Source organism: Setaria italica, chromosome V (assembly GCF_000263155.2).
Source record: "Setaria italica strain Yugu1 chromosome V, Setaria_italica_v2.0, whole genome shotgun sequence".
NCBI lineage: Eukaryota > Viridiplantae > Streptophyta > Magnoliopsida > Poales > Poaceae > Setaria > Setaria italica.
In genome coordinates, this window is record NC_028454.1 from 35410360 (window position 1) to 35477422 (window position 67063).

The 67063-nt window shown below is 45.6% G+C and overlaps 10 protein-coding genes and 1 long non-coding RNA gene across 16 annotated transcripts; 7 read left to right on the plus strand and 4 right to left on the minus strand.

Annotated features, from left to right (window-relative positions):
- Positions 1-4897: 4897 nt before the first annotated feature.
- LOC101768967 lies at positions 4898-5745 on the minus strand. Its single transcript, XR_215274.2, has 2 exons — positions 5413-5745; positions 4898-5201 (listed from the first exon to the last, which is right to left on the minus strand). It is a non-coding gene; the product is annotated as an uncharacterized LOC101768967 (long non-coding RNA).
- A 3082-nt stretch (positions 5746-8827) lies between these two features.
- LOC101769234 lies at positions 8828-14494 on the plus strand. 2 transcript variants are annotated; one of them, XM_022826488.1, is made up of 9 exons: positions 8828-9534; positions 9951-10253; positions 10347-11281; positions 11835-11952; positions 12433-12537; positions 13060-13220; positions 13307-13495; positions 13937-14006; positions 14092-14494. In XM_022826488.1, the coding sequence occupies exons 1-6, from the start codon at positions 8987-8989 to the stop codon at positions 13124-13126; spliced, it is 2076 nt and encodes a 691-aa protein (XP_022682223.1). In that variant the 5' UTR covers positions 8828-8986; the 3' UTR covers positions 13127-13220; positions 13307-13495; positions 13937-14006; positions 14092-14494. The 2 variants fall into 2 exon arrangements, with proteins under 2 accessions (XP_022682223.1, XP_022682224.1); XM_022826489.1 differs by having other exon boundaries at positions 8829-9534; positions 13185-13220.
- Positions 14495-17368: 2874 nt separating this feature from the next.
- Positions 17369-19912, plus strand: LOC101769907 (protein SODIUM POTASSIUM ROOT DEFECTIVE 2). Its single transcript, XM_004969717.3, has 3 exons — positions 17369-17842; positions 17997-18072; positions 19469-19912. Exons 1-3 carry the CDS (start codon positions 17621-17623, stop codon positions 19624-19626), a joined length of 456 nt encoding a protein of 151 aa, XP_004969774.1. The 5' UTR covers positions 17369-17620; the 3' UTR covers positions 19627-19912.
- Positions 19913-21071: 1159 nt separating this feature from the next.
- On the plus strand, positions 21072-25159 carry LOC101770978 (fe-S cluster assembly factor HCF101, chloroplastic). 2 transcript variants are annotated; one of them, XM_012846426.3, is made up of 15 exons: positions 21072-21307; positions 21406-21531; positions 21815-21957; positions 22055-22105; positions 22386-22541; positions 22613-22756; positions 22836-22978; positions 23148-23217; positions 23313-23408; positions 23497-23586; positions 23673-23726; positions 23800-23923; positions 24108-24232; positions 24740-24862; positions 24979-25159. In XM_012846426.3, the coding sequence occupies exons 1-15, from the start codon at positions 21223-21225 to the stop codon at positions 25057-25059; spliced, it is 1611 nt and encodes a 536-aa protein (XP_012701880.1). In that variant the 5' UTR covers positions 21072-21222; the 3' UTR covers positions 25060-25159. The 2 variants fall into 2 exon arrangements, with proteins under 2 accessions (XP_012701880.1, XP_004969777.1); XM_004969720.3 differs by having other exon boundaries at positions 21073-21307; positions 21409-21531.
- Positions 25160-25415: 256 nt separating this feature from the next.
- On the plus strand, positions 25416-29218 carry LOC101770315 (GDSL esterase/lipase At4g10955). Of its 3 annotated transcripts, none has more exons than XM_012846427.2 (3): positions 25416-27044; positions 27646-27730; positions 27913-29218. In XM_012846427.2, exons 1-3 carry the CDS (start codon positions 27023-27025, stop codon positions 28910-28912), a joined length of 1107 nt encoding a protein of 368 aa, XP_012701881.1. In that variant the 5' UTR covers positions 25416-27022; the 3' UTR covers positions 28913-29218. The 3 variants fall into 3 exon arrangements, with proteins under 3 accessions (XP_012701881.1, XP_004969776.1, XP_004969775.1); XM_004969719.2 differs by lacking the exon at positions 25416-27044 and adding an exon at positions 27432-27564; XM_004969718.3 differs by lacking the exon at positions 25416-27044 and having other exon boundaries at positions 27513-27730.
- Positions 29219-30556: 1338 nt separating this feature from the next.
- Positions 30557-38309, plus strand: LOC101771646 (uncharacterized protein At4g10930). 2 transcript variants are annotated; one of them, XM_004969722.3, is made up of 14 exons: positions 30557-31022; positions 31786-31871; positions 32504-32594; positions 32752-32801; positions 33307-33379; positions 33480-33589; positions 33683-33748; positions 33873-34492; positions 34811-34859; positions 34943-36143; positions 36224-36298; positions 36630-37107; positions 37196-37815; positions 37904-38309. In XM_004969722.3, exons 1-14 carry the CDS (start codon positions 30957-30959, stop codon positions 38114-38116), a joined length of 3798 nt encoding a protein of 1265 aa, XP_004969779.1. In that variant the 5' UTR covers positions 30557-30956; the 3' UTR covers positions 38117-38309. The 2 variants fall into 2 exon arrangements, with proteins under 2 accessions (XP_004969779.1, XP_012701893.1); XM_012846439.2 differs by lacking the exons at positions 30557-31022; positions 31786-31871 and having other exon boundaries at positions 32564-32594; positions 33307-33321.
- Positions 38310-39901: 1592 nt separating this feature from the next.
- On the minus strand, positions 39902-41292 carry LOC101753146 (aspartyl protease family protein 2). Its single transcript, XM_004972088.1, has 2 exons — positions 40600-41292; positions 39902-40567 (listed from the first exon to the last, which is right to left on the minus strand). Exons 1-2 carry the CDS (start codon positions 41290-41292, stop codon positions 39902-39904), a joined length of 1359 nt encoding a protein of 452 aa, XP_004972145.1.
- Positions 41293-41948: 656 nt separating this feature from the next.
- LOC101773127 lies at positions 41949-45702 on the minus strand. The gene is made up of 3 exons (XM_004969726.2): positions 45507-45702; positions 45181-45376; positions 41949-42322 (listed from the first exon to the last, which is right to left on the minus strand). The coding sequence occupies exons 1-3, from the start codon at positions 45685-45687 to the stop codon at positions 42136-42138; spliced, it is 564 nt and encodes a 187-aa protein (XP_004969783.1). The 5' UTR covers positions 45688-45702; the 3' UTR covers positions 41949-42135.
- A 4123-nt stretch (positions 45703-49825) lies between these two features.
- LOC101772309 (inorganic pyrophosphatase 1) lies at positions 49826-50975 on the minus strand. The gene has a single exon (XM_004969724.3). The coding sequence runs from the start codon at positions 50881-50883 to the stop codon at positions 50056-50058; it is 828 nt and encodes a 275-aa protein (XP_004969781.1). The 5' UTR covers positions 50884-50975; the 3' UTR covers positions 49826-50055.
- A 6941-nt stretch (positions 50976-57916) lies between these two features.
- On the plus strand, positions 57917-59126 carry LOC105914473. Its single transcript, XM_022826720.1, has 4 exons — positions 57917-58024; positions 58118-58225; positions 58329-58700; positions 59103-59126. Exons 1-4 carry the CDS (start codon positions 57917-57919, stop codon positions 59124-59126), a joined length of 612 nt encoding a protein of 203 aa, XP_022682455.1.
- A 2363-nt stretch (positions 59127-61489) lies between these two features.
- On the plus strand, positions 61490-63009 carry LOC101773537 (binding partner of ACD11 1). Its single transcript, XM_022826721.1, has 4 exons — positions 61490-61596; positions 61669-61744; positions 62166-62225; positions 62331-63009. The coding sequence occupies exons 1-4, from the start codon at positions 61490-61492 to the stop codon at positions 62991-62993; spliced, it is 906 nt and encodes a 301-aa protein (XP_022682456.1). The 3' UTR covers positions 62994-63009.
- The last annotated feature ends 4054 nt before the right edge of the window (positions 63010-67063 follow it).

Sequence of the window (67063 nt, forward strand, 5' to 3'; positions counted from 1 at the left end):
TTCTATGTGACATGGCTCTTGTATATAGCTAGAAGCAGGCTACATTATTAGCCATGCTCTAATAGAAATGCATGCAACATTCAGAATTATTTGGTTGGTTTTTTCTCTCCGGATTAGATGATATAGTGAGATTTTTTTTTCAAATTTCTTGATGTTGCAAACTATGTTTTGACATGTTGTTGAAGATTTTTTGTGATGTTACATATGATATTCTAGACGCTGAAATGAATTTTAGCATCTAATTAAAAACTATTAAATATTGCTTGCAACATGACAAATATGTTGCGGTGGGAGTTATAAGGGTGGAACCACTATCCGATGCTAGGTCCGGGCGTCGAACGAATGCGGGCTAGCAAGTCCAAAAAAATTACTAGGTGCTATAGGATATTCTAGCACTCTAATTTTATCGCACCATCTTTTCTAATAAAATAACACCAAAAAAAAGTAAATTTCACCTCGAGAGTTTTAGAAAACTATAACTCATTAGTTTGTGTCAAGATTTGTGCTTTAGATTGGAGGACTCAAATACATAGCATATTCTGCTTGACCTGACACAGTACGTTATTCATCATCAATCGCAGTTGTTATCTAGGGGTAACTTAGCTAGCTGCCTAGTTGCCTAGTCATCGTCATCGTCGTCATCGTCGGCGCCACCGCCGCTGCGGTGGTCATCACTAATCTCGTCGTCGTCGTCGTCGTCATCATCATCAATAAAATGGTCTGTGGCGTAGCCGTCCACGACGCCGAGCATTTTCTCGACCATGGCTTTGGCGAGGTTGGCCCGACTGGCGACCTCGTTGACCTCCTTCCACACAGCCTTCTTCGTCTCGTAATCGTGGGAGATGTGGGCCCAGCAGCCACTCGCCGCGTTCATTAGCCTGTTCGCGCACTCCAAGTAGTTGTAGGGGATCATATTACCGTCGCCGTCGTGCCCCTGGACGCCCGGGTTGTACTCCTGGACCATCTCCCGGCACACCGCGACGGTGTGCGCCACGGCCTCGTAGTCCAGCCGGCAGTACCGGAGGTTGAGCTTCGTGTCCTTGCTCAGCTTCGCGGCGTCGCCGGAGCTGAGCGCGCCGGCGACCTTGGCGCCCGCGACCGCGGCGCCTTCCTGGACGAGGGCCATGGCGACGAGCGCCAGGTCGCGTGGGTGCTTTGCCGACGCGCTGCGCTTGTCCGACCAGAGCGCTATCTCGCAGGAATCCCTGGTGAGCCCAGGCCCGCGGTACTGGTGGTAGCGGTTCGTCACGTTGGCGCACGCGTCGGCCACGACGTCGGCGGCGGAGGCCTTGGCGGCGCCGCCGGTGGCGAGGAAAGCCGCCGCGCAGAGGAGTACCGCGGCGGAGATCGCCGTGGCTGTTGGTGCCGCCATCATGCCGATGCACGTACGTAGCTAGCGTTCTGCAGAGGTATCGATGGACCGATGGGGGTGGCGCAGTGCGTGCAGGTCTATTTATAGTGTCTTTGAGAGAGAGCTCGGCTACGGATTAATGTGAAGCACAAGCAGGGTCACGGCAGGATCGCGATATCCAAATGAAGGATTCACAGGCATTTAGTCTTATACCCGGCCGGCGCAGGCGTATGTACGTGTGCATTAACGGAAGGGACGATGCAAGGGAGGATAGCCGTGGATGCCACGCTTAACATACAGATGGTGATATCCGAAGTCCAAACCGAGGATTCAGGCTTGGGTGCATTAGTGTTACAGAATCTGTCCGGATATGTCACTGAACACCCTGCGGATATAGATCCTCATATATTAGTATAAGAGAGCACGGCTTGTGTGCATGCATGCACGGAGGAGAGATAAGGAGGATGGCCCTCGAGACATATCTTGTCATAGTTGATAGGGTATCCAACTATACATCTTATCCTTTAAAAAAAACAATACACATTAATGCTCAATTGGAGATTCCTTTCGCATTAATTCTTACAAGATGCATTAGGAAAAAAATCCTAGACATTCGGCCATAATTTTGATAGATCTAAAAAAATACCTACCTATGATATTATAAAAATAGTCTAAAGCAACCCATTGTATCTAAATTATCTAGTATTCCATTATAAAATATGCCTATAGTAACCACAAAGCATGTCCCGATATACCACTGAAGATCCCATGGATATTCCCATATTAGTGAGAGAGACGGCTTGGAAGGTCTACATGTGTCCATGCGTGTGCGCGCATGCACGGAGAGAGACAAGGAGTATGGCCCTCGAGATATATTAATTGATGGGGTATCCAACTATACATATTATAAAAAAATATACATCAATTCTCACTATTAATAATTTGAAGTTTTATTTGCAAGAATTCTCACGAGATGGATTAGAAAAAAATCCTAGACATCCGGCCATAATTTTGATAGATCTAATCATTATAGCTATTAAATTTATTGTGTTTTTTTAAAAAATATCCTCGCATGATATTATAAAATAGTTTAAAATAATTCAAGAAATGTGCATTTAAATTACCCATATCTTCCATTATGAAAATAACCTATAGTATGATTTCCTAATCTTCATCTCATTTACTCACTTGTGCCATTATAAAAAATTTAAAATAATCCTCTAAATTTGTATGTAAATATTCAGATACCTTATTATTAAAAATGACCTAAAGAAACTTCTAAATATGAATCTAAATTACTATATGTGTCACTATAAAAAATTCCAAAGTACAACAATATAACTATATAATTCTAAATTACCTATTTCTGTCCTTGTTATAAAAAAATTACCAACTTAAGGTATACTCCATCTATCCCAAATTATAAGAGGTAGCAATAAGGTACTTTTAAACACAAATTCAATTTATATTATTTTTGTAAAAAGGTTATCATTATGCAAGAGGACAAAAGTAATATGTCACCGTTGGCCACTTCACAATGACCCTCGGCAATAACTTTAACTCTGGTACTCACTATGCGACATCATAAATCTCCCTTGTAGCTTTGAATGACTACATGTTGACAAATGAAGCTCTCATCATAGTAACACCTCATCAATCTTTTTCGATAGATGACACAAATTGGTAGTTGGTGTTTTTATTTATCTACATGTAATAAAAACAGCTAAAAGATCGAAAGATCGGTTCATCTAGTTGTGTCATCAACAACTTCAAATCCCTACCGCAGAAAGACTACAATCGGCAGGTTGCCAATGGTAGTATCTCACTTCTTGATTCTTGTAGTCGTGATAACTCTGTCAATGAAATGGCGGCGGACAAGTTGCCCAATTATTGCAAAGATTTTGCGGTGCCTGTTCAAGTCAGAGTATGTTCAAGTCAGAGTAGCAAATGGTTCTATTCTCACTTATTCATGAGCTAGATTGTAAAGTTTGGATCAATTGGCATTTTTTTCACTATATCACTCATGATTTTTACCGCTCGAGTGTTATGACATGATAGCAGGTATGGATTTTTTTTTTTTGATAAAGGGCACAGTAGGTATGGATTGACTTGGGCTTCATACATAGCCCTATGAGAGTACATTGGAAAAAAGTATACGTGGCTGCAGTTTTCGTGGAATGAATCCTTTGGACTTATGCAGGGGCGGATCCAAAGTAGAGCGAGTGAAGGCATAGGCCGCCCCTCAAATTCTAGATTTGCACTGTATTTGAGCACTAGTAGCAAGCATTGTAGGCTGCCACTCAACTTTTGTGCTAGGTCCATCCCTGACCCATGGATGAATACACGTAGGAGATCAGCACATCAGCTTCCACTAATAGTGAAGACAAGCAATTAAACCAAGTACATTACAGGAAATGTTTTGTTCCTGTGCGGGAGCCCAAAAGACAATAGAACTTGCCGTCCATGGCTGACTTTTGCAGTTTGCTTGATACACTTGCCTCTGCCCTGTCGAGTTCTTGTTCCGGAAAGAAGTCGTCTTTACTGGTGAGACCGACGACTTAGACATGGGACACCAATGAAAAACTCTGTCTGATAGAATTTCTATGTTCTTCCTAGTAATCACTACTAAAATATTAGGCAACAGTATGTATTATCTGGAATGAGCAAAGATAAGACGAAACCTATTACGGTATTACCTACATTGATTACTTTTAGCTTGTGAGTTGTGACAGTCTATCACGTCGACCAAACCAACAAAGGCAGGCAAAAGAAATGCCCCACACATGATTAATCAAATATTCTAGGAGAGATGACATGCATGCTTTGTAAATCCATCAAATCAAACATTCTAGAACAACTGAGAAAAACTAGAAAAAAACGTTCCACTAAATTCAAGACATACTGCATCATTAACCTACAGTAGTATAGAGACTTAATTTCAACTCCCGGTTAATCATGCCATGTGCGCTTGCTTTAGTTTGAGGCCATACTGAAATACATACAGATTTAATTTGCTTGTATCAAATCGCACAGAACGGGGAAGAATATATACATACGGTAGATTTGAATTAGCAAAATAATGAATTCAGAGAAGGCTTGTCGATTGAAAACCTTATCCCTCTAGAAATGATGGAAACTGTGTGCATGGGACTTTGTTACAGCATCGATGTCCTTACAAACAACGTAGTTACACAGGTAAGAGAACTAGCATAGTAGCATGAAAGGAATGGCAAGCAGAAGCCAAACACATCTGAATCTGTTGGACTGGGTTTTATTTTTCTGGAAGAAACTCTTGCCACCAGTACCGAGCTCACATTGCACTATTTTGGTGATCTAATTCTGCTCGTAGCTTATGTTCTAGCGGTTCAATTGACACAAGGGTTGCAGAATATTTGGGGAGAGATTGACCAATCCTAGTCACTCGTGGTCGGCAGTAAAGCACTAGTACTAGCAAGCAAAGTTACACTTGCATAGGACACTCCAAGCCTTCGCTCTTAAACATTAATCGTCAAGCATCTATAATAAAAAGACAGGGACACACAAATGTAAGTGATCAAGTCTATATATAATCGTCACAAGTCACAACCATCACACACCTTCCAGAATGGAGAACAGATCTCATCACAAGCATGCATTGTTCTCAGCCTTTACGTCTCCACCAGATTATGTCCGTCCTCCTCAGCCTCCATTCTCCATGCAGACTCCTCCAGATCTCAAGGAGTAACTCCCTCTCCAGTGCCGTTCACCATGCCCAGATTGCCACCGCCGGCAGCGACGACGGCTCCTCCAGCTCCAGTGCCATTCACCATGCCCAGACTGCCTCCGCCGGAAGCGATGGCCACACCCACGTCTGAAAGAATTCAGCAATGAAACACAGGAAACAAGGCAAGTCAGGCAAACAATCACCGCAGAGAAGAAAACACATGGACTACTGGACTAGGTAGGCGTATGCATACAAGGAGAATTGAACATGGCAGATCAGGCTAATGACCTTTGCAAGAAACACACGAACCAGCAGGCGTTATAGATGATGAGATAGAAAGAGGAGGAGGACAACTCACCGTCACCGTCACCATTGGAGGAGTGCCGCCCGCAGTGACCGGGGTTCTTGCAGCTGAACCTGCAACTGGGTTTGTTGAAGCATTCCCAGTGGCAGGCTACCTTGTCCTTGGGACGGCTAGGGTCGTTCTTGCAGGCGTTGTAGCAGTCAGCAGAAGCAGCACACGAAGTCGCCGGCCACTCCCTGGATGAGGAGGAAGGAGACCAGCGTCACCACCACCAGGGCCCTCAGCGCCGTCGCGTTGCCGGCCGCCATCGTGCGCAGCGCAGGCTCACCGATCGAGTGGTTGTTTTGCTCGGATGGGTGGGTGATCGAGAGGGGTTTGGCACTTTGGCTGGCCGCTTGGGTGTGTGCAGCTGCTCTGGGTGCGCGTCCCAATTTATAGGCCGGCGAGGCTCGCCCTGTTCTTCTCAACTATGCATCGGTGCTCGTCCGATCTCCGATCAACGGCACATAGGTGAGATGCTTCGAGACGAAGCACTACGATTTCCATCAGCTGGGGTCACGAAAGCTGCGTGTAACTGAAAAACATATCAGGAACACTAGCACCTGCAATTTTAGTAGCCCGGGTTGGTGTTATCATGTCAGGTCAGAAACTAGCGCCTGGTATTATCAAACCAGAGTAGTAGTGGCATTGCACTGTGCCAAGTCAGAAGTCAGAACTCATCGCAAAATAGGATAAATTTCTGATTGATTTTTGTACCTCTTTTCACTCAGGTTTTGGTAGCGGTCTCTTGTTGATGTGTCAAAGCCTCATCGGTTAAACAAAAAGTGGTTGGAAACGACTTAGAAAAATAATCTGTTGCTAACTAGTTACTCTTAATAGAAGAGAAAAGGGGAAAGAAAAAGAGAGAAGGTAAGGATTGTGCAGAGAAAAAATACAGGCTGGCAAGGCTGACACAATTAATTTGAATTAGGGATTACTGGTGTGCACGAATAATCGATAAATGGCTCATGTGACAAGTTGAGATGAAGTAATACGATTTCAACTGGCCATAACTCATAACTTGCAAGTAATCAACTCACATGAAAAGGGCGTGTAACTGAAGAAAAAGATCAAGAGCACTCGCTTTTAGCAGTTTTAGTAGCCGTCAGGTTGGTGTATCCTTGGCTGTAGTTTCGGTGGATTGAGTGCCTTTGGACACATGGATGAGTACATAGGAGATAAGCACATCAGCTTCCACTAGTAGTGTAAGACTAGCAATTAAACCGAGTACATTAAATGAAATATTTTGTTCCTGTGCAGCCCAAAAGACAATAGAACAATAGAACTTACTGTCCATGGCTAACTTCTGCTGTTTGCTTGCCCCTGCCTTGTTGAGTTCTTGTTCAGGAAAGGGGCTTTATTTTGGTGAGACAATGGAAGACCAATGAAAAACTTTGTCTGGCAAATAATGCATGTAGTAACTAGTAATCTGCAATGAGCATACATAAGATGTAATCTACTTCCTCCGTATCAAATTACAATTCGTTTTGACTTTTCTAGATATATCACTTTTGCTATGCACCTAAATATAGGTATATGTTATGTAGAAAAGCCAAAACGAATTGTAATTTGGAACAGAGGGAGTATTATGGAATTACCTATATTAATTTTCACCACCGAAAACTACATACTGACCAGTTGATTACTGCTAGCTAGTGCAAGTCTATTACATCGATCAGACCAATAGATTTGCCCCTATCAGAGTTTGCAGAAGGGGGTAGAAAATATATTAAATTCAGAGAAGGCTTTTTGAATAAAAACTTCATCCCTCTTGAAATTATGGAAACTATGTAGATGAGACTTTGTTACATCATCGATGTCCCTACAAACAACATATGCAAGGACATGTACTACTGCACTAGCATGAAAGAATGGCAGGCAGAAGCCAAGAACACATCTGAATCTGTCGGACCGGGTCTTCTTTACTGGAGGAGACTCTGCCACCAGTACCGAGCTCATGTTGCCCCGATACTTTTTTGTAGTCTAGTTATGCTGCTAGTTTGTGTTGTAGCAGTTGGATTGACATATGGATTGCGGAGTATATGCGTGCTGATTGACGGGTTCTAGTCACCCATGATCAGCAGTAAAACACTACCAACAAGCAAAGTTGAAAATGCAGAGGACACTCCGGGCCTTTTCTCTAAAACTATAGTCAAGCATGACACACAAATTTAAGTCATCAAGTTCATATATAAGGGAAGCATGGCATACATATTGATCAAATATCATATTGCAAGGAATGGATCCATAACTTGTAACGATGAATTGTATTATCTTCCAGAGTAGGAACGATCTTTGTCGCAACAACCAATTTTGTTTGTCCTGTTGATCCTAGAGCAAAATGCAGAACGAAGGGGACACTAGATTAGTCAAAGTTTTGTGTATTTCTAGTAATGTTTGTTTCTTCAGGGTTGATGGGCGGTTGATGGCTTTCTAGTTATCTAGTTCCAGCTCTTCCCTTAGCACTTTATCTTTTTTTTTTTCCTATTGTGATACGCTTTCGATTTGTACTCAAAGCTAAAAACTTAACTTTTCTCCGTTTGATCGGCAACTCATGCCAACCTATTAGAAAGAAAAGAAAACCAGATCAATTCAACTCAATTATATATCATCCCATAACATCAAACAACCAAAAACTTTTTTCTGCAAAATATAGTACAGGAGCATACAAGGTAATAGCATAGTCGTTAGTTTTTGACAACAGATACGGTGATAACGCGCCGACCATCTTCCCAGCAAAACAAAAGTAGGACTCTATTTTGACTTTTCTAGATACTCCTTCTGTCCTAAATTACTATTTATTTTGGCTTATCTATTTGCTATGCACCTAGATATATATTATGTCTAGACGTAGCAAAAGCTATGTACCTCGAAAAGTCAAAACGAACGGTAATTTGGGGTAGATGGAGTACATAACTTTTGCTATGTACCTAGACATAGTATATATTTATGTGTGTATCAAAAGATATATATTTAGAAAAGCTAAAACGAACACTAATTTGGAACTAATTTGGAACGGAAGGAGTATGAACTAATAATGAGTAGCACACGCTCAGCTAAAAAAAATATGGGCAATGATAAGTTCAACTCCCAGTCGCCTAGTCGGCTAGTCCTAGCCATCGCACAATCAGGACAGGTGCTGATTATCTGTAGAGCCGCATAGGGACGCATTGCCATCGAGCGACAATCCAACGCACGACAGCCCTCACCTGAAAACGATCGGACGGCCCAGATAGGAGCCCGCTGCTTAGGAGTGAAGAACCGCTTACCTTGGTGGAACCGCTGCCCGGTGTCATCGCCCGGGCCCACCTATCAGCGTCACATTACTCCGGCGTTTGAACACCCCACCTCGACAAAGCAAGCCGATCGACGAGCACTTCCTGCCACTCTCACCGTACAGGCCAAAAAGGTGATCAAGCGAATTCGCGGCGGCAAATCAGCACGGAGTATTTCTCGGCGGAGGCGGCCACTCTCACCGTACAGTCGGGAGCTCGGGAACCCTCGGACCTTCTAGATTCCCTCAAACCCTAGCCTAAACCCTAGCATTTCTCGCCCAATTGGCTAAACCCCACCCATCCCATTCCCACCCATGGCGGAGGCGGAGAAGGCGGGCGGGGAGGCGGAAGCGGAGTACGAGAGCGACCTCGATGACGCGCCCCTCCCCGCGGCGAGGCGTCGCGCGGCGGCGAGCGACGATGAGGAGGAGGACGAGGACGAGGGCGGCGGCGGGAGCGGTTCGCCGCCGCCGCCGTCAACGGTGTTCGACTCCGAGTCCGACCCCGACAGGCAGGGCGCGGCGGAGTTGTACGACGACGGCGACGAGGGGATTTACGGCACCGAGGAGGAGGAATGCGGGGACGTGTTCGAGGAGCGCGAGGCGGGAGGTGTTGGCGGCGGAGGCGGAGGAGAGGTCGAATTGGTGGCCGGTGAGGTGGATGTGGCGCCGGAGGACGAAGGAAAGTACGAGGAGGAGGGATTGGCGGTGGAAGGAGAGGAGGAGGAATCGGCGGTGGAAGGAGAAGAGGAGGAAATGAAGGAGGAGGAGGATGCAGCCTACGCCGTGCCGACGGCAGGCGCCTTCTACCAGCACGACACTCGCTTCCGGGGCCAGGAAGACGGCATCCGCGGGCACCAAAGGTTCTAAATTTCGCGTCCTTGGCTCGTCGCTTCTTCTTCTTCCCTTGTTTATCTGAGCAGTAGACCGAATGTTAGTCGGAATTTTTAAGAGGTTTTGATGCTGCTGCTATTTTCAAATTGAACCTGTCGTGTGTAAAATTGCGATGGTATATTACTGGAAGCACTGCATGCTCTATAGTGCGAATTATTCACTCATGGGGAGGAGACTGTCGAATAAGTTGGCGCTGTTAGAAAAAATATATTCTCTAGCATGTATAGCTGGAAAAGGCAGATTGCAAAGATCGCTTCGCTGGTTGCACAAGAGTTTTCAACAGAAAAATTGGCATTTAGTTGCATTAGTTATTCATCGTTGCCAATGCTCAGAAACTACAGACCATATCTTGTAGCTTCCTAATATATCCATGTCACTGATTCAGGCAAATTTTTGGTGGCCAAAAGATATGGAATCCTAAAGAGGAGGCGGCATGGGTGCATGATCGGTTTAATGAGATAAATCTCCATGATAATACCAAGAGTGAGTATCTTGACAGTGTGGGTATCATGCAGAGTGTTGACAATGGTTATTTTGAAGGAACCAGATCCTACAGTGATACCAAGAGCTTTGACAATGTTCAGACACAACCTCATTCATATTGTGGCAATGTTAAAGGCTACAGTGAAAAGCAAAACGTGTACAGAGAAAAAGGATCCAGAACCTACCAATCTCATCAGACGACTAGGTAAGTGGAGTTCCATTTCTCCTCTCCTTTTGTGCTCTGTGAAAGATAATGCTAGCTTGATTAGCACTAACAGTGTTGCTGCCTATGTTTCAGCAAATCATATTCCAGATCAGAGAATGCAGAGGTTTCATCAAATGCAGATATGAGACAGCACTCCTCTCAGACTCTAAGTTTGCAGCATGAAAAAACCCTTCCTTGTAATCAAACCTTTAGATCAAACACAAGTTCAGCTCCACCACCCTTCTACTCTTCTAGATCATCCCATCAAGAATTCCCTTTTTTTCAAAGAGAGAAAGCACGGCGCATAACATTCAATAAACTCTTCTCATCAGCTGTCCATAAAGCAAGTTTGCAGCATGAACAAACCCTTCCTTGCAATCAATCCTTTATTCAAAGAGAGAAAGCACGACGTGTAACATTCAATAAATTGTTCTCGTCAGCTGTGCATAAGGCACATAATTCTCTGACACCACAGTCCCATCCCGTTTTCAGAAGGAAGGCCTTTGTTCCATCTGCATCTCCTGAGCATGGAACCGCTGTTGATTCTCACCGCATAGTTCCTATCGACACCATGCCATGCTCTGCTTTGCATCCTATATCAACATCACATAAATATAGCAAAAATTCAGAATTCTGGGATCAAGTTAGAGATGTAAACGTTGCTGAGACTACCAGACCTTGTACTGAACCCCAGATTGCAGTTTGTCAGCAAAGGTCAGTTCAACCACCAATTGTACCCACACCAAGGGCATCTGCTCAGATATTTGTTCAGAAAGATACCAGTACCAGCAAAATTCAATCTCATCCACAAACAACACTGATAAGTTCATCTGATGATGGCGAGGCCACCGCACCCCCTGAAACAAGCAGTTCTGTAGTGCTATCGGAAGTAACAGTGCAAGATGATATGAAGGGAGCAGAGAGGACCTGTTTTTTCGATGGTGGCAGCCTTTTTGTTGGTGATATGGAAGCAAGAAGCTCTACCCAATATGAACCAGGTTCCACTAGCACTCCAACAAAATTGCCAGGTTTGTGTACCATTTTGCTATACATAAGGATCTATGCATGTCATAAGAGAAAACTGTCAAGTAATCAAACCATTTGAAAGACCTTTATTCTTGCATGGTGTGGAATGGATACTTTCACTCAATTGAGTCAAAGTGGAAATGATATTTGGTTTGTTTTTCCTCTTTGTTACTCCAGTGCATATCAACCGAGTAACTGATTTTAACCATTTCAGGATGAGTTTGATAGGTTATTCATTTTTTAAAAAAAATCGCCAAGTTTATACCCCTACCTTAGCTGTTGGAAAAACTTTATTATTGCTCATTGATGGTAATTCTGAAATAAGGATTGGGCCTAGCTATCATGTGATTCATACTTGTGCTCTTACTTAAAGCTCTAGGTTTGTATTATGTTTACCATATGGGGGATTGTCTCATTTTCTTCACATTCCTTTGCCATGCAGTTTTGTTTTATTTTACCCCTACCATCCTTTTTTTCCAATTGCACTTGTGCATTTCAAGCTGTAGTCCTGCTGCGAACACCATAGGCTAACATTTTACTGCATTTACACTGTAGTTATGCTGTTCAGTGGCTTGCATCCTATGGGGCCTGGTTTCCCCTCTGTTTCTATGATTCTGCCGGGATTTGTGGGTCAACAACGTGATGGCGATTCGGAAATGGGACCAATGACCTGGTATGCAGTAGTTAAATTTCCCTAAATCTTATGAAAGAACTATGCCTTAACTCTTCTGATTGATAATTTTAATCTGTATGCCTCCTTTTGAAATTTGCCACTTTTTTCCTTAACAGCTTGAGTTTAGTGGTGCACTTAACCTTAATTCTTCTGATTTATAGTTTTAATCTGTGTACTTCCTTTTGAAATTTTATTATTTTTTTTCTTAACAGCTTGAATTATTGATCAATTCTTGTTGGTATTTTGTTTAGTGGTGCAATCAACTGGAAGAAAACTTGATAACTGTCTGTTTGATGGCCAAATTAACTCCAAGCTGCAGTGTATTTCAATCTGGCTTGTTTTGATTCTGACACTTCACAGATAACCAGCACTACTACTTAGATGTGGCATTGATTAAAACTGGATTGTGCTCTCCTATTTCGTATATGTTCATAAACTTACATCTGATCCCTATTTTTGGTTTATTTTTAATGAAAGTAGGTTGCCAATATTGACTGGTGCTACTGGGGTTCAGGAAGGAACAAGCTGTCCACCTAATTTTGGCAGTAATTGTCTCAAACTTGCATCTTCATTAGCATCGCCAAGGTAAATCAAACTCATCGATATCATGCCTTGTATTACAGATTTAGATACCATACTCTCATTTCTTGGTACATATTCAAAGCGAGTATTTATGACCAGATGTATTATGTGATATTTTAACCACAGTTCCAATGGCAGCTAGAGTTTATCCTCTGAAATCTGAACATAATACTGCTAAGGATCCAGGTTCCTTCATTAGGTTGATGTTAAATGTATAATTTTTTTAGAACTATCAGCATACAGATTGTTCAATCACCTTAGTCTCAGAGCTCAGATTTTCTAATTTGGCTATTTTGTTCAATAGTTGCTGGTAATAACACTGAAGATTCTGTTTCTCTAGCTGTGTGTTCCCAATCTTTATCCTGCCAGTCTGTTTTGGTCATGTTTCTCCATCTATGCACTGCCTGCCAATTACATTACAACATGCTTGCTAAAATGCACTGTACCTTTTCTGTTCTGAATGATATGAGTCAGCAAAACAAGAACGAATGCCTATTAACTGAAGTTCATTTCTTTTCCATTCAGAGACCATGGTGCAACTAATGATCCTATTTCATTGACTTCCCAAGAAATACCATATCCAACCAACTAATGTGTTTTTTTCTGTTTTCTTTTCTTTTGTGTTCAACTGGCTATTCTTCTGATATTAGTCATGAACCTGTTCATCATCGTAACAGAAGTCGCAGGCAAGTTCAAAAACTTTGAAATTTATTAGGTCTATGACCCATGTGCTAACACCAAGTGCAAAGACTGACATGACTTACAATTTCAGATACTCGGAGATGAGCTTTGCCTTGTGAAAAGTTGACAGTTGAAGTGGATTCACTAAACCAGCTTTGAGTCTGTAGAATTTGCATGATCTATTGCCATTTTGCTGGACAGCTCAGATCTTTCTCAAGACCAACTCCCCGGATTCTTATAGAACTACAGATTTTTCTCTTTTGTTTTCTTCACCTAGCAGGTAACGCACACGTGTTTTCTGCTCGTGAGTTGCATCCCATATTGTTCTTTGCATTTCCGTTAAAATGCTTACAAGTGAAGTGTCGATAGCTGTGCCTGTTCCCTACTTCGGAGGCTCTGGAATTGACAATAAGCTAAAGTTAGTAGTTATCAACAGTGAAATATTGCTATTTAGAATTTTCCTTTTCATAAGTTGAGAATGTGATTTAATCTAGGAATTTTAGCAGGTCTATGTGAACAGTCTCAGAATATGGTTTTTATTTTATTTTATTTTATTTGGGAAAAAATAGGAAGCTTTATTTCTTGGTTGTGTAGGCCATCACATAGTTCCCAAACTTGCTTCGGTTAAATTTTCGCTAGAAAAGCAAACTACCGTTGATACATTCCGAAAATATACGCATTGGGATCCTCCCAGTCATAGAGAACGTTGCATCTTTTGCAGGTTTGACTAACTGCTGTGGTCATCTGCATGAATTGGACCATTCTATGGGGTTGCAGTATCCCACTCTTAGGTGAGAACTCGTGATATCCAATACGCCATCCGTTTCTACCGTTGCTCACAAGCATAATACTGGTTATTACTTCATTTCCCTGCAGGTCTCTCATCATGAGAAGAACCTGAGGTGGCGGTTACTGACGCTAACTCTTGTTCAGCTCTGCCTCTGATTTCGTCTTCTGCAGTAGCTTCCTGCTGGGTTGCTCGCCTTTTGAAGAAAATGTGCTATGCACGCATTTCACTAAGAACTTGGTTTCATGCTTCTGGTAGCTAGAAACTCGCAGTAGCCAGTCAGGCACGCAGGATAGACTGCTATTCAGTATGGTTCTCTGTTCAGTTACGGCTTGCGAACTGCTGGAACAGCAGGGAAGTTGCTCAGGTGAGCCTGGTGTCAAATTCATGCGACTTGCTGCCCCTGCAAAGAGGGGAGACCTATTGTACTGCTCGGTTTACTTATATGTATGCTTGACATGAATGAAGAAACCACTATTCGAGTCCCGTGAATCTGGCTGGAAATGCATGGGTATTCCTGAGAAATGGGCGAAACCGGGAGTGGGAGCAGGAAGTGCTGGGCGCGCCCACGGCACACTCCAGGCCCCCTTGCTCCAGCATCCATTCGTTTGCCGCCCCACCGGCGAAACATCCTCACGTTGCCGGTTGCCCCCTCTGGCTGGTGGCTAGTATATGGCAAAAGAGCCCACTCGGCCACTCCGACCTGTGAGCTGTCAGCAAGCCGCATCCCATCACCATCAGCATCAGCTACAAGCCATATTCTCCAAACCCCAGGACTGATAGCCAACAACACTAAAGGGGTGTTTGGATAGCAGGTGTTAAATTTTAGCACCTGTCACATCGGATGTTTGGACACTAATTAGGAGTATTAAACATAGTCTAATTACAAAACTAATTGCACAACCCCTAGGCTAAATCGCGAGACAAATCTATTAAGCCTAATTAATCCATCATTAGCGAATGGTTACTGTAGCACCACATGTCATCATGGACTAATTAGGCTTAATAGATTCGTCTCGCGATTTAGCCTAGGGGTTGTGCAATTAGTTTTGTAATTAGGCTATGTTTAATACTCCTAATTAGTGTCCAAACATCCGATGTGACATGTGCTAAAATTTAGCACATGCCTTCCAAACACCCCCTAAGAAATCAGAAATCCATAATCACTCGCATATGCAACAGCTTGGTTCTTGTCCCGAAGGGCCTTGACGTACAGTGACTTTTCCCCAAGCAAATGATGGGCATTCTTAGCAAGAAAGTGCCCACTCTAGCTCACCTCTACCTTCTCATGGTCTCTCTCTTCCTCTAGCAGGCATAAAAGCATAAACGGCACGGGCCTTGGGCTCCCTTGATCTATCAATTGGCACATGACTAGTCACACGTCACCTCTCATTTTGAAGAACTGTACAAACACTACGGCTTTTACCGTTCTTCCCATGAAATGTCTTTGCTCCATCTCTGAAGATGCAAAAGGCATTGCAGGCCAGCCGTCTCATGCATGTTTCCTTGCTACGGGGGTACGGGGTGTTTGGTTCCCTTTGCTTATTTTTAGCAAGTTGCACATCAAATGTTTAGATACTAATTAGAAGTATTAAACGTAGGCTATTTACAAAACCCATTACATAAGTGGAGGCTAAACGACGAGACGAACCTATTAAGCCTAATTAATCCATCAGTAGCAAATGTTTACTGTAGCAACACATTGTCAAATCATGGACTAATTAGGCTTAATAGATTCGTCTCGCCGTGGATTTTGTAAATAGTCTACATTTAATATTCCTAATTAGTATCTAAACATTCGATGTGACGGGTGCTTAACCGAACCAAACCAGGCCGAAGTATCAGCATTGCAATTTGCAGAGGGGCAGGCAGGTCACAAGTGACACGGGGACAGCCAATCCATGCTGGACAAGTGTATGGCATCATGGCCGCTGCCCCCACTGATCCAATAATTCCGTGCCGGGCCCACCGGCCATGTCTGCTCCCCCTTGGCTACCTACCCATGAACCTTTCAGATAGATGGATAGATGGGCGCCCCGTCCTCGAGCATAGAGCAGACAGTTTTCAATCGCGAGAGGCCCCACCACCATATTCCCCTCCGCCACTGTTCACCAAAGGCTGGGAGTGGGAGCGATGGAGATGTCGCGCGTAACTACAAACATTAGGTGTTTGATTACTCATGCCGCTCCTCCTAATTGAGAAATTGGCCCTGAATTCTCAAGCCTTTCAAGATTTGACACCGTGATCCACATATCAATAACTCAGAGTGACCCCATATGTTATTGTGATATGAGTGTCAAATCTTGAAAGGTTTATAAATTGGATATCAAATATCAAAATGTCTCCTAATTGGACAGACATATCCTCTCACATGAAGCTGGTGCGCGTCGCGCTTTCGGCAAGTAAAGGATAAAAAATTGCATGCCTTGTTATAAAGAAGGAAGGGTTTATGATTAAATTGCATCGAAGAAGAACATTAACTACTACTATTGATTAGTCGTGACACTCATCCTAATTGGGGATGGGGTCGCATTCATATCCTGTCATACGAAGTCGAAGCGCACTGCAGTGCACTTTGGGCAATCAAAAGGTGACAGCATTGCACCAAAGATGGTGCGCTTGTGATTATTATTTTAAAGAATGCGTGAAAGAGTTGCGTATGCACTAAGAAGGGAGTGTCTTGCTAGCAAATTGGCAAAAAAAAAATTAGTTGAAGGCGTTACATTCTTGTTGATATTGCCAAAAGCCCAAAAGGTTAAAAGGTCGTCGATCGGTTGCCAAGTCGTGGCCTACCGAGGAGGGCTCCAACCGCTGCTGTGGCATACGTCTCTGAAGGCGACCTACGGGCATTTCATATTCCCCGGCCAAATTTAAGCCTTGTCCTCTCGCCGGCGCGAGCGCAAGCGGATATGGTTTTATATGGTAAATTGTGCCGTCTTACTTGTACGCCTTCTCTCGCTGCTCTGCTAGCGTTGACACGTATTCCCTACCTAATGAGCTAGTGTAGTACTATAGCACACAGGCCATACATGCAAATACTGATCTACATGTCTGTTGATGTGCACCAGTGAAAGGCACGTATGTGGCAACTTGTGACCGCTGACGTCTAACCAGCTGCAGGTTTTTATTTTATCTGTTGCAACTTACTTGAATAATGGCGAAAGGCCAGGCGTTCATTGTTGCATGATTGGGCCTATTATATTGCTAATAACCTTTTCGTTCATCAAGGCATTTTTCTATTAGTATTTGCTGCATCATATATTTTTTTTGTATTATTGTAATTTAGCCCTGCAATGTGTTTCTCGAACGCATAATTATTCCACCAGCGCCAATAAGCTAGCACATTGTCACATGGAGAGCTCGCCATATTGTCTGCTCCTCAACTCAAACCGGAGTTGAAATTTTACTTCTCGGAAGCTGCTCAAGCTTTTGAGTAACACACCACTCCAACCCTCCTGCCTCCTGCTTATATATATATACATCTCCTCCATCTCTTTGAGCCCCCATTTCAACCGGTGCTTTGCATTGGTAGGCCTGCCTCGTGTGTTTGTATCTGCAGAAGCTTCACTGGGCACAGCAGAGAGGAAGGAAGAGCAGGAAGGAGACTAGGGGAGAGAGATGGGGAGGAGGAAGCTGGGGCTTGACAGGGTCCTGGACTGCTTCTCGCTCTCCCTGTGCGCGAACACCTGCGCCTGCGTGCACTCCGTGGAGGAGGAGGAGGACGAGGACGAGGCCGACGAGCGGAGGGCCCTGGTGAGCAGCCAGCTGGAGGAGCTCGTGAAGCTCAGGGACTTGGTCGATGGAGCTGCAAGAACCCTTGCTTTCCATCTGGAGCCCAAGGTAAGCAAGCAATCGCTAGTTTGTCCCTCTCATATAGTAGATGGATAGATCATAGATGCCTGTGCAGAAGAACATGTTGACCTCTGTTTGAGCTGGGTACCTTTGCGTAATTATTGATGTGTATGCTCTCTGTTGCTGCATCTGTGTGTTGCAGACTGTGGAGCTCAAGGTGTCCATGCACTGCTACGGATGCGCCAAGAAAGTCCAGAAGCACATCTCCAAGATGGACGGTATGAGAACTGATCCTTTAATGTTTATCCACTTTTGGGGCTGTGTTCGGAATCCTTTTATAGATCATTATTAGGGGATAAAAGGATGCACGGTTAAGTACGTGTACACTTTCTCACCTTCCGTTCATTATGCGAGTGACTGTCTACGGTAGTGTAAAAGATTAGCAGTACTTCCTTCTGCGAGATGAAGTTATCTTAACTACCGGCCATACTTGCTAACATGAGGAACGGCCAAACATCGTCTCTTTGCTTCATCGTCTCTTCGATGCTTTGTTTGAAGAAAAGGAAGCCATCTCCTCGATGCGTTCATGCATATTCAAGCGTTTCATTTCTTATCAGTGAAGCAAAACACACTGACATGTATTTCTAGAATCTCGAAGTAATCGCCGGCCGAGAAAATGGCACACATCTATAGATAGAGGAGAAGCTGAGCACACATCCTTTTTCCTTTTCCTTTCAATTCGTAGTAGTGGTAGGAATAGCACATGGGCGCGTGTCTCGGGATGGGAGCTGAAGCTGAGCACGGTCTTCAGAGAGGACAAAGTTACAGAGCTCAGGATGGAGCATTCGGAGCAGAGCAGGAGCAGGGACCAGGCACCCGGGTCAAGATCGCCTGACGCAGCAAGAAAAACGCGCCCCGGCGGTTGACCTTTGTGCGCGCCCCGATCATTTTACTACTACAACTTCAGCAATAACAAGAAGAACCGAGACCCGGCGGAGACGATCTCGACCACCCTCCCCTCGTCCCCTCGGACCTCGGCCCCTCCATGCGATGCGCCGCTGCTGTTCCGCGGCGAACAGTGATCGAGCACGGACTGCCTGACAGGCATGCCGGTTGTGCCTGACAGTCATCAGTCACATTGAGCATGCATGTTGCGGTCGGTCGCCAGTGACCATCCGCTGCTCGTGAGTTGGCGTCCTGTCGTTTCGGCTGTGCGGCGCGGGCAGAACCGCGGACACGCGTGCCCCGGCACATGTTTCTACTGTGCACATGTGCGTGCCCGGCTGCCTGGTGCCGGTGGTGCACTGCCTACCTTCTCCGGAAAACTTTGGGAGAGGCAGGCAGTCGGTGGCCAAGATTTGGCGGCTAGTATAAAAGTTCGCGGGGAGCACGAGAGCGCACGGCCTCCGCCACCCAGGCGGCTCGTTGCAACGGAACGGGCACATTTCCGGCTCGTGCTTCGGTTACACTTGTCGGTGCTGTGTGTGCTCAGTGTTCTACCGTCCAGTACGGCAGTACTTACTAGCGTACAGAACTCACCTGCTCCCAAAGGAGAAGCCTGCTTTCTAATTAGTCACGTCAGTTCAATGGTAACAATATTCTAGTAGTAGATTTTCTGGTGCTACGTGTAACAACTCATGACCTAATTACTTTTCCCGTCTTCTTCGTGCGCAGGTGTCACGTGGTTCGAGGTGGATTTGGAGAAGAAGAAGGTGGTGGTGACGGGGGACATCACGCCCTACGAGGTGCTGGAGAGCATCTCCAAGGTGATGAAGTTCGCGGAGCTGTGGGTGGCACCCCAGCAACAACCCCAAGCAGCAAGCCGCGGATAGGTTGTTTTGTAGATGATGGGCTAGATAAAAAAGATGATGGGCTAGATCGATCTCACGTATCGGCATGGCATCAACGCTCACGGCCTCACCTCCATCATGCGTACTTGCGTACTCATTTAACATGTTGCTCTGGGTTTTTATGTAAAGGGCAAATTGGGGAGCGTGTCTGCGTGTGGCTGTGTACAACAAGAGTCAAGAGGCTTTTGCCTGGCCGCCTGTACGCGCGGCCGAGCCAATCGTACGTGCACTCACTCAGTTACCAGAAAGAATTCTCAGGTTTTCATTTCGGGACAGAAAGAGGTTGCCGATACGTGCCCATCAGTCTGCAGCGTGGTGCCTGTGGCAGGTTTTGCTATTATCGGTTGGTTCCGAAACATGTCGATTGACACTCACCAACCACCACGCAAATCGACGGGGCACGGCCACCCCGTCGTCCCGGTCTCTATCAGCGAGCTCACGACACACAATGCGCGACGAGACAGCCCCAGCCAGCCGCCGCACCGCTTGATAGTTTTTTTAGTTTAACCGACGGCCCCGGCCGTCCGGCACACGACGCTTGGAACGAAACGGCAGGCTGCTGCGCCCGCAAACCAAGCCCGACCGCGGGGCTGCGGAGGGGAAGAAGCCCCCGACTGGGCTCGGCTGGCCGCGAGCGTCCGACGGACGACGGACGGGCGGCAGGCAGCACACGACGCGCGCCCTCGTGATGATGGAAAACGGGCGAAGCCACGCGGGATGCCGCGCCGCGAAGAAAAGTGAAGCCCAGCCGCAGCCTTTACGGGCCGTTCGTAGTGGTGCCACGCCACGCGCGATGTTGGGCCCGGCCCACGCGCAAGAAATTGATCGGCCCAGACTAGCGAGATGGGCGCAAGAAATTATATTACACTAGCAAATATACCCGAGACAAAAAAAAAATTCTCCGTACGACTAATCTAATTAATTTAACGCGAACTCATCTTATAATTTTTGATAAGATGAATGGTCAAATTTTTATGGTAAAAATTAACAGCGATAAACATTTTGATACGGAGGTTGTAACCAATTGTCTTCTTGTTGGCCATGGCCGTCGCTACCGAGACTGCGTCACCAACCACCTAGAGTTCTAAAGCATCTTACCATGTGGCTCAGAGCAACAACCTTTTTCTTTGGTGCTGATACCTTTCATTGTTCGGTTCATGAAACCGTAACGCGCCACCATCGATGCCTTCCTGATTACACAGGTGTGGCAGCGAAGTTCACCGTGATACCACGGAATGGTAGGGAAAAGATCAAATCGGTCCATTCGGATGAAAAATTGGATTGGACTGGCAATACCATATTTAAACAATTTTTTTTTTGTTTCCTTGGGCAGAGGTATCGTGCGGCATCCATCGCATCGGCGTCGGCCTCTGTGCTTTCCACGCTCTCGCTGCGCGTGCAGTGCCAATCTTTAAAGCCAGGAGCCGAGGACGGCGGGGACGCAACCAAATCCACACAGCCAGCGGCCCAAAACGGCCACTCCCTCCCCCTCATCCTCTCCACCCGCCCGCTCTCCGTCACAGCCTCACCGCGAGCCGAGCAGCGTCCCTCGGCTTCTCCTCGTCGGGCAGCGCGGCGATGCAGACGCTCCATGCCGCGCCCGCCTCCTTCCTCGCGCCGCCGGCTTCCCATCTCCTTCCCCCAACCGCACCGGCCCTAAGAGGTGAAGTGCCTCTCCCTCGTCGTATCACTCTTGCGGTCTCCCCACCCCACGCAGTAGGTGATACTGAATTACGACTGATCACTCCGTGGTACCTGCAGCAGGGGTTCTATCAGCAGCGGGTCCTGTTCCTGCCGCGGTTTCCAGCCGGTCGCGCGCCTGCTTTCCCTCGTCGCGCCGCGCGAGCCGGCGGCGGCGGTGCTCGAGGGCTGCTGCTTCGTCCGGTGGTAAGCCTCAACGACACCTATCGCACGTGCGTATGTTTCTACTGACTAACGATCCGGAGGAGCTCCTTGTTTTAGCATAGAACCGTAATATCAGTCCTAAGTCCTAACGAACCCTTAAAATCAACTCTGCTCATGTCTGTATGAGTCGGCGTGTCCCAGGGCCACTGTGTATGGTGTTGTCTGTCGATGTGTTGCGTCCCGTACGTGCAAGTTGCAACGTGTGCATGCTGCTCAAAACGTTCTATTTAAATTAAAATAAAAACGTTCTATTTTAATTTAACAGCTGCTGCGACAGCCACCTCTGTGGATGATGCTAAAAAGGATGTGCTTATAGCACTCTCCCAAATCATTGATCCTGATTTCGGTACGGACATCGTCTCGTGTGGGTTTGTGAAGGATTTAGAGATCGGTGATGCATTGGATGAGGTAATTAAAGGAAACTTACATTAACAATTTAGGATTGTGATGGGCGATGAGATTCATGTCTGTTGGAAATGGTGACTTAAGCTTGGGTATGTTTCAGGTCTCATTTCGTCTGGAGCTGACAACTCCCGCATGTCCAATCAAAGACGAGGCAAGTATAGCACCTGTATCTCGTATCTACTTCTCTAAAGAACTATTTGCTAAGTCTTTGTTTTAGAATAATTGCTGGCGACATATTAGCTGTATGTTATGCTTATTGTGCATGGATATATGGATGTGAAAACTTGATTTGTATAAATCTGCTAGTCAAAAGCATTCAGCAATATAAGTAAAGTAATAAATACTTCTTGTGACCACATTACATTATCAGTTCCGACTTCTGAGTTCCAACTAGCCATTTTAAGTAAACCCTACTGGTTTGTGCTGTACAGTTTGAACAAAAGGCAAACGAGGTTGTTGCAGCACTTCCATGGGTCAAGAAGGTAGACGTCACAATGTCTGCACAACCTGCACAGCCGGTATATGGAGGGGAGCTTCCAGAAGGACTACAGAAGATTTCAAACATCATAGCAGTATCAAGCTGCAAGGCAAGCCTTTGTAACTTTGTGCACATCAGAAAATCTCACCATTCCTTTCAGTAAAGAATTTTTATTTCCAGGGAGGAGTTGGAAAATCTACTGTTGCTGTAAATCTAGCATATACACTAGCTGGAATGGGGGCCAGGGTTGGAATCTTTGATGCTGATGTCTTCGGTCCAAGCTTACCAACTATGGTTTCTCCTGAGAACCGATTGCTAGTGATGGTAAACCTCCTGGTTGAACTCCTATGTTAGCATGGAATTTAGTACTTGCACTAATAATGGTAAACAGACTTACCTTTAGAACCCAGAAAGCAGAGCTATCCTTCCGACTGAGTATCTGGGCGTCAAAATGGTGTCTTTTGGATTTGCTGGACAAGGAAGAGCAATCATGCGAGGTCCAATGGTTTCAGGAGTCATTAATCAGTTGCTGACCACTACTGACTGGTATGCAAACGTGCAATGCTGATATGAATTACCTGTCTAAAGGCATAACATGCACATAAAAGATAGGGCATTCTCACCAGGCATAGCCTTCACTAGTTCAGTAATATTCTCAAGAATGTTATTGATTTCCTGGTAATAAATAAGTTGGCTATGTTTTGATTTTGTAAAGGGGCGAGCTTGACTACCTTGTCATTGACATGCCTCCTGGAACAGGCGACATACACTTAACACTCTGTCAGGTGGTACCTACAGCCTATATGTTGTGTAAACCATATGCAGTAATATGAACGATCCTTCAAAGCATTGTGAAATATAACATATCTGTAAATGTCAGGTAGCTCCATTGACTGCAGCTGTTATTGTTACCACGCCTCAGAAGCTAGCTTTCATTGATGTTGCAAAGGGAGTAAGGATGTTCTCTAAGCTGAAGGTGTATAAGTTTGCACAATGTGATGCATTAAAAACCAGAGGTGCTTAATCTTGTATTGACTTGTTTCTGTCTCCTTTTCTGTTCCAAGGTTCCTTGTGTTGCAGTTGTTGAGAACATGTGCTACTTTGATGCTGATGGAAAGCGGTATTACCCATTCGGACAAGGCTCTGGAACTCAGGCAAGACAAGAACATATGAGTTATTTCATAGCATAATTCACTTGAATAGTTGTTGGATTGCTTTTAAAATGCAAACACTGTTTCAGGTTGTGCAGCAGTTTGGAATACCTAACCTCTTCGATTTGCCAATACGGCCAACTGTAAGTTCAATCCTAGCTACTTACAGTTGACTAGATAAGAGAGTAGAAATCACAGTTTTGGTGATGTTTACAGCTTTCAGCTTCTGGAGATACTGGAATTCCTGAAGTAGTGGCTGATCCCCAAGGAGATGTTGCTAAGACATTTCAAAATCTTGGAGTTTGTGTTGTTCAACAATGTGCTAAAATTAGGCAACAAGGTAAGTTAAAAGCTTGCAATCTAGCAGTTGGAAAAGTAGTTCAGGGAAGTAGAAAGTTGCAAAATTGGCACACAAAAAAAGATACCAAATTAATGGTGCAAATCTTTTTCCGCATACATATGAAGAAAAGAGACATACTTATTATTTAATGCTGTGTTAAAATTGTTATTTTTTCTGTTTTCAGTCTCAACAGCAGTGTCCTATGATAGATCAATTAGAGCAATCAGAGTGAAAGTGCCAGATTCAGATGAAGAGTTCTTGTTGCATCCAGCAACAGTCAGACGGAATGACCGATCTGCTCAAAGCGTGGTATGTATCTGCTTTCCATCATTCGATATGTGGGATATATATGACTCTAACAATAGTTCTTAATCCTTCCAATTAAAAGCATCTTGACATATTCAGATCATAAGTTACTTCTAAGTTTGATCATAGGCCACCGTCATCAGAGTTCCAAATGCATGGTATTTATATTTTTCAAATATGAGAATGTACATGGAGTGCGGTGGTTGGGTACTGGGTCACACACACACACACACACACAAAACAAAGGCCCCTCGAGATACACTATCTTTAAGAGTTACAGGTGCTGCAGGCGACGTCCTGTTCAGCCAGCTTTCTGGCCTTTTTCTCACCCTGCAGATCGAGGATCCCCTCTTAATGCGATGCCTCGGGGGATGTCTTTCCCCCAGGATCAAGTTTCTTTCTTCTAATTTGTTTTTCAAATATGCAGTCATGCATGGATTTATATTTCAGAAACAGATTTGCTGCAACTTTGCTTTTCTTGTTTACAAACTACAAAGTCCTTTTCTACAGGATGAGTGGACAGGAGAGCAGAAAATTCAGTACGACGACGTACCAGACGACATTGAGCCTGAAGAGATTAGGCCGATGGGAAACTACGCTGTTTCTATAACTTGGCCCGATGGATTTAGTCAGGTAACATGACAAAATGGATTTACTTCATCTTAAGTATTGTCATATTTGGAGCATATGAAAGCATCTGAAAAATGGATGCATAGATCTAAAATGCATATGCGTCTGATGCTTTGCAGATAGCACCTTACGACCAATTGGAAATGCTTGAGCGGTTAGTGGATGCTCCTCGTGCAGCAACACCTGCAGTGGCCTCATGATACAGTGGAAGCCGTGTTCAGTTCTCAGGGGGACAAGAAAAACAGGCTTTCGTTGCAACTAGCTTCTCAGATAATTCATAGGTCTACAGTGAATTTTGAATGCTGGTCACGTTGTAGAACCAGTACGATAGGGGGCGTTTGGATGCCACGGGCTAAACTTTAGCCCTGTCACATCACACGTTCGAATGCTAATTAGGAGGATTAAATATGAGCTAATTATAAAACTAATAGCAGAACCCCTAGGCTAAATCGCGAGACGAATCTATTAAGCCTAATTAATCCATCATTAGCGAATGGTTACTGTAGCACCACATTATCAATCATGGACTAATTAGGCTTAATAGATTCGTCTCGCGATTTAGCCTAGGGGTTGTGCAATTAGTTTTGTAATTAGACTATGTTTAATACTCCTAATTAGTGTCCAAACATCCGATGTGACAGGGGCTAAAATTTAGCCCCTCCTGGCCAAACACCCCCTAAATTATTTATTGAAATAAGAGACAGCGTCCTTCTTCTTTACTTTCAGTTTTCGGCCGACAGGTGTGATCTGAAAACGATGGTGCAACAGAATCCTTTAAGCCGACATCTATTTGTTTTCCCCTTTCGTTATTTCACCGTGGTCACAGGCGTAGCCATTAGGATTTTACAGCTTCAGCGCTTCCAAACCCATCTGGCACAGTGGCAGTATTAAGAACTCCCTAATCCATTTCAAGCTACTGAACAGTCCTACCAAATGACGCATGATAGTGCTGATGCGCCACATATCCTGAAGCCAACCGAAATGGGTAAGGTTTCAGGAAAGAAAAAGCAAAGAAAAGGGACGAGGAAACGATTACAGAAACACACGAGGAATTGGAAATCCATTATACTTTTATACTATGAAAATATTCAGAAAATCCATTCGTACGTGCAGAATGGGGCGGTGTGGGGGCGCGGGTTGGAACGGAAAACAGGAGAGGAACGGACAGAACGGGGAAAAAAAGGGAACAGGAGGAGCGGACGACGTACAAAGACGTAGAGAAAAAATAGTCAAATAGTGATAGAGAAGATTTGTATCCGCAGGCCACATATCTTCCAACCTAAAACGACGTGCAACAGACTTTCTTGACCCGAACCTTTTCTTTTAGCAATAACTTCAATATAAAATTGTGAAGTAATTCGTCCCCTTCCATTTACCTGGTGGCGTCACAAAATATAACGATGCCGTAGCTCATAGTAGTTATCGTCCACACATAGATTGTTCAAAGAATCTGACACCACCATGTAAAGCATTTTTTTGGCGTCCTCATTGATGTTCTGCCAACCGCATTGGAATATAGAACGACGAAGCTCCATAATTCTCACGTCCATCGACACATTCAGATTCTTCAGAAAGATGCTGTCACCAACCTGTAAGCAATTTGCCTCATAGCCTGCACTGCGTCTTTTTTTTTAAAAAAAAAGAACATCTAAATAACCTTATAACCAGTCCAAAGGAGGATTAATACAGCCTAGCTCCAGCAGTCTAAGCACTATTCCTTCCATTAATTGATGACATCTATACTTGCCGATTCAGGGAAAGAAGATACACCAGAAATAATGCTGGGCAATGCAAATGATAGTATCTTGGTATGCGTTTCCTGTCATCTCTATCCCACTTGTGATCCTCCCAGCTTTGTAAATGGGGAGGCTTGGCCACTTCTTGCTCACAAGTCTTCTCTCCGCGGCGAGTTCTTCCCTCAACTCAAACTCCAGTGCCATTTCTTAACACCTCCGGTCTGAGTCAGCCCAAGCAAAAATATTGCCCAACTCCTGCAGCTGCATCTCCTATTCTCCCTGTTGGTACGGTGCCCTGGTCTGCCGTGCCAGTCGATCTTCTTAAATTATTGCCCTTCTTTCATTGACCCAGGACGTCGTGTGCCCATATATTCAGCTGCAGCACTAAAGACAGTGTACGAGATTCAATTGGAGAGTCCGTAGTGGAATGAAGGAGACATCTTCCTCTGGTAATTTCCTAGCGACTTTTCTTTCTTTCCTCTTTTTCCCTTCTCTTTGTTGGGTCTTCAGGGATGTGATTGCTGGCATCTTGAATTCCACGATTCGCTTTCTCAAGGCCCGGATCCGGTGCGGATCGTGGATTATTGAGAACATCTAATGAGAGAAGAAAGAGGTTGGGGGAATAAAGGTGTCATGGAGAATGTGGGGGTTTATCCATGGAGAAGAAAGCTCCAGCCAGAAAAGGCTACATATGTACTAGGTCCAATGCAGGAGTGGTACCAAGGGGAAAGAGAGGAGAGGCGTTTTGAGTCAGAAACTTGTGGGCGTAGCGTAAGGGACTGTGTTCATCCATCTGTGTTTCTGAAAAGAGAGCTCTGAAGATTTTACCTTGGAGGCCTTGAGCCTCTGCTTCTGTCTGAAATCCTTGACCACCGAGATTTCAAAATTTGCACCTTGTTCTTGACAAACCCCGGAGTATCCCTGTAGGAAAAAGAATTTAGGTTGATCGAACGATGGATTTCTTCTTTAGTAAGTACTACCAGTTTACTTTGCTGAGAGGATTCCTAGCCCATCGTGTTTTACAAGCATCCATTTTCATTGTTTGTGCAGGACCAGAAGCAGAGGCAAGCGAAATGCCGTCACTGAAGGACCTCTTTGATGCCTCAGGGCCTACGTACTTGACATATGTGAATTGGTGAGTTGTTTTTTACTGGTTATTTCTGGATGACTGAATCTCGATCGACCTTTTGCATTGAACTAGACACAACGGTCCTAGTGAACTAGAAATGTGATTGTTGATGGATGCTAACCTGCATAATTTGGCGAAAGGCGCCTGTTTTGATCGGCTATGTTGATCCGATGCTTTGCTCCGGCCAGGAACTGCCCGCACCACCGGCGCTCCGTCATGGCGAGCCTTGTCCAGGGCGTGTACGTCCTCGAGCGCGACCGGCAGTGGAACCGGCAGGGCCCCGACGCCCGCGCGCCGGCGTGGTGGAGGTTCTTCCACTTCGAGCTGCAGCAGGTGCTCGTCGACGCCGCCGACGGCTCCATCTTCGGCGCCGTCTACGCGTTCCAGCCGCCGTTCCGCATCCCGGACCCCACGGCCGCCGCCGGCGCCCCGCTCTACGTCGTCGCCTTCCGCGGCACCATCACCAAGAAAGGCTCGGCGAAGCGGGACCTGGAGCTGGACCTCCAGCTGGTCCGCAACGGGCTGGAAGGCAAGTCCCGCTTCCGCGCCGCCATGCAGGCAGTCCACGACACGGTGGCGGCCGCGGCGGCGGCCGGGCTGGGGCAGCACTGCCGCGTCTGGCTGGCGGGCCACTCGCTGGGGTCGGCCATCGCGACGCTGGCCGCCAAGACCCTGGCCAGGGCGGGCGCCGCCGTGCTGCCCACGTTCCTCTTCAACGCGCCGTTCGTGTCGGCGCCGGTGGAGCGGATCGGGGACCGGCGGGTGAGGCAGGGCATCCGCATCGCCAGCAGCTTCGTCACGGCGGGCGTGGCAGCCGTCCTGCAAAGGGGCGGCGGCGGCGGCGTGCACGACGCGTCGTTCGCGGCGCTGGCGGTGTGGGTGCCGAACCTGTTCGTGAACCCGGCGGACCCCATCAGCGCGGAGTACGTGGGGTACTTCGACCACAGGAGGAAGATGGAGGCCATCGGGGCCGGCGCCGTGGGGAGGCTGGCGACGAGGAACTCGGTCAAGGACCTGCTGCTCGGCATTGGCAAGGGAGGCGGCGGGTGCGAGCCGCTGCACCTGTTCCCGTCGGCCGTGCTGACGGTGAACCGCGGGCCGTCGCCGGACTTCAAGACGGCGCACGGGATCCACCAGTGGTGGCGGCCCGATCTGGCGCTCGAGTGCACCGTGCATTACTACACTTGATTGATGATCACGACGAGCGTTTAGAGTTGGAGATCCTGCGTAGTCTATCTATCGGACTGTTTAACTGAAACAGAAACCGAGAGAGTTAATTGGTAGGAGAGCCCTAATTGGTACTCCTCCATGGAATTGCAATGTTTGCATTGATCAAATTTCAAATCTTTGCACTCATCCGTGTGATCGTTCGACGGTGAGCGTGGGAAACTGGGAACACGTTTTAGCATAAAAAAGAAATGTCGTGAACGAGGGTGAATGGTAAATCAGGATTAATTTTAAAACCCGAAGTACATTTCTGATGAACTAATAACTATGTGCCCGTTTGAAATGCTCGCTTATTGGTAAAATGATGTTCCTCAAAATTAATTCTAAAATCATATTATTTATATTGAATATATCTTGGATTAAGTAAATGGATTACTGCTCGCCCTAGGGATGTACATATGTCTCTGCAAAAGTAACTGGATTAAGTCTCACAAAAATATTGTGCTAGTCGCTAGGTCTCTCGAAATGTCACACAGGTAATGATCCCCAACTACGAGTCTAGTTTCGATTTTCTTTTTGGAAAAAAGGATAACTTTCCGATCTCTACTGTAGCATACAATAAGTAACATACGACTTGAAGAAATGAAAAGTAAAATATACTATTTGATCTATTCTTGGCAAAAATGCCCAAGACAATAACCTCCAACATCTTATTTGTTGAACAGACAATCCCTCTTATGTCCTCATGGTGTAATAGGGATCAAAACCACAACTGGTACCCTCCTTTAAACACAGTTTGCATAAAATGAGATAAATCAAGATTTTCTTAATAAAACCATATTACGCGTGCACCAAGTCGCCCACGCAAGAGCTGCAAGAGCAGCAGCAGCGTATAGTTCAGGCTAACGCTTGACAGGTCAGGTAGTTGCAGACCTTCAGAGATCTCTCCAACGTGTAGCTTCCTCACCGAGGTGATGTAATAATTGCTGGGTCCCACCACCACTTCATGGTTTGTGAGGACGAAGTAATTTCGCTGGCACTAGGAGCTTACTTTCGCACCCGTGCTAAGCGAATTGGACTGCCAAGCTCTCGCTCCAGTGTATAGTCCATGTGCTGGTCATCCCCTTGAAACACATGCTGTAGCTGTTCTAACCCCAACAAAAATCAAACTTCTATCTTTCTTATTTATGATGGTTTATTTAATTTTTAGCTTAAAATTTTACATTGTTTACTTCTTACGAAGAGGGAAAGATGGAAACTTAGATTTGTAGGGAAATTCTAAAAAAACTTTAATAAATCGAATATTGAGAGGTCTAGGCCATGTTTAGTTGCTCCAAAACTCCCAACTTCGACACTATGCAAAAAGAAGATTCCCCATCACATCAAACTTGTGTTACATGTATGGAGTACTAAATGTAGACGAAATTAAAAACTAATTGCACAGTTTTGTTGTACTTTGCGAGACGAATCTTTTGAGCCTAATTAGTCAATATTTGGACAATAATTCACAAATACAAACGAAACGCTACAGTGTGCTACAGGAATTTTGCACCTCCAAACTTTGGGTAACTAAACAAGGCCCTAATAGGCTGCGCGTACCTATTTGGGCTACGCGGGGCTACCCGAGCCCATCAAACTAGACTCCTTGGGCCTCTCTCTCACTCAATCAATGCAGCAGCACAAACGGCCCGCGCACGGCGCACATCTCCTCCCTTTCCTCTCTCCTCCAGCCGGAGCCGGACCAACACCGCCGCGGCGGCATCTCCTCCTCCGTCGCACCACCCGCCGGCGCTGTGTATAGGACATCTAACTAGACTCCTTGGTCTCCAGCCACCCAACTAAATCCCCGTTGCTAGGGCTGCCCCAGTTGCCCCTCGCCGGAGCCGGTGATACCCTGCGCCCTTCCGCGTTTCCCCAATTCGAGTGGCGAGCGATCGGACCGCGAGATTCCCCAGCTCTTTTACGCCCCGGCGCTTGATTAATCGCTTATTTTGGGCTGCGGATACTGTGGTTTGTGCACAGGCCGCGCGCGTAGCCGCCTTCTGCGTGCTGAAGCTCAATCACGATGTTCCCGTGGGAAATGGAGGTTGATGGAGAATCGAGTGGAGCTCCGGGGAAGGTGGATGATATGGTACTGTGTCCCTTTAGGCTTTTACTTGTGCTTGGCGAAGTGAAAGTTGCTTTGCTGCTGCTGAATTTACTGTTTCGTTGTTTTGCTGTTAAGTTGTGGTATTGCCATTTGCCAGTCGAGTTGTACAACGGAGAATGAACTAATGTTATGCATATAGTAGTTCCCAGTAACTACTATGCTGTCGTTCTTAGTTTGTTTGTAGCTGATTTTGTTAGTTTTCCAGTTGGATCATGCTATCATGCTTCAATGGTCTTAGAGTAAGCTATGGTTGCTCACAGGGTATGGAATGGTGTAAGTTCACAATAGTGGCTACTGGCTTCATTGCTATAGCTTGAAAAAGCAATGAATCAAACTTTAGAGTTTTTTCTCTAATCTGAATTAATTCAAACAGTGCCACCTTTCTTATGGGGATTTGTTTTGGAGTGATGAAAATCCAAACTAATAATGAACGTTGTTTGTATCCATGGGAATTTATGTTTTCTGCACATCTTCCCACTTTTGTGCTTTATAGTATGGTGTATAGCTTAGATGCTGCTATCCATACTTGGTAATCTAATGGGATGAAAGTGCGTGGTGTGATAATATTTCAATAGATGTAGGTTATTGAATAGATTGTTCAAAAGTAAAAGAAATATCCTGTTTCTAACTTATATGATCTGGGTGTTTGCTTCTGTAGGAGTTGTCTATTCTCTGTACCTTGAGTCCATGTTCCCTCACATAATCATGTTTGTGCTATAATATGATCTGTCAAACTATTTTGCAGGAAAATTATGCATTCGAGAACGAAAGTTGCGGCATTTGTAGAGACATCGTCATTGATAGAGGAGTCTTGGATTGTTGCCAACACTGGTAGGGCTTCAGTCGTACTCCCTCTGTTCCAAATTATAGGTCGTTTTGGCTTTTCTAGGTTCATAGATATTATTATGCATCTAGGATAACGACCTATAATTTGGAACGGAGGGAGTAGATTCTTAGTTTTATAGGATTTGATTCATCACCTCTCATGCATATTCAACCAAGATTTGGAGGATCAACATTGTTTAGCTACTTGGGAATTTCCTTGGAATATATATTATTGGGCGGATAGTAATGAGATAGCGAAATCTGTATATTTGATAGTTTGTATCCAAGCTAAGAATTCATTACACACAGTTCGTTTTCACCATCCAGGTCATTCTTATTTGATCCTACACTCTCTGGTTATAATCCACCATCCAGTATTACTTGTCCATTTCAATTCTTTGTCTTGCCTGTTACATTTGAAGTCAAATGCTCTAGTTTTAAATTGATGTTCCTATTATATGCTAGAGTGGCATCCTATTATTTTGGATTAGTACCTCTCAGCACTTAATTTATGTACCACAAGGATTTTAGAAAAGGACCTACAGCTTACCAATATAGTTATTATTTTCCAAAGATTGATATGAAGATTCCTTGAAACTGTAATGTGATGCATAGATATTGGAATTTTCAAATACCAGGTTCTGCTATACATGCATTGACAACTGGGCTGCCATCACAAATCGCTGCCCCCTTTGCAAAAGTGAATTTCAACATATAGCATGCACTCCAGTAAGTATCAGATATCTTTTTTTTTAATCTTTCCTTGGCTGAATTCTGACAATACGTGTGGAGGAAATTTGATTGAAAACGTTTATCTCTAACTTCTCACCTTGGATGGTAGAACTTTATTGGAATATAATTGTGTATATTGCTTTTACTGGTGAAGGTATATGGCACGATTGGATCTATTGATGAAGATGAATACTCTTTAACCAGGTATAGCAGCAACTCCTTGTGCTTCCAGTATGTACACATGTTAGTTTAGCACTGCTATCTGTAATTGCTTATGTTATATGTTCTGTGGTCCCCTGTTTTCTCCTAAGTCCCAAGGTAGATTATTTCTATAATATGCTTTAGTCTTTTTTATCTCAGAATGTTATGTTTTCATTATCAATCGAAGTAGAGGAATACTTTTAGTCTCTGAATCTCTGTGCCAGTGAAAGCTTGGCCTCGGTTTCTTCTCAAGCGAAGAAACGAAAAGGTGATATTGACTTACCTGATCTTGTGAAGTAGGAAATGGTAATGGAATAGCTGGAAGCTTGTGCATAGCTGCATCATTTGCATATGAATTTGTGCCATATCATTTTTCCCTGAATGACATGATTGTGCATTTCTTATTTTATGATTTATCCAATCTTATGTTAACCCCTTTCCTACCAATGCTCAAAGAAATAAAATTAAGGCCATTTCATGACTTCTATCTACGCTTCTCATTGTGCAGCTGTGATGATGATTGGTATGTGCAAGAGGAAAGCAGCACACTTTCCTTCCCATCGTACTATATTGATGCAGAAGTAACAATATTCAGATAACACTCACAATCTCCTTTTGTCATATACTTCTCTGTCCCATGAAGTTGATTGTGTGTCTTGATCTGTTTATCCCGTTCTGCAGGCAGTGGTTTGTTTGGATGATGGTGATTGCAAGATTCGGAGTGGACTTGTGACAGCTGAAGATGATTCAACTTTAGATACATCAATTGCTTGTGACTCCTGTGATAAATGGTACTTAATTTTGTTATCCTTTCTGAGATTATTAATTGAGACTTGGGAACCATATTCCTTCTCTAATCTTGTTTATCCTTAACTCTAAGCCAGGTATCATGCTATATGCGTGGGGTTCAATCCAGAAATGACTTCTGAAAATACATGGCTGTGCCCAAGGTAATGTGATATCTTCTGACTATTTCTTCAATCACCCTTTGCTTGTAACAGAACAGGAGTAGTAATTAATTATGTTGAATTTGCTCTGCTGTTGTGATAATTGGATCATCACTTCCATTTCTAGGTGCGTGTCTACTGAAGTGAAACACGCGGCAGATGTTATCTTGAAGCAAAACCTAGGTGGGGAATGTGTAATTGATTCTGATAGGACAAGTGCCGATGCATCATTTTCTGGGAGGGTATCTGTCTCTGTTGCTGATGAGGGAGAAACTGCCCTTGTTGTATCAATGGTGGGTGTACAGTCTGAAACTAGGAGTGATCTATCAGAAGCTTCACTAGACTTGAAGACAGCACATGAAGCATTTAACTACAATCCATATCCAAGCCATTCCAAAGATGCTTTTAAACATGATTCTATTGCAGATGCTAGTACCCTGAGGAGCACAGATAGTTTCAGTAGATCCCAGAATAAATCTTCTGAAATGAATATTGTTCGCACTCTTTACTCTGAACCAACAGAAATGTCATTTCAGTTTTCACCTATACGTGAGCCAGCAGCAACCATATTTAGCTCAGAGCGGGGTAATATGTCAAATGAACAATTGGAAGTACCAAAGCTCGTGTCATCTTGTCCAGTAATAGACAACAGTAAGGAGGCTAAAAATACTGGAGAGGATAATGCAGTTCAAAAAAGCAATAATGAAAGATCTCCTGCGATCAAATCTCCACAACCTTTCTCACCAGGTATGCTGTGGCCATTTGCAGATGTGTCATATTTATAGCTTGTTTATTTGGATATGGCATGGCAATGACACTAAGTGCAACTGTGAAAAGTATTCATATATTGATCACTGTGTTTTTTTACCATTTATTATGCTAGGCTACCTCAGCAGACAACAGCTATGATATTTCATATGGATATACCATGACTATTACAATCCTATTCTGTTAAGCTGCATTTTATTCTAGCACCAAATTTTTGCATCTAACATGGCGTATTCTCTTCTATAAATGCTGCTAGTAAGACTGTAAGATTGACTAACATGCATGTGATTGATACAGATGCAGTTCAGCAGATGAAAAGTGCTCAGAACATGCAGTCGCCACTCAGGTGAAAATCCTCGGGAACTTAGAACTCATTTGTTTCATGTTGGTCCAACCATTTCATTTAGTAACCTTTTTATGATTTTTTAGGCATGATGGACATGAGAGCAATGGCATGAAAGATGAGAAAGACATGGAATCAGGAAGTGAAGTGAGCCATCCCGCGAAGAAAGCAAAATTGGAAGTGCATGAACAAGATACAAATGTAATCGGAAATTCTGTTTTTTCTTCAACGTGCGGTCATACTACTAATTCTGCAAAAGATACCGTTGATGATATGTCAGAGTTTCTTCCACAACATGAATCTATTCCCGATATAATGAGTATTGTTGAAGGTGAGGCCTACATAAGGGATCCTGGTAGAGCTCTGGCAAAACCCGTAGGACGAAGAGCAGGAGATAAGCCTGGCCTTAGAGTGAAAAAGATCTTCCGAAAGGAAGAGGGAAAACAATCAACTGCTATGGTTCAAAAGCTACAGAAAGAGATAAGGGAAGTGGTTAGAGATACAGGCACTAATATACTTGAGAAGGATGGATCTTTTGATGAACAACTGTTGACTGCATTCCGTGCAGCTATAGGAAAGTCAGTGGATGGAACAGCCAAAAGTACTAACCAATTAATAAGAACAAGGAGGTCATTGCTTCAGAAGGGCAAGAAACGTGAGAATCTGACCAAAAAGTTGTATGGAACATCCACAGGAAGAAGAAGAAGTGATTGGCATCGTGATTGGGAAGTTGAATTCTGGAAATACCGTTGCTCCCCAGGAACAAATCCGGAAAAGATTGAGACACTGCAATCAGTACTCCAGCTACTCAAGAGATCCTCTGAAATGGACAAGGAAAGTGCTCAGGGGAAAAGGACAGAGAATAACAATTCTATTTTGTCCAGGTTGTATTTAGCTGATGCGTCAGTTGTCCCGAGGAAGGATGATATAAAACCTCTCTCAGCCCTTGCAGGATGTGCACCATTAGATAAAAGTAGCCAAATCAAAGCTAATAATAGCAAATCTCCTAACATACCTGTAGCAGGGACTGATGCAACTAAAATCAGTTCACCCAGCAACACTGGAAAAATATCAAGTGCTTCAACTCTGAATAAAGAAGCATCAAGCAGAAGAGAAAATAGAAACAATCAGCCCTCCCTGGATCAAAAAAATCATTCTTCTGGTGATATCAAGGAGGACAAGAGAAAATGGGCACTTGAGATCCTGGCAAGAAAGAATGGCAGCTCTGTTACAAGCAAAGATCAAACTGGAGACGATGATGCTCTCAAGCGAAAATTCCCTCTACTAGTATGTGCCTGTTTTTCTAAAACGTTTTAAAGAAGTACATTAACAACTCCACAAAATACTCATTTACTTGGTTTTCTTAGGCACAACTTCCGGTGGATATGAGGCCAAAGCTTGCGGCCGGCCGCAATAACAAAGTTCCCGTATCAGTTAGACAGGTAACCATATGTTGGGCATTTCTATAGATTTCAAGAATCTCGTTTGGTCGACCAGCTGTTAAATAGTTTCTAATGCTTGTTAGCTGCTCTTGTATACACCGTGGTGTAGAATTAGATTTTTTTTTTTTGCTTTTCAAACAGCAGAAAAATGGTTTAGCTAATTGACCATCGAATGATACATTTTTCTGAACTGATACCTGATTTGCCAAACATGATGCTGACTTTATCACAACATAATTCTAGGCATAAGTGTCCTAGGCATAACTGTGCTTGCATTTTCTTTGAAATCCAGCTGTCAAGTTATTAATCGGACTTATGGTATGTATCACAGGTACAACTTCACCGCATCGCGGAGCATTATTTGCAGAAAGCAAATTTGGATGTCATCCGCAGATGTGCAGATACTGAATTGGCCATTGCTGATGCTGTCAATGTTGAAAAGGACATTTACGAAAGGTCAAGCAGCAAATCCATATATGTGAACCTTTGCTCTCAGGCTAGTCGCCAGCCTGCCAAGGAGAAATCTGATAAGGACACTTCAACTCTTACCAAAAAGACTGAATTAGGCAGTGATCTGATATCACAGAAAGTTGCATCTGAGAACAATGTTAGTGGCAGTGATATGGAAGATGCTCTACACAGAGCAGTCGTCTCTGATCTAAAGAGTGAAATAGGCGATGCTATTACATCAGAGCAAACTGTGCAGAAGCACATTGTTAGCTTCAGCAACGCAGAAGAAGCACTAAGAAAAGCGGGCCTCTTTGATTCCCCTCCTAACAGTCCTGAGAGAGAGATCACATCAGTTGAAGGTAATTCCAATTCCCTGACAGTTTTAATTGTCCAAAGTTTTCACAAAGGAATTATTAATTGTGAAAGATACTCTGTTGGTTAATGCAGGAGAATGCAGACTAGAGGAACAGAGCAAAAACTTAGAGTCAAATCACGATTATAGGGTGAAGGATGTATCCTCAGTGAAAGATGACAAATCACCACTACCTAATGATCATGATGCTGCAAACTGTCAAAACCTCAATACTGTGTTGTGTCAGCAACAAAAACCTAATTCTGAAGAGCAACAGAAGTTGACAGCCCGGGGAGAAACTGAGGACGTGATAGCAAACGAAACAAATGCAACAAACTTGGCTGAAGATGATAGGTGCAGCGAGCAATGTGAAAAATCAAGTGGACCAGGTAAAGAAATTTCTATTGATAGCAATATGCCTGATAAAGTTACTGGGAATGTGGAGACCTCGAGAGATATGGAAAAAGCTGCTAGCATTTTGCCTAGTCAATCTCACAAGGATGGCTTGGCAAGAGATGGTGAAGTGATCAGCAAACCAAAGAATTTGGAGCCAACTAAAGAGAAATCTTCCAGTGACAAACCATCACTAAACAGCAAACACCCAAAAGGAGACAAACCAAGCCATATAGCTGAAGGTGGAGATGATCCGAAGAAGCAAGCACCTGATCAAGCCGGTAAAAGCACACCAGATGCCTCAAGCTCTACATATAAGAAGGTATCCCACTTACTCGATTGGTGGTATTTTTCTTGTAGCTCTCACCGTTCTCGCCTCTTCATACATGTTTCCCTTTCAATGTATGTAGGTTGAAATGTTCGTGAAAGAACACATCAGGCCACTCTGCAAGAGTGGTGTGATCACCGTTGATCAGTATAGGTGGGCTGTGACGAAAACAACAGACAAGGTAATGAGCTTCCACCATGACGCGAAAAATGCGAGCTTTTTAATCAAGGAGGGTGACAAGGTGAAAAAGCTTGCGCTGCAGTACGTTGAGGCAGCTCAGCAGAAGATTAATTGATTCCGCCTGAGTTTGTAAAATGTAACTACGGGAGTACAACAGCAATTCATCCATATGCATGACGTCATGAGACATTGGCCAATGCTTGTGGATCACATGGGTAATCCGTAATCATGGGTGGCCCTGTGTCATACTTCCCATAACTTCTGTACATTTGAAACCTGAGAAAACATGCAGGACATGTTTCGGATCTTTCAAAAAGAGTAAAACGCACAGTAAGGGGGTGTTTGGGAAACCCCTGTTAAAGTTTAACACCTGTCACATCGGATGTTTGGATGCTAATTAGGAGTACTAAACATAAGCTAATTACAAAACTAATTGCACAGATGGAGTATAATTCGCGAGACGAATCTATTAAGCCTAATTAGTCCATGATTTGACAATGTGGTGCTACAGTAACCATTTGCTAATGATGGATTAATTAGGCTTAATAGATTCGTCTCGCGAATTAGCACAAGGTTCTGCAATTAGTTTTATAATTAGCTCATATTTAGTCCTCCTAATTAGCATCCGAACATCCGATGTGACACTGTTAAAGTTTAGCACCTCATATCCAAACAGCCCCTAAGTCCATCAACTTATACGCATGTGTCATTTAGGTCCATAAACTTCAAAAGTACACTTCAAAAGTACATTTCTAGGTTCATAAACTTTTCCAATCGTTCACCGCAGGTCTATACACGTCCATGTAGGCAGCTAACGTCCATGTAGGCAGCTAGTGAGTCCGTACACATCCATATAGGCAGCTACTGATGACGTGTCATGCTGACTGTGCATCTCCTCTCTCAAACCCTCTTTCCTTCGGTCTTACATATTTTATCGAGCAGGTTGTGGGTACCTTCCCCATGGCGCGTTCAGGAGGTCGGCGAGTGTGCTCGTCTCGCATCAACGACTCTGGTGATGCTGGGCGCTTCCGTTCCTTGAGGAGCTAGGATAGGAGCTACCAATCCTCCTTCCACGCTGCGTCCATCCTGGCGGCTCGACACAGTCGGCGTCGTACGGCTGCGCGTGCCCACCAGATGTCCTGCGGGTCCGGGCAGTGGCGGAGGTCAATCTCGAGCGTGCCTGCTGCCTCAATGCCGAGCTGGAGGAGAGCGCATGCCTCAATGCTCGAGTGCGCCTGCTCCCTCGCCATGCCTGCCGCTCGCCGCCCGCACCTGCTCCCTTGCCTTGCCCGCTGCTTGCGACTCCTCCCGTTGCCGCATGGGCTGCCTGCTGCCCTCACCTGCCTTCACCAGCGTCGCGTCCGGAGCCCCTGGCCCAGCTCGGTGGAGGAGGACCTCGAGGAGCCGCGCGGAGAACCGGCCGGACCCACGAATCGACGGTGGAGGGACTGACCAGTAACGTCAGCGAGCACCAGCTGGTTGCCCTCGGACGCCGTGTGCCATGGAGGGACAAGCGGCGCAGGGAAGGGCGGCAAGAAGCCGGCAAGGCTGCCGAACTGTGCATTCGCTCATGCCGGAGCTCATCTTGCCCAAAACATGCTTGACGAAATGCCCCAGCCAAAGAACATGGGAATAGATGAAGAGAGATGAGAGAGAAATTGCACTGTCAGCATGCCACGTCAGCGATAGACGCCAACGTGGAGGGTTATGGACCTACGATAAACTACTTAAAAAGTTTATGACTCAGAAATGCACTTTCAAAGTTCGTGGACCTAAGTGACACCCGCCTCCAATGCATTTTACTCTTTCAAAAATAACTAAGGAAACAGTTTATAACTACAAGCCAACACGCACAAGTGTTTCAGGTTAAATTCAAGAAATTTCACTGGCATCTGATCACTCAGACTGAACATCCGTTTGGCCCGAAACCGATCCTCCCCCTCTCCACATCAAACACAACCCGAAACCCCTGTTGCTGGACGTTGCCGAGCACGTTGAGGCCGTCGTCCGCCGCCTGGAGCCCCAGGCAGAAGTACGTCCGGCGATCCCCGCCCTCCACGGGCACGAGGTAGTTCGCCGGAGGCAGCGCCATGTTCGCGCCGCCGGCGAAGTGCAGCACGACGCTGGGCACGCGGACCGTCGCGTGTCCCCTCCCGCCGCGGAGGTCGTAGCACGCGTCGAACACCGAGAAGTTGTCGGCCACCTTCCGCATCCCGCCCGCCGCCGCGCCTGCGTCGAAGGCGTCGCGCACCGCCGTGTACGCGTCCCCGGCGAACCGCGAGATGGCGGTGCCCGAGTCCACCACGACGCCGCCGTGCCCGGTGGCCGCGTCCAGCGCGAGGCTGGCGCCGGAGAACCCGGCCACGCGCTCGCCGCCGACGCTGAAGCCGACCATGTCCACGTAGTAGAGGCTCGGCCGCCGCGGGTTCGTCCGCAGCAGGGTGAACGCCGTGGACGGCGGCTCCCGCGTACGGCCGAACACGAGGTACGCGGAGCCGTTCTCCCGCGCGCGGGACATGCGGTCGCCGAGGCAGTAGGAGAAGACGCGCCCGTAGGTCGCCGCCGCCTGCGTCGGGAAGACAGCTCGCCCCGACCGACGCCAAGCAGCCCCGCCGCCGACTCCAGCAGCCCGCCGTTGTCGTGGCCGCACCCGAGCGTGACGTTGTGGGCGCGCGCGTCGTCGCCGGGGAAGACGAGCCTGTCGGTGGCGAGGTGGCCGCTGGAGGCGGAGCCGTCGCCGTACACCACCATGTAGACGCATCCCCCGGTGCGGGCGTCGCAGCCGGGGTAGCGGAGGACGCCGCGGCACCGCTGCGAGGCGCAGGGGATCGGCCTGTGCGTGCTGGAGCCCCGCGGGTCGTAGAGCGGGGTCAGCTGGCGGTAGCAGCGGCGGCAGGGCGCGCACTGGAGCCAGATGAGGTCGCTGCCTGTGTCGATGACAACGAGCGCGCGCGCGGGCGGGTCGCCGACGCCGACGGTCGCGAAGTACTCGCCGCTGTCGAAGGGGAGGCCCGAGAGGACGTGGGAGCGGAGCCGGTGACCACCGCCGTGGTCGTCGGTGGTCGAGTGTAGGGACGACGGGGCCAGCTGCTGCACGGTGTAATGGGCGGCGTCGGCCACGTGGAGGCGGAGGAGGAGGAGGCTGCCCGGCGTGGCACCGGGAGCGGGGGGGAAGACGGCGTCGCGGTGGACGATGGGGACGTGGAGCGTTCTTCTTGGTGGTTGGGTGGCGTGGGCGCTGAAGGAGACGAGGAAGAGGAGGCGGCGGAGCAGTAGGTTGGGCAACGCCATGAGGGCACGCCGGCGGGAAGTGTACACGTATGAAGAGGCATGCGTAAGAATGACGTTTCGACGGAGTTGAACTTCTCGTGAAGCATGATGCGTTTAAAATCAATTTTACCAATTACACTAGGCGTGCAAGTTTTCAGCCATGAATGCTACTGGCTCGTTGCTTTAACTCGAAACACCCCTTCAGGCAGGCTTCAGTTGCCTTAATAACCAGCAGTTTCCTTTGAAGGACTCGTCATTCAGCTAACAAGATGGCTGCTGGTCTGTGTATCTGAACTCCCGTCGGCACTTCCAGGCTGTTCGCCTGTTCTTGCCCCGCAATTCATTCGCCAGTTTTACCTGCCAAACTCCCCATGCCTGCTCCGCATCTTTCCTGGAATGTGGACAATACTGTATGTGTGCAGCCGGTGACGTGGCAGGGGCACCGCCGAGCTCGTGCGGCCATCACCGATCAGCCATGAATCACAAACGCTGCAAGCAGCTCACACACAGTAACATGTCCATACTGGAACCAGAATTACAAGACAAGCACAGTACGACAGCTCTCAGGCCTCTGATGTGTAGCACCGCATATATCAGATAGTCATAAGCATACGACATACCAATCTCATGCCCAGTTGCACAAGCATATCATAGACCTGACGCACAACAGGGCAGAATACAGTAAAATTATTAGCTCATCATTATCGTTCCACCGAGATCAATGTAATTCCACATCATCAAGGTTCAAGAGCATTCGAGAATAACAAAACTTTGCATCACATTCATGTCAGAGCAAAACTGACCACCAACACAGTATTCGTCGGCAAATGTCCTAATGTCATTGCTCATGCTAGAGGTAAGGCTTCAGACATGGTAGCCCGTGAGAGTAAACCCTCTACCGACGATCTCACCAAGGCAGGACCAAGCATACAACTCGATGCCAAACAACGCCGCGACGCCAGCATCCTCAACCTTCAGACTGCTTCTGTTTTTCCACAAGAGCTTCGCGCTGTCAAGCTCCTTCCAGAATGACTCGTAACGGGCAGGAAGGCTGCAAGAAGCACATACCCACAGGTAACTATATTGGAATTTTGATGACAGCACAGTATATACAATGCATATTTCTCAAAATCATCTGTTATAAAATATTCCAATATATTGAACTGGAGGCTGCCAGAGAGATTATTTAGGTGGAGTTCGTGGACATCTGTGATATCTGAGTATTCTTTATCCAATACTTGAAATCTGATGCTATAAGTTACCACATGCACGATTTTTTTAGAAAAAAAAATTCAGAACTATTACAACATCCTGACATTAAAATATGGCTGATATCAAAAACCGCATCAGGACACCTAGTACCTCTTGGGGACTAGGACTTTAGGAGACAAGAATAAAGTCAAGAATCCTTACTGACCATAAAGGTTTAATGGAAAGGCAGTTCGAGCACAAGTAATTTCCTATGTCCTATATAGACAAGTCATCATAAACATTTCTCTTAATAAACAAATTACACAAACTTCTGTAAACATAAGCAGATATAACTCAACATCCGAGTAGATATAATTCAACATCCAAGCAACAGACATAATTGGTAAATATCAATGCGGTGGAAGACACATGATTCATATGAGAAAAAAATATCTAGAGCCTTAAGAGTACCACTATGATTAGTGTTGACACCGTTCTTGACATGTGTCAAAAATGGCGTCAAAAAGAAGCAAGGATGCTGATGCATGACAGAAGGGCAACGGCTAGTGAAAACGGCCGATAGAGTCACAGAGGTTCAGCCGATGAAAGGTGATGGAGACCCAGACGATGAGGACGGGAGGTGCCAGCCGATGAAGGGTGACGGGGACCCAGCCGATGCGAGCAAGAGAATTCCAACCGATCGGAGATATTGGGGTTCGACCGTTAAAAGGCAAGAGAGTCTTGATCGGCGAAGATATTGCAAGACAATGCATGTAGAATTGGTCGAGGGAGGCCAAATTTGTTTTCGACTCTTGTACGAGTCGTTTTATTTAGACAAGTTTGTTTCTTTAGTTACAGATATTGTATTGCGTCGTAATCGACTAGGACTAGGAGTCTTGAGTTTAGGAGTCTTGAGTTTAGGATATAAATAGAGATCCTGCGAGGTCTGAAAAACATGTACACATAAACAAACAAATCTACTTTATTCATAATTTACTTTCAAGTTGGCGACTTCGCCAAAGTTCTCTTTTTCTTCACGAGTTCTTCCAAGCTAGCAAGGCTGCATCATCTTGATCTCCGGCTGGATTGTAAGTTCCACATTTATCGAGTAATTTCTAGGCTTTAACTTCCGGTGCATCGTTGTTGTTTCGTCTAGATTTATTCATCAAGTTATTGATATTTGCTAGATCTGCAAGTTTATTTGTTTAAATCTTGTTGCTTTAGCTTTTATCACCACTATCCAGCTTGGAATAGGTTCCAATCGGCTTCTTATCCTGTTTTTCAATCAAGAACTGTTCTATAGCCAATTAGATCTGTTTCAAGTGTTGTCCGCGTAGCATTGTTTAGGTTGCGTTTCAACAGTTCCTTTGCATTGATTACGCATACATCAGCTAACCTAGCCGATCGTCTTTTTCTGTATCGGCTACCCGGCTACCCGGCCGTTACGATCTCCTGGAGCTAATCGGAACATCAGTCGATTCACTCTCGAACTTAACGTCTTCTTTGCCCTTGTCAATTAGCAGGTCAAATTGACTAGCACGCCTTGGATCGAGAGGGTTACAACTTGTACTTGAACGAAGCAGATCTCTCAGGTTTCGTGTGTTAGTACGCGAAGGTCACCGCCCGATTTTCGCGTCAACAATTAGTTTGATAGCCATCTACAAATTGTGACCCAAAGGAAACTACAATTTGCAATGGTTAAAAGGGTCTAATCCTAAATAGGGGTGCTAATAGATCAGCCCATCCATACGACTTATGTGAAATTTTCTATGTTCTATTTGTGTTCAGGCAGCCCAACCTTTGTGCATACCGCAACAAGAGGCAATCATAGAGTTTGATCACAGTACTTGCACCCCCTGTGCTTCAGTTGTATCAACCTAGAAAACTTCAAGGTTAACAAGGAACAATTTAGGCCCTTATGAACAAAGAGGCAATGGATGTAACCGGAGGCTCTTTGGATCAATCCATATCCTCCTCCGTTGAATTCCCTAAGAACGTAAGAATTTCCCATATGAACCCAACACATCCCCAAATGATCACTATGCAAGAAAAGTCACCAATGCGCTTCCCATGGGTATACAAGCTCAAAAATTAATGCAGAGAGACTAACATAAGCGCCACATGAAACTTTAAAGATTAAAGGCTATCCACCTACAGTTCCAAGTTGTTCTAATGACTCGTTAAATTGGCCAAATTCAGACGGATTTGGCAATACGATGATCTACTAACACCCCACAGGAACCTCTAGATGCATATCCACCAACAGCTCCAAGCTGTTCTAATTACTCGTTAAATTGGGCAAACTCGCATGATGATCGACTACCACTTGCCTTGGTGCAACTACGCAAACATCAGGAAACAGGCCCAGTTTGGTACAAACTCCTAAAGTTTAGTAGTGTACTAAAGTAAAATTTAGGACCCTCAAATTGCTAGTCCTAAAGTTTAGTACAGGGCTGTTTGGATGGACTACTAATCTTTAGGACCTTAGAGGGAAAATGTCATTTTTACCCTCCAATTACTCCTCTAAACTACCCTGCACTGTTCACGTCATTAATGCATGCGAGGGCAATAGGGGTAAAGGGGGACTTGAGGACCACTTTTAGGAGAAATCCTAATTTTTAGAAGGGTGTATCCAAAACAGGCCCACAATCTAGCATTCCAGATACCAATCGACGCCTAGGGCTGGGGGCGAACAGGACAGGGGGAACAAGCACTGACCTCGCGAGGCGGGTGTAGAAGAGCTGCTTGGAGAGCTCCTGGCACTTCTGGATGGTGGGCGGGTCGACGACGTAGTGCTTGTTCTTCTCCATGAGCGTCTTGTGGTACGCGCAGCCGTGCTTGGCCGCGAACCTCGTCGCCTCGCACGCCTTGGACTGCAGCTGCGCCAGCTTCGACCCCAGCGCCGCCATGGGATCTGCTCACGGTTCGAGACGGGCCAATGCGGGTCAGAGGAAGAAGAAAATCGCGAGGAGGGGAGAGGAAATCCCCAATCCGCCGGTTCGAAAGCAGATTCGAGGCTCCTTTTATGCTTCACATGGATTTACCTTTTGATTGTGGCCGGGGAGTTCGAGGAAGAGGACGGAAGGAGAGATCCGAGGAGAAGGCGCGCGAGTTGGGAGAGGCGGCTATGGGGGGCGGAGGAGAGGAGAGGAGGCGCAGGTCTATTAGCGGCGGTCGTCTTGGACGGGAGGTTAGGGCTGCTTGCTTTGTCCAAGCGGACTCCATTATGCGTATGATTTCCATTGGTAAGTCCAAGCTAATCCCCTCATTTTTTTTCCAAACAAAATTGCACAAATGTGTCACGGACATGTGGCCTCAGCACCACTTGTTATCTCACATTTAGGCACTCCAATTATACTCCCTCCGTTCTTAAATATACGATGTTTAGAACAACATTATATATTTAAGTACGGAGATAGTACATTTTTTGAAAAGAAAATTCACCGTGCTACCGAAGAAAACCTCCCTCTGTAAGGCGTGCAGTAAACAGTATTTGAGTTTGGACGAACAGGAATTAAGAGTAGCAATCAGCAGTCATGCAATTGTTTTACCTCAACAGTTCCTGACTTCATGCATGGCTGCATCTCGTACAAGAGAAACTTGTGAAGCCCAACCGATCCCAAGGGGCGGGGTAAAGAGTAGCGCTTGATTGCCCAAAAAAAAAAGATAACCATTCACAAACAAGACACGGCGTATTCCTGCATTACAATGGGATAGGAAAAGTACAGATCCACAGCTGGTCTGTCCATTACTGTTGAACTGATTTGGTACACGAGTTCCATGCTCATCAAACAACCTGGACATACATCCTTCCAGGTACAACAACAAATTTGCAAATCCGAGCGCAAGGCTGTGCTTATTTCAGATGACAAGCAGGTCAAATGCGAAGAAATACAGCAAGCGAACAATAACAAGAACGGACAATGCTTCACTTGGTCCACCAGTGATGGAAGTCCTTGCGCCTGTTGATCTTCTTTTGGAGCTGGAGGACACCGTACAGTAGTGCCTCGGCTGTTGGTGGGCATCCAGGGACGTAGATGTCAACAGGAACAATACGGTCGCACCCACGGACAACAGAGTAGGAGTAGTGGTAGTATCCACCACCGTTAGCACAGCTGCCCATCGAAATAACCCATCGAGGCTCAGGCATTTGGTCATAAACCCTGCGGATAATAAATGAAGTTAGCATCAATGAGGAGCATTACGAAACTAATGAGTTGGTAATGCATAAATTTTAAAATTATCCACAAACTATAACAGTCAACCAGAAATTGCTAATGAAATCCTCTCAAGCCCACAGGCCACACATACATCTCAAAAGAAAAATGAGAAGGGAGGAGGGATGGCAATAAGCTCGATTTTGAAGGACACACCAAACAACTCCTCCCCTTCCCTTGTTCCTATATATGTTAGCTCTCTGTTCCAGCAGTCAGACAGAGGGTACATGCTTGTTTTTGTATCACGGTAAGCAAACACAAGAGCATGTCTTCTCCTATCCATTGAGACTATGAATTTTGCAACGATATGTTATTTAGTAATTAAGTTTGTTTAAAGAATTGGCAATGTACAAGCACGTATAGCGACAAGTCTAAATGTTATAATACAGTCCTAAGTACATATGCATAGATCAGCGATCGAAATTTAAAATGTTTTGACTTATGAATGCAACAGAGGGACTGCATCCAAAAGTGATACTGGAATCGATAGAGAATTCTTATATTTCAACATCTACAGTCACTAATTAGTAGGATCGAACATTCCAAGGAATAGTTCTGGTACAGGATTAGAATTTAATTCTCCAAAACTTTGTAATGCACAAACCAGCAGGCAAGACAATAAAATGAACTAAGTTTCTCTTGGAACTTCAACAAGTTACTGTCAACCTGCTAAACAGATGGAACAGAACAGTAACACCACTCATCTTAGAAAGGCACAACTCAAACAACAGGAACCGTATGCAAATTTATACCAAGAAATTACCCATGCTGGTTTGGACAATATGCAAACCAAGGTCATAACTCACATACTATAATAATAACTCCAGAAGACTACACAAACAAGAAAAATGGTGGGTGTGAAATTAAAATCCCTATACAAATAGAATAAAAGAAATCATCATATAGCAGCGGTATAAAGGAAACTAATCAATTATAATTATGTTGAAAGGTTGGGCATATAAGCTGTAATCATTTTCTAGAAGACTTGTGGATATAATCAAGTCTATGTTGCTGGTTTTCAGATGAAATTGCCACATCATATTCAACAACAATATTGAGATGGTGTTCATGATGCACACTGAAAATTCACCCTGCTAATGATGTAAGCACAACCTGGTTCCTACAAACAGCGTGGCCAACCAATAATAATCAAAATCTTATTCTACGGACCCATTTCCTCAGTGCAGAGATGGGAACCTATTAATTCATACTCCCCTACCCAGATCCTTTGTGAGATCTACCCACCCCCGAATCGAAATCTTAAATCGGGCTGAACAAACCGAGATGAGGAATGGGTTACTGACTTGCGGAGGGCCGGCGCCATCTTGTTGGTGAGTGTTCCGGCGACGATCATGCAGTCGGACTGGCGCGGCGAGGGGCGGAAGATGACGCCGAAGCGGTCGAAGTCGTAGCGGGACGCGCCGGCGTGCATCATCTCCACGGCGCAGCAGGCGAGCCCGAAGGTCATGGGCCAGATCGAGCCCTTGCGCGCCCAGTTCATCAGGTCGTCCACCTTGGAGACCACGAACTCGGCCGTCTTGGACATCGCCGGCGGGGGGGCGCCCCCGTACGGCGCCGGGGACGCCGGCGAGGCGCCCGCCGCGGCGGCGGCGGAGTACGCCCGCGGGGTGGAGAGGAGCGCGAGCCGCGCCGTGCGCGGGAGCAGCGCCATGGCCGGTCGCTAGGGTTTCCTCACCTCGTGGAGGAGGAGGTGGAAGCGTAGGCGAATTTGGGGGATGGCTTCTCGAAGCTCTCGGCACGGAGAGGTCGGAGAGGTGGCTGTCTCGCGGCCGTGGTGAGGTCCGGGCGCGTGTTGGGTGCGTGCTGGGTGGGAGTGTGACTGGCCCAACTTTTGTGGTGTCTTGTATATAGCGGCCCAGGCCCAAGTCCCAAACATTTTTCTGAGGCTAGTCAGTCCTTCGAGCTGATCGCTAATGGGCGTAAATTGCCTCGGTTAAAGAGAAAGCCCAGCTGCAATGTCACACATGGAAGATACCTAAGACAAACTGTTTTTCAAATTGACCTTATCTTCCTGTAAGCAATGATGAGTTGTTTTCGTCAAAATACGAAGATAAAGAAGATGAGTCGGTGGCTGAAGTCCTTATTTGCATTAAGCAAATCCCGTTTGATGATTGTAATGCCTTACTGAACTCTTGACAAATGCTCTTGAATCTTTTCAAAAGAAGTAACAACTACCAAAGAAGAGGTAGATTAAATCCTCATGCGTGACTCCAAGAGTTGCTAGGCTTTCCGTCGCAATGAAGTTCATCAGAGGCTCAAAGGTGAAGGAAAATTTTAACACTTGGAAGTTGTATAATGCATTCTCATTTGCGAAATCCTGGCGGCAAGCAAGGCAAGCTCATGTACACCCAAGTAAATTGACTAGTAGCGCGCGGTCCACCCCTGGACGCCGTCAGTCAAGATCGGTGCGTGTGTGCAAACAGCCAAACACCACGAAGCTTCACGTGGGTGTGCGTGTACCCGACGAGGTGGGAGTCCGTGGCTCCAGTCCAATTGCTTTCCCGCGGATCGAGGATATGTCAGAGCATATCCCACGAATATGTACCTGAAAATTTGGTGAGAGCTCGGATCCGCGGCGAACCTGCCGGCGAATATCTCTTTCAGCACGGGCGCTCCATGAACCGTGATGCGTGACAGGTACCTGCCTTCTGTGGCGCGCAGCAAGCTCGTAAATCGGCGCTGACAGGGGATGTTCGGATAAATGAACTAATTTTTTTATTCGGATCTAAACGTGAATTAATTATAAAAGTAATTGCATAAACCGTAGCTAATTTGCGAGATGAATCTATTAAGCCTAATTCATTCATGATTAGCGCATATTTACTCTAGCATCATATGATCAAATCATGGACTAATTAGACTTAATAGATTCGTCTCACGAATTAACTTTCATTTATGCAATTGATCTTGTAATTAATATATATTTAATACTTCTAATTAGTATCTAAATATTTGATGTGACAGGGACTAAACTTTCATCCTGAAACCAAATACCCCACCAAATACCCCCTGAGTATTCCAAAGTGTATAGTGCGATTCGAAACAAGTTGAAATTTGATACCCATCCAAAATGTAAGGCAGACATGATCGATGCGATCGATGAATTTCGTATGGCTAATTGTGGCTAAAAATCGTAGTGAAATTTCGCTTTTTGTCGTCATGGATTTCATCCATTAATTAATTTTATCTTTTGTCGGTAGGTAAGATACAATGAGCCGCAGCCAATTCAGCAGTGGCAGGCTCGATCACCAGGGATACAACACGCCACGCCGCACACAAAAATTAGTCAATACTCCTGTTAAACACTACTGATAATCGTCCGTGCAATCTCTTCCGACCATTCTCGAGTGCTCGATCAATTCTTGACGCCGAGCGGCATGATGGGCATGCCGTCCTGCGCGGCGGTGACGGGAATGCTGGACTCGAGCTTGCAGTCGAGCGGCAGCAGCGCCGCGGCGTCCTCGACGAGCACCCTCCTGACGAGCCCCAGCAGCGTGGCCTCCATCTCGGCGCCGTCGGCCCAGGGGTGCACCTCGGCCTGCACCCGCGCGGGGTCCTCGCAGATGAGGTCCCACACGGGGAACCCCCTGCGCGGCATCACGAAGTCCTCCCGCGCCAGCCGCAGCGACGGGCAGTAGTCGCCGCGGCCGTCGCCGAGGTAGATGACGCGCTTCCTCCCCCCACCCGCCGCCGCCTCGCGGAGGATGCGGTCGAGCACCTGGCCCTTGCACATGTTGGGCGGGCAGGTGCCGACGCCGCAGCCGTGCGGGGCGGCGTGGTATGGCCCGATGCGGAGGCGGCCGTCGGCGTCGACGCGGCTCGGGTTGGTGTTGACCTCGGTGAAGCAGCCCCGGAGGCCGTGGTGGTCGAGGACTGTGTCGATGAAGAAGGCGTTGGCGTCGCTGAGGACGCGCAGGTCGCACCCGAGCGCGCACGCCGCACGGATCGCGGCGGGGACGCGCGGGTCGATGGGCACCGCGCGCAGCGCCGCCGCGACGTCGTCCAGGGTCCTCCCCGCAGCGTGGATCTTCCCCATCATGGCGTCCATGAGGTCGTTCCACGGCATGGTGGGGAGGAGGCGCTCGAACTCCTCCGTGAAGCCGAGGCTGTCGACGACCCAGTTGTCGCTGTCGACGTCGATGATGGTCTTGTCGAAGTCGAACACCACGATGATCCCGGCCATTGCCTGCTGCTGGGTTTCGAGGCGAGGCAAGTAGTTTGCTTTGTCGTAGGTTGTGGAGAACCTGAAGTTGTTTGCGATGCATCGGTGGCTTGGAGGCGCGGCGTTTTATACCGCGGGGCAGGGGCACCGGGCGCGGGAAGATGCCGAGGGAATATTACGAGGAGGTGCCTAAGAATGGCAAGCCGGTCTCGGTGTGGTTCGGTTGATCGGCCCGCGTCAGGGTTGGCGCGGTGGGGGTACATTCGGCGGGCCGATGCGATGCGATCCGATCCGCGGCTTCCTCGCGAAACCACGCGGCTACGAGCCGGGCTTCTGGTTTGGTTCGCGGTGGGTTCCGTACGTGCGTGTGATCGTAGACCGTAGAGCCGTGGTGGCCGCCGCCGGAAACACTCGGGTGCTGGCCGCCGCGGGAAGGGGAGGGAAAGGAAGGGAAGGCGCGAGTCGGCGGCTGCTTCTGGACTGAGGGGTGGGGTGTCGTCTGGCAAGGATCCGGATATGCTCTCGGCTCCTGCCTATTGGCGAATATCCACTCTCCGCTCCGTCTCGGGAGCCGTGGTGGAGTCGCTTTCGCCGTATCTGCTGCTTTCCCAGTTCGCGGCCCGCACGCAACGCAAAGATTTTACGTGCCGGCCGTTTTTCCTTGAGATTGAAATAAAGAAAGTTCTCTATTTACCAAAAATAGTGGTCTCGTGCTGCGTCAACTAAGTAAAATTTTGAAGCCTTTTTTTTATGATCCAAACAGCATGCACGCACAAAACTAATGTTTGTACTCTGCATGTACTGCAGTCAGCCAGCTAATCTGCGACGTGGGGAAATTGTGTTTCGCTCAGCCTCAGGTAGGAAAGTGCTGTCATGCTTGTGGCACGAGTTCCAGCTCCAGACAGAGGTCATGATACAGACAGAGGTCATGATATAGATAGTACGTATTACTACCAGTACTACGGCTCTATTCAAGAGGTTTCTTCCAAAATAGTTTCACTACTGGAGTAAAAGTCGGTGAATTAAAAAATAGTGGCTTCTTCTAGTTTCTAGTTCATTTTAATTTCGGCTTACAAAATGACTTCACGCTACAGTGCCTCATTTTGCGGAAACAGGTGAAATCGAAGTCAAGATAAATTCTAACAAATGGAGCCTACATATGCCACGATTTTATCACGTTTCCTGGGGTGTCTCCTAGGGGATATTCGGCGGATGCGGAGAATCTCCCACGGGACGGCTACTGGCCAGTGGCTGCCAAAGGTCGATTAGGTGGTGCTCCTGCCCGACTCTTTTGAACCGCTAGAACATGGTGGCCTCTGTTTTTTCGCCGCATGCTTTCTCTACGTCCTATCTTCTAAACAAGTTCTGTCTCACGCCTACTGATTACTACTTTGAACATGGATGAAATTTCAGTGGATGTCAAAGCCCATGCCTCACGTACGCTTTTATCATTGTGATTTGATCGATGTGTTCTTGCACCAATCTTTTTCCCGTTTTGTTTTTCTAAACATTCTTCTAGTGAATTCGTGTATGTGCCTGTATATAAAGTTTGTACTATATGGAATTGATCGTGTGGAGAAAGCATCACGCTTAGTTGGCTAAGGAAAGCTCCTGGTTGCTTCTTTATTCCACCTTATCGCCGACACGGTAAAGAAAGGACAAATTCTAATTCTTATTGTTCCTAGCAAAACATATTCCATTTACTCGTCTTTTCAGTTAGTGGCATATGCACAAATCACAATGCATGAGTGGTAGCAGTATCTAAAAATAGAATAATGCCGGTATTACTCTATGGAAAAGAAGAATGCATTTGCTTGCTTTTTCAAGCGCGTGTTAATTTTGAAGTCATCACATGCTGAATTTTTCTCAGATTAGAAAATTTCTTGCATGCATTGCGCAAAACCATAATTTGCAATAGTGGCTGCCAAACGCACAGATTCACGGGGGTATCGACGGCCTCACATGCCAAAACCAAAAGGATCGCAGTCAGCCACCGATCGACGACGTGCGTGTCTCGACAAGGCCCCGCTCAGCCAAATGACCCAGGATTCACGGCATCAGATGCGAAGTTTCATTCGCATGGACGGGAAGCTACCCTGCAGTTTGTGCTCTGCTAGCAGACACATCTCCGTGTCCGTGATCAGAGATGAGATCAGATGCCTTTCATGTGGGCGAGGGTTGGGAGCCTGATGCGTCCACTGAACTTCAGGCAATCAGGCGAGATGACACACACACACACTGTCGTGGTAAGATTCGCGGCCTCCTGTCACTGCCGCGAATCCGCTAGCTAGCAGATTTGTCACGGCGTGGTGTTGTACAATACAAATCCGGCATTATGCTGCCATAAGGGCAGAGGATTAGCAAATCCGCAGACATATTTGATTTGTGGAGCAAACATGGGGCGTTCGAATCAATCATGGTTTTGGTTTCCAAAACCAGTGAACGAATGATTCGGCGTAACGAGAATCACGGTTCAGTTTCTTAGCCTCTTGTACCAAAGTTTACAAGAATTGCGTGAAGAGTTATTTGGAAAAAGATTTGTTTTCGTTTGCTGCAATGGTAAGAACAACGCGAAAGTGGTAGCTATGCGAATTTTTGTTGCGACGTGTAAGAACTTTGCGCATCAATTTTATAGAAGAAAAGATCGCATGCTGGCCCAAGTATACAGGTCCCGTTTGGTAGAGTTTCGGCTTCGGCTTCTTCGGTGGAGTGGCTTTTTAGTGAAGTTGAAGCCGTTTTGCAAAACGTTTGGGAAAACGGCTTCTCAATGGCAATATATGTAATTTTATGATCACTTAATGCTTGGAGAGAGAGGAGAAGCCGGTGAAGCCATTTTTTTCGGCTTCTCCTCTCTAGTGTAAGCCGTTTTGCGGCTTCTCCCTGGCTTTGGTGGTGAAGCCGTTTTGAAATTAGCCCTTTGGTAGGGCTTCACCAAAATTCGGTGGAGAAGCACTTTGAGAAGCTCTACCAAACGGGGCCATAGTATTTTAAGCCGCTGCTAAACGTGGTATGCGAGTTGAGTAATTATGTAGATTGTGTGCAACATGTCTAAATAGGTTCCGAGTTTTTGAATTGGCACTTGCACTTATTTTTTTTTATCTAGCGAGGTGTATGTGTGATTTTTTTTTTGCGAATCTCAAAGTACAAACGCAAACGCTTATATACACGCACGCACACTCACCCCTACGAATACATGCACGCAACCCTACCCGCCTCGGAAAGATTGAGCTGGCAAATCTTCGAGATAGACGAAGTCACCACTGGCGCCTCACTATCATCAGATACGTTGCGTACCACTGAAATAATATCGCTGGTTAAATTCAGGAATAAATCCAGAAAAATGTTTAGTTTATGCCCAGTTCATCTCTTGGTGATATTTATAATTAAAAATATGGTGCACATGATGACTTCGTAATCTGTTTAGTTTCAGACAATTATAATAAAGATAGAATATACGTACATTACGGGTGTTCGTGTATGTAGAAAATATAGTATGTTAGTTTATATCGAAAAATTGATATGGGACCGATGAGTTTCCAATTTTCATGAATCATGTGGAATCGCACTCCTATAGGAAGAAAAGCAACGAGAACGTTCAGGAACAGGCAGCCTTTTCTGAAACCGGTGTCTGCACAAACTTTTGCTTTTGCATGATTGCAGGTTCCTAACATAGATTTCTTGTAAGATAATGGGTCCTGAACAGATAAATTGAGATTTACTGCACATCATTCGTTCAGGGTTTCAGAACGTTTACAAGTACTAATGTTGGAGTGGAAAATGTTTTAACTGTTTAGATGTTCATTGTTAAAGACCACAGAACATCAGATGGAGCTCCAACTGGTTGATGGGCTGTTTGCAGACTCTTTGTTTCGAGAAGGCTCTTTGCAGACTTTTAACTCGGTTAGGCATTTATAATGGCATTTTAGGGTATTCTACCATTTTTCATCAGCCTAAGCAGTTCTTTGAAATTCGTACCCAAGCGACATCAAAATGCGGTTGATTTCAGTGCTACATTTCATTCAGTTGCCTCTAAAACTCACCTAGTTCGTTCATTCGCTTTAAGATAAAAACACGGAAAAAGAAGGTGCGGTATGTGGCAGGGTGTTCTTTTTTTCCCCCCTGAATTTCCTGAGGGGATTCTTCAGAATACGGGCCTGTTCGCTTAAGCTATTTGGGCGGCAGCAGCTATTTGGGCGGCTGCAGCTGCTGCTGCACAGCCCAGCCGTTCGGCTGCGGCCCAAGCACGCAGCCGAACAGCTGCACTTATCAGCTGCGCTGTCGTCTCTCCCGTCTCCCCCATCTCCCGCACTCCTCCCGGCCCCGCCGCCCCGCACTCCTCCCGACCCCGCCGCCCACTCCGCCTCCGGCCGGCCCCGCCCCCACCGGACTCCGCCCCGCCGTCGGCGCCCCACCCACCTCCGCCCCTCCACCGCCGCCGGCCAGCCTCGCCCGCACCGCACCTCCACCGCCGTCGGCCAGCCCCGCCCGCACCGCACTCCGACCCGCCGTCACCGCCCCACCAAGCTCCATCCCCTCCTCTCCAGCCCCGCCGTCGGCGGCCCACTCAGCTCCGCCCCTCCCCCATGGCCGGCCAGCCCTGGCCCCGCCGGACCCCGCCCCGCCCAGGCCCGCCTCTCCCCCGCCACCGGCTATCCCCGCCCCTGCCGGCCTCCGGCCCGCCGCTCCGCACTGCTTTCACCGTCCCAACCAGCGGCGCCAATGCTCTCCATTGTCGATCTACAATTGTATGCTGCTAGATTTCGTGCATCTCAACACTAGCTAGTAGATAGTAGAGAGGAGGCCTACATCCAGGTTGGTCAATGTCCCGTTGCTCAATCCATCAATTTTTCAGATTTCCTTTTGATGAGAAATTGCCACCTCCATGTCTTTGGACAAAATGCATCAAGCGTACTGCCTTCATTGCCATGACAAGGTATTTGATGTCTTCCCTCATGCAGGCAGTGAGAAAATAGTGGTACGGTTACTCAGGAGATTCCAAGCTAAGGTCCTTGATTTTACCCTTCTGTGTGAAATCTTGACCATTATGGACTTGGTACAATCTCTTCCATTCCTCAGCAGCGGTGAGGTGAGGCTGCTAGCATCTGGGAATACCCTCTGAACCTGTTGAATTAGATCAGGGGTGATCTCATCTCGTCTTGCTTATATCGTGCGAAATTGAGACAAGATTGCTAGATTAGGCAGTAACATCTTGTGTGCCTTCACTTTTGTTATCTACACTAGTGTCAACCATTATTGTGCTGTAGAGTATAATTTTGTAGTATAATGACGCCAGGCAAACAATCCATTATTCTGCTCTGTAGTATAATTTTGTAGTATAAAGTGCGTATCTCTGGCTAGTTTTAGACTTTAGTTGATGGAAAATGAAAATTTCCAGCTCCTACATTCATATGTGACTGATTCTAGTAGTTATCAATCAGCGGATCTCTGTTTATTTTTAGATGACTACAATGTTCACCTAGCCTTCAACTACAAGGCGTCTTTTATATATACTAGGATTGTGCCCTTGCGTTGGCACGGGCAATAAAATATTTATATTTCAATAATCACAGCAGTCAAGTAGATATCTTGTACTAATCAGGTTCTAGGTATAGCGGAAACGAAAAGAAATAATAGTATAGTAGAAGGGACAATACCTCCTCAGTCATGATATCTCCAACCTTAGCAAGGTACCTTAGAAGTTTACAGTAGTAGAACCTTGCTTTCCAGAATATTGTTCAAGTTTCTTTTGACTACAAAGCGACACTACTATATCTTCGCATCTACCGATATTTTCCATTTAAAAGGAAAAGGAAACATCTAAGCATAATACATTTGAAATAGTAAGTTACAAGTGCAAGCACTAAGCAGTAGTTTCTACCTTCCAAAATTTTACTCTCCGAGCTTCCAGATAACTAATTCTTAACCCTATCTACTAGGAATTAGTTATATTTTTTTAACCAAAAATTGATGCACAGCTTGGTTAGATATAGCCCGATCTATTGGAAGCAGGGGCGGGCCTACGTATATTAAAGGGTATTTAATTGAATACCTATTATTTTTGCAAAAAAAATTATATATAGTGTATCCCATGTGTATGTATCAAAAAGCCAAAAATAAACAGGCTAACGTGAACCAAGCTCCAACATGTTGTGAACAATGATCATCACAGTAACAAGAAATACATCACTGTCCAATTGATCTGCACTTTTATCCTCCTGCAGTAGATGTAACATGTTACCCGGTTTCCACCTTGCTTCATCATTGTAAACAGCAAGATATTCTCTGTTGAAAAGAACACTATGTAAATGAATAGTATAAGAAAATGTTGGAACAGAAACTTGTACCCCAATAATGCACGAATCAATAGTCAGCTTGCTGTCAATGGTATGACTGTCTGAAACTTTCAGAGCACTTATATTGGCGGTTAGGGTGATGGCATAAACATCCTCGACTAGACATTCAAGCTCTTCAAGCAAAGTCTTAACTAGCAGAAAATAAAAAGAACAGCAGGTCAGTTAGAGCCAAGAGTTTCACAAACTGATAAGAAGGAAATATATAAACCCAAAGCTCCAGTTAATCGATGATGGCAACTAATCATTGCTGTATGCTAGCTTCCTGAAAAAATTAACTCACTGTAAATTCTCGCCTCCCTTTTGACAGTAAATATTAATCTTCTTTTTTTCCTCATTACTATTTACTTCCTGCATTAAAATATGACAATGTTTAGGATGCCTTTCAAATTTTTCTCATCTTTTGCAGTAAATACGACTCTAGCTAAGGAGAGCATTGCTTGTGTGCCACAAAAAGGTAACTTCCACAGACGGCAGCACTGGCACACTCCTCTACATCATCATGGTCTCCACCTGAAGCCCGTCGCTACGAGCTGCGTACAATTCCTGCACGACGCAAGCACAACGAGGCAAGCATCAGTTCCATCTTATTTGTTCCCTTTGTGATAAATGTTGATTCGTATCTTGCATGTTGTCATTGCTACTGCGTGTGTGCCATACAAACCTTGTACTTAGGAAGGCATATAATTCAAACTAGCACACAGATGGATGCAGGTCGTGCCAACTGGGATGATAACACTACAAAAATATTCCTAGACCTCTGCATTGATGAGAAGAATAAGCTCAATTACGACAAAAGGGGCCTAACCAAGGTAGGTTGGCACAACCTGTATACAAATTTCAAACAACAAACGGGTAGGAAATATTCTTGCAAACAACTTCAAAACAAATTTAATGCCTTTAAGAGGCAATACAAGGATTGGAGGAAACTGAAGGACAAGAGTGGTACCGGGTGGAACAACAGTACCCGCACCATTGATTGCGATGATGAATGGTGGGCAGCCCGAATTGAGGTATCTACTTTTCGTCCTAATAATTACGACGTTCTATCATTTACCTTCGGCTTTGACCTCGGATTGCCCTCATGCTTACATATTTCTTATTTATGACTTCTAGGAGAATGAGGCAAACAAACATTTCCGTGGCAAGGCGTTTCCATTCTATGATGAGTTAACCACTCTTTTCGGGACAACGGACACTGAAGGCGGTCCAATGTTGTGTGTTGGTGGAATTGGAGATAGAACACCAAGCTGTGGAAGTGAAGACAACCCTGACCCAATGGCGGATGAAAATGTTGACTGGTTGGAGGACACTGTTGGACGGTCTAGTGTGGGTCGTGTGTCGCAAAGGTCAGGAAAGGAGCATGTTGTTGATAGCCCACCACCCAAGAGAACTAAGAGCATGGAGTACTATGTCGAGCGTATATCTGAGAGCATGATTCAAAGGACTATGACTGAAAGAAATCTAATCAGCCGTGAGGAAGAGGAGGTTACGGAAATGCTGCACCTTGTAGAACAAGATGGTGTACCGAATGGGTCCGAGTTGTACTTCATAGCTACTGAGCTGTTTAGATCGCCAGCCCGACGTGCCTCTTATAGGAGCATTACCGCTTCAGAGAACCGGATTGCATGGCTCCGATGGACTTGGGATAATGTCAAGAGGAAGTAATACCGGTCCATGATTACAATGTATTTGCATCAACCTAGGAATGTGTGTATGTGTACTGTGACTATGGCATGGTGTGGCATCATGTGTATAATGTGAATTATGTTGTGGTAGACCTTGATTATTCATGCTACTAATCCATATAAATTTGTGTCGTTCCACTTGAGTATGATGTTGCTACTGTTGTTTTTAATATTTTGGAAATTATTGTTTACAACCTTACAGCCTGAAGGTATTCATGATGAATGAGGTGGCTATCAACAAGTGAAGGTCAAATGGATCGTAAAGGTATGCAATGAAATCATATTTCCATAGTTAAGTACCTAGGATTTTTGAAAGAAAAGAAAAGGGGCACAACATGTTAAAAGATGGGTACTGAATATGCTATTCTTCTGTTTTAGAGATTCTTCGAAAAGAAAAGAAGCCATGCTTTTTATATGTCGTCTTGAAACTAGCATATCTAGGCTTAACAAAGAATCGGATTTGTTCCAGATCACTGATTAAAGAAGCTGGGACCATTGATCGCTGTTATGGTCAGAAAATGAAAGGAAAGTCAAGCTCCGAAAATTCGAGCAACAGTACCACCTCACCAGCGAGGTTGACCGATGAGTGGTCTACATGGTGGGACATGGGTGCAACCATTGGTGTGTTAGCTGCGTATGCATCATCTACCTCAAGTGCATGTGGCGTGCAAGATGGTCCGTTGCACTTGCAGGAGTTGACTGGGCGTCAATGGGTTGCTATTAACCTTGCTGACAGTAAGAAGTGCTACAAAAATTTCCGTCTCCATCCATCTGCATTTCAGTTGTTGCATTCAATCTTAGTGTCCAACCATGGCCTAAAATCCACACGACAATGTGATTCAGTTGAGGCATTAGGGATGTTCCTATGGGCATGTGGCACAAGACAATGCCAGAGACAAATGTCGGATAGATTCCGTAGGTCACTGGACACTGTGAGTCGGAAGTTCAGTGAAGTGTTAGATGCCGTGATCTCTTTTGCACGTACTATTATTAGGCCAATGGATCCACTATTCAGGTGTGTGCATCCTAGGCTGCATCAATTCTCACCATATTTTGATAGGTGCATAGGAGCTATAGATGGAACCCACATTCCGGTGTCAGTCCCTGAGCACGCACATGATGATTTTATCAATAGAAAGGGGTTCACCAGCCAGAATGTCTTGGCCGTTTGTGACATGGGCATGAGGTTCACATTTGTCGCTATGGGGAAGAAGGGTGCTGTGCATGACACTGCTGTTTTGAGGGAGGCTTTAAACCAAGCTGAGCATTTCCCTCACCCACCCCAAGGTGATCTTATGTTGTTTGTAAGTTTTATAATATGCAACATATGGGAGTGCCAATCTAAATTGCTATTTGTATATCAATGTTGATATGTAGGAAAGTACTATTTGGTGGATTCTGGTTACCCACTGCGTGAGGGTTATATGGCGCCATATCGCAAGGGCCGGTACCATTTATCGGAGTTTAATGCCAAAGGTCCTGAGAATTTGAATGAAATTTTTAACTACCATCATTCGTGCCTTCGGAATGTTGTGGAACGATCTTTTGAAGTGCTAAAGAATAAGTGGCAGATTCTAAGAGGTATACCGTTATATAATATGGAGAAGCAATCAAAGATTATTGTTGCATGCTTTGCGCTACACAATTTTGCATTGGACAACAATGAACCGGGAATGGTTGGTGCTGACATGTTTGCTCATGGGACCTACCTTAGTAGGACAAGTGATGAAAATGATCTGCATCAGATTGGTTTGCCACTACTGCCAACGATGATATTAGTAAAGTTCGTGATTGGATTGCAGCAGGACTTTATGGGTTGACATGACGGAGATATTTTCTCCATTTGCTAATTTGTTGTTATGAATATAACCTATCAATTTCTTTCTAATTTGTTGTTGTTGTGACTTGAGAAAGCACTGATCAACTATTGTAGGGCTGAAATGTTCTAATTGTATGCCCTGTGTACTCTTGAGTTCAATATGCATGTCATTTATTTTGTGCTAGACTAGACTGTTATCAGGGTGCCCAGGTCCTGGAAACTAAAATGAGGTGTTTGAGAGTTATGGATAGCGCTTCTGGTGATTTGGTTCATATCACTGTCTGCATATGTTTGGTTATGCTTGTATCATATATTTAGTCAATATCTTGGGCCTATTTCTCTGTTTGTCTGCTTGCGTATGCTCTAGGAATTACTTTTGTGTGTGTGTGTGGGGGGGGGGGGGGGATGTAGTTTTCATTACATTTGCTCCGTGCATTTTAAGGGGTGTCTCAAGAATGCAGCAAAGGTAACTCCCTGTGGTTTATAGCAAGCTTGTTTCACCTCTGTATGGAATGTCACTGTCACTCGCTGTAGTGAATAGCGAGCTCGAGATCTGCCGCTGCCCTGAAGCACGCCATGCTGCGAAAACTTGTATCTGTGCTAATGTCTAACTGATTTCGACATTTTATTTTCTTTCCTCGTTCTAAATACTGAAGAAGTGTTTGCTGTGGTCCAATATTCATTTGTTTGTTATGGAGATATTACATACACAATACCACTGTCCACTGACTAGATGTTCCTGTTCTGCCATTTACTATTTTTATTCAAGCATGTTTAGTACTGTCAAGGTTAGCAATGTGTCCCTGGAAGCAGTACAGTGTGATATAAAGAAATTCTTTTCTTTTTCTGGTGACATTGTGCATGTTGAAATGCAGAGGTTAGTACCATGTCCATGATGCCTATTTTCACGCTGTGCTATGAGTTGCACTAACCATTTAGTGCTATGCAGTGGCGATGAGCTGTCTCAAGTTGCCTACATTACTTTTAAAGACAATGAAGGAGCTGAGATGGCAATGCTTGTTACGGTATTTCTTTTTTCTGAAGGAGCTGGAAAAAATGTGTCTTTTAGATGAATTAATGATTCACTGGTCACATTATCATGAAATATGGTATGCATTTGTGATCTTATTTTAATAGGTTAGTCATCTGAATATTATCAATGTGGTTCTGTACTGTAATTTGCTGCAATTATATTCTGAAGCCCCAATCAAAAAATATTTGTACTTGCTCTTTCACTGATTGTTTAAAGTGACCTTTGTTTGCTCATTGAATTTTGCCTTTTATATAATCCAGTTCCAACTGACTTTGCAACATTGTTTGTACCGTGACCTCTAGCTCTAGCTTGAAAACCAAGATGTCTTGGGATGGCAATGAAAAAAATAGTTTACAAATATATACCACTTAAATTGTAGCATATTCTAATGTGAACTTTTATTGCTGTTGCAGGGGGCCACGATAGTTGATATGGCTGTCATTGTCACGCCTGCCACTGATTATGAGCTACCAGCTTATGTTTTAGCTGATCTAGAGGTATAACTGGAGCCATACTATTTACTGCACATGCATGATATAGTTGCTGTGCAGGTTCATAACATTGCTTTTCACCCCCAGCCCAAAGACACAAAACCTTCTGCCCTCCAAAAGGCCGAGGACATTGTTGGGACCATGCTGGCGAAAGGATTTATCCTTGGTAGGGATGCACTGGACAAAGCAAAAGCTCTGGATGAGAAGCATCAGCTTACATCAACTGCTACTGCTAGAGTATCTTCCTTCGACAAGAGAATTGGTCTAAGTGAGAAGATCAGTGTTGGTACTTCAGCTGTCAATGATAAAGTGAAGGAAATGGATCAGAAGTACCAAGTCTCTAAGAAGACAAAGTCAGCACTGGCAGCTGCTGAACAGAGCGTCTCGATTGCTGGATCCGCCATCATGAAGAACAGATATGTCCTCACCGGGGCAGCATGGGTAACTGGTGCCTTCAGCAAGGTGACCAGTGCAGCCAACGATGTTGGTGCAAAGGCTAAGGAGAAAATAGCAGCTGAGCAGGAGCACAAGAATGTTGAGGGTGGGTCTGCAGCACAACCAGACATCCCAGAAGGCCCAACAACACACAGGGAAGTGGACGGTGAATTTGCAAAGATACATGTGTCTGAAACCCCTGAAGATATCCCATCTCCACTGTGGCGACTGTCCCTGCTGTTATCAATGAGGAGCCCAGCAAGGCGTCTCCACCCGCTGATGCTCCTAAAAAGCCGGAACCTGCTCACGGATTGATACTATGATATGATTCGGGGCCCATACATGTGTGTAAATAGACATGATACGGTTATTGAACTCATTTCTAGTGTTTTGGTTGAAACCTCTTTGAAGGTTGAAAGTTATTGGGACCTAAAAGAGTTCGCAATTTGTTACTCGACACTTTTATCAATATATCATTATCATCCTGCAGTGGGAACATGAAACATAGTGGTTGTGTTGTTATGCATGACTCTGTTTTCTGATACACTTGTTTTCTGTTTGCGAGAATGTACTTGCTAATCATGAGAATGTGGTGCTTTCACGGAGGTTGTATAATGTGCTTCGACGTTCTTCACGGCAGTGTTCGTATTCAAGATCAAAATACAAAATTGGACTTGGACTGAAGGGAAAAAACTGAAAGACAAATATAAGAAAAAATTTTATTGGTGCGTCACTTGTTCAGTTCTTCACAGGATCAGAGTTTCTGGCTCCCGACCTTGTTTCCAAAACTCGACTTGATCGCTGGGTACAAAAGTAGCTGCCTGCAGCCGCTGCTGCCTAGCTGATGCGCCACTGCCTAGCTGATGCGCCACTGCCTAGCTGATGCGCTGCTGTAGCAGCTGCATGGCCGGCTGATCAGCTGTGCTGCTTAACAGCAACAGCCAGCTCAACCGAACGGCCCCTACATGTCTGAATTTTTACTGTTACCGTTGCACAACCTGAGTAATCCATGTCTGAATTTTTACTGTTACCGTTGCACAACCTCACAGGCCAAGGCGCATGTCAACTGAAATTCAGCAGGTGTCAACCTCACAGGCTTCTACCCATGCACGAGGCACACATTCATCCATGGATGATCGGAAGAGAATCACAGCAATCAACCATATAGTTTCCGAGATTTGATACCCTCTGTATTGGCTTACGCATGAAGTTGCAATGGCTCAGCAGCTTTACCCTGAAGCAGAGGGGATAGAGCAAGAAAGCGCCATTCCGCCCAAGATGAAGCTCCGGCGGCTCATCGTCGCCGCGCTCTCCGTCGCGTCGCACCTCATCACAGCACGGACACGGCCGGCGACGGCCCGTTTCGCTGGCCGCCCAACCTGACACCAGCAAGCTGCCGGCAACTTGCAGCCCGCCCAACTTGTGCATCCACAATGGCCCCACGTTCGGCATGGACATGGCCGCGTTCCCAAGTGTGGCGTTCTACTCAGAGCACACGCACCGTGCGACGGAACGCCATGGAGGCCGGCCACCTGCAGGCGCGCCTGGCGCACTACGGAGTGCGGAGCGGCACTGCGTGCGCGCAACGGGGCCAGGCAGAGGCAGCGGTGCTTGGTGCCGACGCAGGCGGCGACGGCGGGTGCCTCGCCGGCGCTCTTAGCATTTACTTCAGAGCATTTTTCACTTCCTGGCCTCACTTGCCGGCTCGCGGCTCGCCGGCGGGTGGCCTTGCCGCCGGACATAGCGATCAGGGGGTGGACGGTATTTCATTTACCGTCCACCACCTGGGCATCTGAGACCGTCCAATCCGCAACCGACGACCAGGATGCACCCGATACGGGTTCTAGCGAAGCGAACATAGCCTCTCTCTCGTCAAGGCGTGATGCCGCGCCGCCGCGGCGCTGCCTCGCCAGCGTCCGGCGAGCTCCCGAGTCCCAAGCACCACGTCATGCACGAGGCGGTGTTGGCTCGATCCGGCCGCGAAACCACGATTGCTTGTGCTCCCATGGCGAATTGGATGCTTTTTTGTTCTTCTATCAGCAGACCCTCCTGAACATCTCAGTTCGATCGCTTCCTCTTTAATATGCGCCCATGGCCAATCACTGGGATACTGCCGCCATGACGGGTTGGAGCCGGAGATGCATCGGAGACGTTGCAGATGCCTTGTCTCAGCAGCAGCAGGAGCAAATTCAAAAAAAAAAGTTGTTAACGGAAAATCTAGATCGATCTGAGTTCTGAGATCATATGCCCCGGCCTGCTTTGTAACCCTTTTTTCTAAACTCTACCTAAGGGGGTGTTTGGCTCCCCTAGGCTAAATTTTAACATCGGATATTTGGACACTAATTAGAAGTATTAAATATAGGTTAATTACAAAATTAATTAGGAGTACAAATCAGCATGCTTTTCCAACACCAGGAGAGACTTCTAGTCTGATCTGGTCATTTGAATGAGTTTGGCCACACCCAGTGATTTGTCCCCTTTTTTTTTCCCGGCAATGTTGCTTAGTACTGATATCACGAGGTTTGAAAATAGGTTTCACTGACAGGTGGCCGGCCTGGCCCCACATTTATGCTCCATCAAAAAAATATGCTCAATTTTTCCATCTTTGCATTTGCGCAGTTTGGCCTGGCAAGGGCTTCTCGGTCTGAAGTCTAGGGCCAGCTTAGTCCTTGACTAAGCTAGTGAAGTTTTTGTTGGCAACACAAGGATACAAATTCTTGTATTGATATGCTTAGTGACGTTCGTTTTTCGTTTAGGAAGGCGTAATCGATGTTCGATACAATACGTTTCTTGAGCCCTGGTAGGCTGGTAATATTTCTTTGTATCTATCTCTTCCTGTCCCCTCTATCACTTTGGCGTATGGCGCAGAACATAACAAGTGAGCATACTACAGGATACTCGATTATGTTCTCTGTTCAGCACCCAAATAATTGTTGCCACTCTATCCAGCCATATCAGAAAACGTCCACCCGTCGTTCTCCTGATTGGCTGTGCCCATTTCCTAAGCCTCAACTTTTATTAAGGGCATGTACAAACCACAGACAGTTTGTCGTCTGTATGATGATGTCACACCACATAAAGACATCTAAATAGACAACAAGTACAACACATTATCTGTTTGGTTGTCTGTTAAGTCTTGAATGCCCGCATGTAGCCACGATCAATTGTAAATAAGACTTGTGTATACTATTCTGTCGCTGGTTGAAAAAAAAGAAAGATCAAGCGTAAATAAGATGATCATGGTTACACTATCTTTTGGAAACATAAATATAAATGATATTCGAATATATTTATATTAATGTAATAGAATAAATTTTTCATAAATCAAATAAAAACATAATATGACTAAACAAGGAAAGCTTCATTGTTGTTCACACGCCCAAGAAAACAAAAAGATTCACACATGTTCCAGTAGCTTGACAAAGTCCAGGTGGAAACTTCACGGTAGAATTTAGATTATGAGCTACACCAACAAACGCCTATCACATTATTCAGCCAAAGAATGGTAGGTAAAGGGAATGATATCATGAAAAGATTGCTGGGTATGATAGCAACGAGCCATACGATGTCACAGAAATTCATGATAACTGAATTCAAACTGTGGTGAGAAAGAAACCTGCAAGCAGTTCTCCACGTCAGCAATTAGAGATCTCATCTCAAAGCCCTATTTCAGAAATCAGAAGTTGGAAACCATATCAAACTAGAAACTAATTTATCCTGGCCAATGGCCATTTCAGAGAGCAACTTTGTTCTTTAGAAAGGGGGAAATGGTTCGATATTGGGCAGTTTCTTACTTGAGTCAAGTCATTGCATCTCGGGCATGTCCATGATAAAGAGCAGTTGAGTCTGACATATACACCTAGAGATAATACATCGCCATCGGCTTAAGTTTAGTTTGACATAAAAGCATGAGAAGGTAACCATAATAATTAGACAATATGCTTAACCCCTTATAAACAGAAGAGCAAGGGGAAACTGATTTCAGCTTCTCAATTTCAATTCGCCTTAGCCTTCCAAAAGTGACTACAATAGCCCCTTTCTTCCAACTGAAAGAAAAGGCAGCTTCCTTGGCCTTGTTAAATTATTGCAGCTTCAAGCTCAAGCATAAATCATCGAATCAATAATTCCATAAAATAAAACTGTCAATGCCTAAACATATCATGGTTATTGTGCGATAACTAACGCCTATTGGGCTATTGGAGTCTCAATATCACCCACACTATAACCCTGAAGCCAAATTCTATGAAAATCAGACACTGATATTCTTGAATAATTGCAATAACAATACAACAAGGAATTGTCCGAGAGACTTCAGAATATTAAGAATGTGATCAGACAAACTACATAAAAAAAACACTATAATGATTAATTGATGTTGTAGTTCA

Bases quoted from the DNA above. Each gene is read 5' to 3' on its own strand.
- LOC101769234 (XM_022826488.1), top strand. From the start codon at position 8,987: ATGGCGGAGGCGGAGAAGGCGGGCGGGGAGGCGGAAGCGGAGTACGAG. The intron at 9,535-9,950 runs GTTCTAAATTTC...TCACTGATTCAG, and splicing joins GGCATCCGCGGGCACCAAAG to GCAAATTTTTGGTGGCCAAA. The intron at 11,953-12,432 runs GTATGCAGTAGT...TAATGAAAGTAG, and splicing joins GAAATGGGACCAATGACCTG to GTTGCCAATATTGACTGGTG.
- LOC101769907 (XM_004969717.3), top strand. From the start codon at position 17,621: ATGGGGAGGAGGAAGCTGGGGCTTGACAGGGTCCTGGACTGCTTCTCG. The intron at 17,843-17,996 runs GTAAGCAAGCAA...TGTGTGTTGCAG, and splicing joins CTTTCCATCTGGAGCCCAAG to ACTGTGGAGCTCAAGGTGTC. The intron at 18,073-19,468 runs GTATGAGAACTG...CTTCGTGCGCAG, and splicing joins GCACATCTCCAAGATGGACG to GTGTCACGTGGTTCGAGGTG.
- LOC101770978 (XM_012846426.3), top strand. From the start codon at position 21,223: ATGCAGACGCTCCATGCCGCGCCCGCCTCCTTCCTCGCGCCGCCGGCT. The intron at 22,542-22,612 runs GCAAGCCTTTGT...TTTTATTTCCAG, and splicing joins TAGCAGTATCAAGCTGCAAG to GGAGGAGTTGGAAAATCTAC. The intron at 23,924-24,107 runs GTAAGTTAAAAG...TTCTGTTTTCAG, and splicing joins TGCTAAAATTAGGCAACAAG to TCTCAACAGCAGTGTCCTAT.
- LOC101770315 (XM_004969718.3), top strand. From the start codon at position 27,549: ATGGATTTCTTCTTTAGTAAGTACTACCAGTTTACTTTGCTGAGAGGA. The intron at 27,731-27,912 runs GTGAGTTGTTTT...TGCTCCGGCCAG, and splicing joins TACTTGACATATGTGAATTG to GAACTGCCCGCACCACCGGC.
- LOC101771646 (XM_004969722.3), top strand. From the start codon at position 30,957: ATGTTCCCGTGGGAAATGGAGGTTGATGGAGAATCGAGTGGAGCTCCG. The intron at 32,802-33,306 runs GTATAGCAGCAA...CTCATTGTGCAG, and splicing joins GATGAATACTCTTTAACCAG to CTGTGATGATGATTGGTATG. The intron at 34,860-34,942 runs GTGAAAATCCTC...ATGATTTTTTAG, and splicing joins AACATGCAGTCGCCACTCAG to GCATGATGGACATGAGAGCA.
- LOC101753146 (XM_004972088.1), bottom strand. From the start codon at position 41,292: ATGGCGTTGCCCAACCTACTGCTCCGCCGCCTCCTCTTCCTCGTCTCC. The intron at 40,568-40,599 runs GTCGGTCGGGGC...TTCCCGACGCAG, and splicing joins CGGCGGCGGGGCTGCTTGGC to GCGGCGGCGACCTACGGGCG.
- LOC101773127 (XM_004969726.2), bottom strand. From the start codon at position 45,687: ATGGAGTCCGCTTGGACAAAGCAAGCAGCCCTAACCTCCCGTCCAAGA. The intron at 45,377-45,506 runs GTAAATCCATGT...AACCGTGAGCAG, and splicing joins TCCCCGGCCACAATCAAAAG to ATCCCATGGCGGCGCTGGGG. The intron at 42,323-45,180 runs GTCAGTGCTTGT...TGCTTCTTGCAG, and splicing joins TTCTACACCCGCCTCGCGAG to CCTTCCTGCCCGTTACGAGT.
- LOC101772309 (XM_004969724.3), bottom strand. From the start codon at position 50,883: ATGGCCGGGATCATCGTGGTGTTCGACTTCGACAAGACCATCATCGAC.
- LOC105914473 (XM_022826720.1), top strand. From the start codon at position 57,917: ATGGATGCAGGTCGTGCCAACTGGGATGATAACACTACAAAAATATTC. The intron at 58,025-58,117 runs GTAGGTTGGCAC...AATGCCTTTAAG, and splicing joins ACAAAAGGGGCCTAACCAAG to AGGCAATACAAGGATTGGAG. The intron at 58,226-58,328 runs GTATCTACTTTT...TATGACTTCTAG, and splicing joins GGTGGGCAGCCCGAATTGAG to GAGAATGAGGCAAACAAACA.
- LOC101773537 (XM_022826721.1), top strand. From the start codon at position 61,490: ATGTTTAGTACTGTCAAGGTTAGCAATGTGTCCCTGGAAGCAGTACAG. The intron at 61,597-61,668 runs GTTAGTACCATG...AGTGCTATGCAG, and splicing joins GTGCATGTTGAAATGCAGAG to TGGCGATGAGCTGTCTCAAG. The intron at 61,745-62,165 runs GTATTTCTTTTT...TTGCTGTTGCAG, and splicing joins AGATGGCAATGCTTGTTACG to GGGGCCACGATAGTTGATAT.